The sequence below is a fragment of the Rutidosis leptorrhynchoides genome, chromosome 6 (genome assembly GCF_046630445.1).
Source record: "Rutidosis leptorrhynchoides isolate AG116_Rl617_1_P2 chromosome 6, CSIRO_AGI_Rlap_v1, whole genome shotgun sequence".
In the NCBI taxonomy this organism is placed as follows: domain Eukaryota; kingdom Viridiplantae; phylum Streptophyta; class Magnoliopsida; order Asterales; family Asteraceae; genus Rutidosis; species Rutidosis leptorrhynchoides.
In genome coordinates, this window is record NC_092338.1 from 166536047 (window position 1) to 166608135 (window position 72089).

Consider the following 72089-nt stretch of genomic DNA (forward strand, 5'->3'; position numbering starts at 1 on the left):
TACTGTGAACTTTTCCTGACATCTTCCAAAGATTCCTCCGTAATTTATGGGATTTTGATATTATATATACATATGTGAATTATGTATTGAAGAATACCAAATCTAAGTCCTATAATCTATTTCATACCAAAAATTCTTTCCCTGATTATACAAGATGGATCCCGCATCTAGTTCAAATTCCTCGAATTCCGACAGCTATTCCGATATGGAATTCGACCTGAGCTCCGAAAGCAGCGTAACCGGAATGGATCAACCAATTAGCCATCATCTATTCTGGATGAATTGGGGATGAGTTCGTAATCTACTTAATTATTGGAGACAAGAAGAAGGTGATCCCTTCCATCCACCACATTCACCTCTTGGCGAAGAACCTGAAGCACTTACCGGCGAACCTATTCGAAACACCATTTTCTCTCTCATTTCCAGAGTATCTCGTCACGATTATATACTATCCCAAATTCTGAATCCTATTCATCCGCTCGTCCGAACCCACAATCATCCTGGTGTAATAGAAGAAGGCAACGAGCTTCGCCCTCACGTGACGGCTTTAGAGAATATGGTGCAAGGATTACAAACACCATCAACAACACCAATACCGCTAACAACATCCATATCGGAAGCCTCAATACCAAAAACACTAGCAGCATCACTGACATCAACAGTACCATCATCAACATCAATAGTATCATTACCACCACCAACAACCACATCCGCATCCCACACCTCAATATCACATCTAAAATCTGTACTTCGAGCATCAACATCATACGCACCATAGGTACCAAGGAGTACCAACAACAACAAACGATGAAGTATCGATTCATCACTTCATTGAAGAAATATTCTGCAGAGAATATGTAATTTCTAAAAAAATTTAGAGAGTACTTATTCTAGTTCTAACCATAAACCAGAAGAGTAGATGGATAGAGATGATAGAGGAAACCCTGAAAAGAATGGTCTGTGATCTACAAGCTAGACTGGTTATACAAGCGCCACCAGAAGTACCACCAGCATCACCATTAGTATTACCAACACCAGTAACACCTGTAGCACCACAAGCTCCACCAACTCCATAACCACCGACGATATCGACACCACAATCACTGAGGAGTATATTGGAATAACGAGTTATGAAGTATTAACTCATTATTTCCAAAGAATTTATATATTATATATATGAATTTTGGAAACCATAATATATTTTTCGTACTAAGCTATTAAGTGTGAATTGAAAAAGGGTAGGTACTACTCTGTTAATTTATATTACTAATATGCTATGATGTACATACTTTGTTAACTACAATCTCTGTTTCAAACCAATGAATTCCATTTCATAATAACCAAGTGTATTATTCAACTACATGTTTGATTTTACACTCCCATTTTCGATATACTCGAAACTTTTCAGAAAACATCATTCGTACTTTGCGGATTTCACAAGTATTTCATGAGCATCAACATCCTTCACCAAGGAATATCAATAAGAATAAATAATGATGTATTAATTACATTAGTGAAATACTCCGCAAAGATTATGTAATTTCTAAAGTTTTAGGGATTATTCATTTCTAGTTCCAACCATAAACCAAATGAGATTAATATAATATTAACTCATTAAATCCATATTAGATCTGAAGAAAATATACATACATATATTTTCATAAAGACTGTAATAAAAATTCTTTTGTACAAAATATTACTTGTGAAATTTTATTTTAATGGGTAGGTAATACCCGAGAAATACTTAAGTTCACATTAATATGTTACACTGTACATTTTCAATGATGTTACAACAATCGTTAATTATACTCTCTCCTTTCATAGCAATATACATCATTTCACAAAAATCAAGACAACCATTTTCCATGCCAATTCAATTACATATTCTGATTTTGACAAATCAAAATCCATGTCAAGATTTAAGAAGTTTCATCAATATTAAATTCCTACATCCTTTGAAACCATACTTTGAATTCAAAATGTTATTCATAAAACCCAGGAGAATATTATTCGTATCTTTCATAATTCGCGATGATTTCACCTGCACCATCATATACTAACGGATACAACCTACGTTCAAACACTCCAATTCAAAATTCTTGAAAGCACCTCAGATTGAAAATCAACGAATCGGACTCGTTATATATGAGAATGCGGATGAAGCAGCCAAAGCTGTTGATGGTCTTAATAGTCAAAAGTTGATAATAAAGAAAAGTATGTTAGAAAAGAAATTTGGAACTGAAAAACGGATTGAGAAAACTATGAAGGAGGCTGTTGACAAATCACAAGGACTAAACCCGTACCTAAAGAATTTAGATAATTCAGTTTCTGATGGAAATCTCAGAAGATATGCAATCTCTTTACGTATTCTAAATCCTTGCGGAAGAATTTTCTTCATCATCCTTTGATTTTAATTTTATTTTTTTAAATTCTAAGATATCATCGTATCTTCCATTATAAATATCCTCAATATTTCTAAAAAATACCTCCATAACTATTCTTGTCTGAAATTAATTATCTCTTTGCATTATCTGTATTACATCATAACGAAAACTGTTTTAGTTTCAAAATTTTTGTAACATTCAAATTTAAGTTCATTGATATTATAGAGTAGTGTTTGAATGAAAACATGAGTTAGTGTAATATAATGACGCCCGATCAACGTGATTATATTATAGTAAGTCATACGGAAGTTCTAATGGCACATGATGAAGGTAGTACTTGATCAACATTACCCTCACCATGTACCATGTTACACGACTCTTTCATTTTATTTAACATATGAACATACCAAGAATGTATTTTCTTGATAGTTCTATACTTTTCGTGATTCCAGTAGTTTGCTAATTTAATCATGCCATTACATTTTTCTTTCTGCTTATAACACTAGTTATGCTCATTTGAAATCCTATCTATCGTATTTTCGGAGAAATCTTTATCATTTCATTTGTATTTCTCAATAGTGAGAAATTTATTGAACTTGTGCTTATCATAAAACGGAACCCGACCCATTTAGGGTACTCGAAATACTCCATTCATCGATCTTATCATTTTCTTTGATAATGATTATACTAACAATCGAATTCATTTAAAGAATTCAAGTTATATCATATTTCGTGATACGAAAATATCCCCGTTTTCGTTATCAACTTTCTTTAGCCAAATTTCGAGACGAAATTTCTTTTAACGGGTAGGTACTGTCATGACCCGGAAATTTTGGTCAAATTTAAACTATGATAATTCCGACAAGATAAGCAAATTGATGTGTTGCATTAAAATATTTTTTTAACCATTGGACTTTACCCGACGATTCACGAACAACCTATAATTTAAAACTCAAACCCGTCATGATTTATATATGAAATGATAAAAATTTACTATTAAACGATGTTGTTTCAAATTAAAAATTTTACGCATTAAGTCGTTTTATTTTTATGATATAATTTTTGTAATTTTTTTAAGAAACGAAGTTAAATTAAAAATGTACAATTTGTAAAGCACAACGTACAACAACGTGTAGCTTAAATAGTTGAATCAAAATTAATTCATTTACTATTCATATGAATAGTAAATGAAATGAAATTAATTAATTTACTATTCACATGAAAGTGACATGATAGAAATTATTAATTATAAGTTACATAATATACCCCTAAAGTATTTAATAAATACGACTTTTTAAAAGTTTATGATTCTAAATTTATTATTATATTATTATATTTTATTTCAATATTATTATATTATTATATTTATTATATTATTATATTAAAATTTATATTATATTATATATCTTTGTCTAGTCAAAAACTAGGAAAACACATATTATGCTTATAAACTTTATAAATGAATCTTTTTACAACTAATTTCATAAAGCTTAAGACCAAAACAAATATATATGTATTCAAATATAAAAAGTGAAATTTTTACTCATACTTTTACCCGTCAACTATTAGCAACAAGAGTACGAAATACCGGTCCGTGAAAACTGTCGGCAGATATTATTGAATTCTAATTCACACGTTTGATTCCTTTTATTATTATATTATTTTAATATTATTATATTATTACTTTATTATAATATTATATTATTATTATTATATTTTATTTCAATATTATTAAATTATTATATTTATACTATATATATGGAACGATTATGTTTCTGGTTCAATTCATTCACATAGATAGATATAGATATATTACTCCGTAGTACTAAATTCTTATTATTATTTTTATTATTATTACTCTTAATATTAATATTAGTATTATTATTAAGTAGTATCATTAATATTAGTATTAGTAATATACATAAAATACTACGACAGGGTTATGTTCAAGTGATTTCAAAATAGATTTTTCAAATGGGTTAAAGCTAAGGAATTCATGGGTATTAAAAAAGGAGGTTATGGGTATTGATCGGGGGTATTGTTCGTGAATCAAAGGCCAACCTTGCATTTATCATTTCCGTTGCGTCTGCATATTTTTCCTACAATATTGAACCACAATATTGATACGTGAGTTTTCATAGCTCCCCTTTTATATATATTTTTGGGCTGAGAATACATGCGTATTTTATAACTGTTTTACGAAATAGACACAAGTACTAAAAACATATTCTACATTGAGTTGTACCACTTTGCATATTTTTCCCTAATAGCTTGGTAACTAATATTTACATGTTGTAAGAGCATGTAAGCGAATCCTATTGATAGATCTATCGGGTTTGACAACCCCAACCGGGCTAGTCGCTCTAGTATCGTAAACGGTTGCATAGTACTTCGTTTTTACTACACTTGGTACAGTGTAGGGAGATTTGATAATAAAGGGAATATGCCACATTAATTGTTAAGTATGGTTATCGAAGCGCTCAACAACTTATAGAATACTTTTATACACTTGCGAGTGTACGGATATTTATGGAAACTGAAATCTTGTGGTCTATTACTATTACGGAAATAACTGATTATGATAAACTATGAACTCACCAACCTTTTTGGTTGACACTTTTAGGCATGTTTATTCTCAGGTATTAAAGAAGCTTCCGCTGTTTAACTGCTATGTGCTTGGAGTCTTAGATGGCATATTTTTCAAGGAAACTTGCATTCAAACATTAATATGTATTATATTTTGACTGTTTAATCAACTGATGTATTATTATGAACTATCATTTATTGGGATTATCTATATGTAGAAATCACCACAAGTCAAAAACATTTATGTACATGCTTTAAAAATGTATACAAATTTTAAAATTTTCTTATATAGAAAGCGCGTCTTTTGAAATGAATGCAATGTTTGTAAAATGCATCATATAGAGGGCAAACCTCGCAATGGTACCGATGAATGATGTGCTGCGTCAATAGGGATTTTGGTGGGCCATCACAATATGCATACTTAGTTTGACTTAGAAACAAACTTGAAGTCGTATAAGTAACTTCGAGTCCCAAAAAATAAGTAAGGCGACCAAGATATTTGATGGAAATCTCCTCATGCAACCAAGATATAAAAGTACGAATATGAGTAGCATTGTTACCAGTAAGTATCAAGTCATCAACATAGTCAAGTAGTTATAGAACGGTAGATCCACGTTTGAATACAAACAAGGAAGGATCTGCACGACTGCAAGTAAAACCAAGTTTAAGAATAAAGGTGATAAGCCATTGAAACCATGCACGGGGAGCCTGCTTAAGCCCATATAATGCTTTATTCAACTCACAGAAATGAATGGGATATCGTGGGTTAAGAAATCTTGTTCGTTGCTCCATAAATACAGTATCGGTAAAATGTCCATTTTGAAGAACGTTTTTGACATCATGTTGATGAAGTGGCCATCGATGTAGTCTGGAAATTTAGAGAACGATATGAACCATGGTCGCTTTAAGTACGAGACCAAAGGTTGCAGAATAATCTAATCGATGTATTTGAGTAAAGCCTTAAGCAACAAGATGAGCTTTGAAATGATCAATCGTGCCATCAGATTGAAACTTTGTATGAAAAACCCAGTTTGACCCAACAACATTCTAGTTCTTTGGCCATTGAACTAATTCCCAAGTAGAATTGTTATATAAAGCAGTCATCTCCTCATGCATAGCCAAAAACCAAGCCGGGTCTTTGGATGCGGACTTAAAAATATGAGGATAGTGTGAGTAAAAAGCGCATGATGAAGACGCGATAAGATATATGAGATAAAAATCTCAAGTATACATCGAGGTTTAAAAACTCCTGTTTTTGACCTCGTGACCATAAGATGCACATTAGTAGCTTCGGTTGATGGTGTGGGAATAGGAGGAGGAATTTAAGGCTCATCATTTGTCACAAAAGTTGGCTCATCAGCCCAATATTTGTATCAGTAGCAGGTTCAGTACAAATGGTGCACGATGGAGAATGATCAGTTGCAGCATGCACAATATTTGTATCAGGCGCAATATCTGGAATTGAAGACTTGGAAGAGTCCGAAGCAGAACCATGAGAATCATCAAAGTGAGACAATAATGAAATGCCCCGTCCTAATCCATCTGGACGAATACATTATATTTGGTTACATCGCAAGGTACTTGACCTCTATATGATACATTTTACAAACATTGTATTCGTATTTAAAAGACAAACTTTCTTTACACCGAAAGTTGATGGCATGCATACCATTTCATAATAATTCCAACTATAATTGACTTAGTAATAATCTTGATGAACTCAACTACTTGAATGCAACGTTTTTTGAAATATGTCATGAATGACTCCAAGTAATATCTTTATAATGAGCAAATGCACAGCGGAAGATTTCTTTCAAACCTGAGAATAAACATGCTTTAAAGTGTCAACCAAAAGGTTGGTGAGTTCATTAGTTTATCATAATCGATCATTTTCATCATTTTAATAGACCACAAGATTTTCATTTCCATTTCTCATAAATATACGTCCCATGCATAGAGACAAAATAATCATTCATATGGATTGAACACCTGGTAACCGACATTAACAAGATGCATATAAGAATATCCCCTATCATTCCGGGACATCCATCGGACATGATAAAACAACATCGAAGTACTAAAGCATCCGCTACAACAGATGGGGTTTGTTAGGCCCAATAGATCTATCTTTAGGATTCGCGTCAATTAGTAGACTAGTTTACTAATTCTTAGGTTATCAAGCAAAAGGGGCATATTCGGCTTCGATCATTCAACCATATAATGTATTTTCGATTACTTGTGTCTATTTCGTAAAACATTTATAAAAGCAGCACATGTATTCTCAGTCCCAAAAATATATATTGCAAAAGTATTTAAAAAGGGAGTAATGAAACTCACTCTACAATATTTTGTAGTAAAAATATTCATACGACAATACTGAACAATGCAGGGCTGGCCTCGGATTCATGAACCTATATCATTTATATACTTATTAAAACATGTAATGGAAATCTCATAATTTCATTTATTACTTATATAATATTTATGTGTTTGTAGTAATATAAATTTTATACTAAATTTTTATTTAATACATATACTTTATTTATATGTATTATATCTTAAATTTTATGTTATATATCTGTTTTGTATATATACATTTAAAATAAATTTTATTCATTTTGTTATATTAATATATCTATAAATATATGTTTAGTATTATATTTACCAACCAATAGTTTATTATATGTAAGTACTTTTATAAATATCGTTCATGATAATAGTACTAACCTAAATGAAATTTTAATAAATATAATAACTTTATTAAAAATGTTAATTTTTAATTGATAATGCTAAAAATGAACATATATTTCATAGCATTATCCCTCAAGAAAGATAAGCTTTTAGTTGCAATTGTTCTATTTACAAGTGATATTCGTTTAAATAATAAAAGGTGAAGACAAAAGACAGATTCGATGAATTGAAGACGCAAACGACCAAAAAGCTCAAAAGTACAAAGTACAATCCAAGTGGTTCAATTTATTGATAAGAAACATCTAAAAGTTACAAGAGTACGAGCCGCAAAACGCAAAGTACAAGATATTAAATAGTACAAAAGGACGTTCGAAAATCCGGAACTGGAACATGAACCAACTATCAACGCGCGACGCAACGGATCTAAAATGACAAGTCAAATATGCAAATGTATATAATATAATATATAAATAATTCTTAAAATTATATATATTATATATATATTAAAAACCGTCGGCAAACATGAAAATAAAAGCATGTGGTCTGATCCAGCTGGCCATGCGATCGCACTAATCATTCCTCCTGAAACCATAATAATTATCACTATCAAAATGCAAATTAACATTTTATCATTAATAGTAGTATTATTATTATTAAAACTATTATCTTTAGTAGTAAATATATAATTATTATTATTAGTATTATTATTATTATTATTAACAATGTCTTTATTATTAGTAAACCATTATTATAAATTTTTTGATAAATATTAGGTACATAAAAGTACACATATTACATATACCATAAAAGTAATAGTTGGATTTGTTAGTGGCGAGTTGTGGTCTTCCGATTTAAAGGTTCCTGGCTACCTGCTGCATCTATTGGCTATTCGAAACGTGGGCAAAATCAGAAAAGTCTATTAATTTGATAACTTATATAATTTTTATCTTTTATAACTAATAGGATATTTAGTGAATGCACCGAGCAAAACATTCACCACCTTTCATACGTTCACCACCTGTAACTCGATCAAGACATCTAGCCAACATTGTCGCCGTTGATTTTTCTTTAGAATCGTCATCTAGTCAACCAAGTACTCCAACTCAAATTTCCGATAATCCATTTTTTGAACCCGACCTCACAATTGAGAATCTGGAAGATATTCAGGGACAATTCAGAGATCCTGAACCACTAATCATTCCTCTTGAACCACAAATCACTCATCCAGAGATTGTCGAGGAAGAAACCATTAAGTCAGAATCCTCTAGTGATTCAGATTCAACAAATTCAATCATGGAAAATCTGGAACCTCTAAGTATGGAAGACCGAATGAGAGCTAAACGCACTGGCCAAGGTCACACAATTACTCAACCAGACATTAATGCGCCAGATTATGAAATAAAAGGACAAATCCTACACATGGTAACTAATCAATGCCAATTTAGTGGTGCGCCGAAGGAAGATCCAAATGAACATCTTCGAACCTTTAATAGGATTTGTACTCTATTCAAAATAAGAGAAGTGGAGGATGAATAGATCTATCTCATGTTATTTCCCTAGACTTTAAAGGGAGAAGCCAAAGATTGGTTAGAATCGTTACCTGAAGGGGCGATTGATAGATGAGATGTTTTAGTTGAAAATTTTCTTAAACAATTCTTTCCGACATCTAAAGCCGTGAGACTTCAAGGAGAAATTATTACGTTCACGCAGAAGCCAAATGAAACTCTATATGAGGCGTGGACAAGATTTGGAAAGTTGTTAAGAGGATGTCCGCAACATGGTTTAGACACTTATCAAATAGTACAAATATTCTACCAAGGATGCGACATCACTACAAGAAAAGACATCGATATAGCAGCTGGTGGTTCCATTATGAAGAAAACCGCAACTGAAGCTTACAAAATTACTGATAACACTGCTTCTCACTCACATGAGTGGCATCAAGAAAAAGATATCGTTAGATCATCTAAAGCGGCTAGAGCCGATTCTAGCCATGACTTTGATTCCATTTCTGCAAAGATAGATGCTTTCGAAAGACGAACGGAAAAGATGACTAAAGATATTCATGCTATACGAATTAGTTGTGAGCAATGCGGTGGACCACATTTGATAAAAGATTGTCTCAGTATTGAACAAACAATGGAACAAAGAGAGAATGTTTCATACATGAACCAAAGGCCTGGAAATAATTATCATAATAATTATCAACCGCCAAGACCAAACTACAATTAAAATCAGAATTATAACCGAAATGTTCCATACAACAACCAACAAGGTCCTAGCAATCAACAAGTATCTAACAATACTTACAACCAGCAAAGACCTATTTTTCAAAATAAACCCCCACAAACCGATGAAAAAAGCCAAATTTAGAAGATATGATGTCGAAGCTAGTTGAATCTCAAACTCAATTTTTCACATCTCAGAAACAAACGAATGAACAAAATGCTCAAACATTTAGAAATCAACAAGCTTCAATCCAAAATCTGAAACAAGAAGTAAGCAACCTAGCAAGGTTGATAGGTGAAAGAAAACCGGGAAGTCTACCTAGCGATACAAATGCTAACCCCCGGAATGAAACAGCTAAAGCTATTACCACGAGAAGTGGTATTACACTTAAACCACCTGAAATTCCTGTAAATTCTGATGATTCTATTCCCACTTCACAGGCACCACAGCCTGAGCAAGAAAAGGAAACAGAACCGGTAGTTGAAAAGGTTAATGAAGATAACACAGTTAAGGCTAAACCTTATGTTAAACCATACCAACCACCACTTCCTTACCCAAGTAAAATGAGAAAAGAAAGACCTGAAGCCGAGCAATCCAAATTCTTGGATATGTTTAAACAAATAAATGTCAATCTTACTTTCATTGATGTGATTTCAGGAATACCTAGATATGCTAAATTTCTTAAAGATCTAATCACAAATAGAAAGAAAATGGAAGAACTCTCAGCTGTTACTATGAATGCTAATTGTTCTGCAGTGCAGTTGAATAAGCTACCAGAAAAACTCTCATATCCAGGAAGTTTCACAATTCCATGTTTTCTGGGTAGTCTTAGTTCAATAGAAGCATTGGCAGACTTAGGTGCTAGTATAAATTTAATACCGTATTCACTATACGCTAAACTAGACCTTGGAGAATTGAAACCAACACGAATAAGCATACAACTAGCCGATCGATCAGTAAAATATCCTAGAGGGATAATAAAAAATATGCTAGTTAAAGTTGATACTTTAGTATTTCCAGTAGATTTTGTTATTCTGGTCATGGAAGAAGATTCTCGAGTTCCTCTTATATTAGGAAGACCATTCTTAAACACGGCTAAAGCAATAATAGACGTGTTCGGTAAGAAACTGACCCTAAGTATAGAGGACGAGAGTGTTACATTTTCTATTGATAGAGCCATGCAACAACCGCAATCTGCAGATGATACATGTTATTATATTCAAACTATAGATTCACATGCAGAATTGTTAGAAGAATTTCCAAAATTACAAGGAACAGGAGAATGTTCTTTAAGAGAAGGAACTGAACCAATTAATGAAGCTGAAAAGTTAGTTACACTCATGGCTAATGGATATGAACCAACAACAGAAGAAATTCAAATGCTAAAAGAAGAAGACATATATCGATACAAATCATCGATAGAAGAACCACCGACATTAGAGTTAAAGCCACTTCCAATCCATTTGGAATACGGTTATTTACATGGTGAATCTGAATTACCTGTGATAATATCGTCTTCTCTTACAGAAAATGAAAAATCGCAACTCATTTCTGTGTTAATAGCTCATAACCCAGCTATTGCATGGAAGATTCATGATATTAAAGGAATAAGTCCTTCGTATTGCACACATAAAATCCTTATGGAAGAAGGTCATAAAACCTATGTGAAATGTCCCGTTCTTATTGATTAAAAACGTTCCATATTAATTGATTTCGTTGCGAGGTTTTGACCTCTATATGAGACGTTTTTCAAAGACTGCATTCATTTTAAAACAAACCATAACCTTTATTTCATCAATAAAGGTTTAAAAAGCTTTACGTAGATTATCAAATAATGATAATCTAAAATATCCCGTTTACACACGACCATTACATAATGGTTTACAATACAAATATGTTACAACAAAATAAGTTTCTTGAATGCAGTTTTTACATAATATCATACAAGCATGGACTCCAAATCTCGTCCTTATTTAAGTATGCGACAGCGGAAGCTCTTAATAATCACCTGAGAATAAACATGCTTAAAACGTCAACAAAAATGTTGGTGAGTTATAGGTTTAACCTATATATATCAAATCATAATAATATACCACAAGATTTCATATTTCAATACACATCCCATACATAGAGATAAAAATCATTCATATGGTGAACACCTGGTAACCGACATTAACAAGATGCATATATAAGAATATCCCCATCATTCCGGGACACCCTTCGGATATGATATAAATTTCGAAGTACTAAAGCATCCGGTACTTTGGATGGGGTTTGTTAGGCCCAATAGATCTATCTTTAGGATTCGCGTCAATTAGGGTGTCTGTTCCCTAATTCTTAGATTACCAGACTTAATAAAAAGGGGCATATTCGATTTCGATAATTCAACCATAGAATGTAGTTTCACGTACTTGTGTCTATTTTGTAAATCATTTATAAAACCTGCATGTATTCTCATCCCAAAAATATTAGATTTTAAAAGTGGGACTATAACTCACTTTCACAGATTTTTACTTCGTCGGGAAGTAAGACTTGGCCACTGGTTGATTCACGAACCTATAACAATATATACATATATATCAAAGTATGTTCAAAATATATTTACAACACTTTTAATATATTTTGATGTTTTAAGTTTATTAAGTCAGCTGTCCTCGTTAGTAACCTACAACTAGTTGTTCACAGTTAGATGTACAGAAATAAATCGATAAATATTATCTTGAATCAATCCACGACCCAGTGTATACGTATCTCAGTATTGATCACAACTCAAACTAAATATATTTTGGAATCAACCTCAACCCTGTATAGCTAACTCCAACATTCACATATAGAGTGTCTATGGTTGTTCCGAAATATATATAGATGTGTCGACATGATAGGTCGAAACATTGTATACGTGTCTATGGTATCTCAAGATTACATAATATACAATACAAGTTGATTAAGTTATGGTTGGAATAGATTTGTTACCAATTTTCACGTAGCTAAAATGAGAAAAATTATCCAATCTTGTTTTACCCATAACTTCTTCATTTTAAATCCGTTTTGAGTGAATCAAATTGCTATAGTTTCATATTGAACTCTATTTTATGAATCTAAACAGAAAAAGTATAGGTTTATAGTTGGAAAAATAAGTTACAAGTCATTTTTGTAAAGGTAGTCATTTCAGTCGAAAGAACGACGTCTAGATGACCATTTTAGAAAACATACTTCCACTTTGAGTTTAACCATAATTTTTGGATATAGTTTCATGTTCATAATAAAAATAATTTTCTCAGAATAACAACTTTTAAATCAAAGTTTATCATAGTTTTTAATTAACTAACCCAAAACAGCCCGCGGTGTTACTACGACGGCGTAAATCCGGTTTTACGGTGTTTTTCGTGTTTCCAGGTTTTAAATCATTAAGTTAGCATATCATATAGATATAGAACATGTGTTTAGTTGATTTTAAAAGTCAAGTTAGAAGGATTAATTTTTGTTTGCGAACAAGTTTAGAATTAACTAAACTATGTTCTAGTGATTACAAGTTTAAACCTTCGAATAAGATAGCTTTATATGTATGAATCGAATGATGTTATGAACATCATTACTACCTTAAGTTCCTTGGATAAACCTACTGGAAAAGAGAAAAATGGATCTAGCTTCAACGGATCCTTGGATGGCTCGAAGTTCTTGAAGCAGAATCATGACACGAAAACAAGTTCAAGTAAGATCATCACTTGAAATAAGATTGTTATAGTCATAGAAATTGAACCAAAGTTTGAATATGATTATTAACTTGTATTAGAATGATAACCTACTGTAAGAAACAAAGATTTCTTGAGGTTGGATGATCACCTTACAAGATTGGAAGTGAGCTAGCAAACTTGAAAGTATTCTTGATTTTATGTAACTAGAACTTGTAGAATATATGAAGAACACTTAGAACTTGAAGATAGAACTTGAGAGAGATCAATTAGATGAAGAAAATTGAAGAATGAAAGTGTTTGTAGGTGTTTTTGGTCGTTGGTGTATGGATTAGATATAAAGGATATGTAATTTTGTTTTCATGTAAATAAGTCATGAATGATTACTCATATTTTTGTAATTTTATGAGATATTTCATGCTAGTTGCCAAATGATGGTTCCCACATGTGTTAGGTGACTCACATGGGCTGCTAATAGCTGATCATTGGAGTGTATATACCAATAGTACATACATCTAAAAGCTGTGTATTGTACGAGTACGAATACGGGTGCATACGAGTAGAATTGTTGATGAAACTGAACGAGGATGTAATTGTAAGCATTTTTGTTAAGTAGAAGTATTTTGATAAGCGTATTGAAGTCTTTCAAAAGTATATAAATACATATTAAAACACTACATGTATATACATTTTAACTGAGTCGTTAAGTCATCGTTAATCGTTACATGTAAGTGTTGTTTTGAAACCTTTAGGTTAACAATCTTGTTAAATGTTGTTAACCCAATGTTTATAATATCAAATGAGATTTTAAATTATTATATTATCATGATATTATCATGTATGAATATATCTTAATATGATATATATACATTAAATGTCTTTACAACGATAATCATTACATATATGTCTCGTTTAAAAATCATTAAGTTAGTAGTCTTGTTTTTACATATGTAGTTCATTGTTAATATACTTAATGATATGTTTACTTATCATAGTATCATGTTAACTATATATATATCCATATATATGTCATCATATAGTTTTTACAAGTTTTAACGTTCGTGAATCACCGGTCAACTTGGGTGGTCAATTGTCTATATGAAACATATTTCAATTAATCAAGTCTTAACAAGTTTGATTGCTTAACATGTTGGAAACATTTAATCATGTAAATATCAATCTCAATTAATATATATAAACATGGAAAAGTTCGGGTCACTACAGTACCTACCCGTTAAATAAATTTCGTCCCGAAATTTTAAGCTGTTGAAGGTGTTGACGAATCTTCTGGAAATAGATGCGGGTATTTCTTCTTCATCTGATCTTCACGCTCCCAGGTGAACTCGGGTCCTCTGCGAGCATTCCATTGAACTTTAACAATTGGTATCTTGTTTTGCTTAAGTCTTTTAACCTCACGATCCATTATTTCGATGGGTTCTTCGATGAATTGGAGTTTTTCGTTGATTTGGATTTCATCTAACGGAATAGTGAGATCTTCTTTAGAAAAACATTTCTTCAAATTCGAGATGTGGAAAGTGTTATGTACAGCCGCGAGTTGTTGAGGTAACTCAAGTCGGTAAGCTACTAGTCCGACACGATCAATAATCTTGAATGGTCCAATATACCTTGGATTTAATTTCCCTCGTTTACCAAATCGAACAACGCCTTTCCAAGGTGCAACTTTAAGCATGACCATCTCTCTAATTTCAAATTCTATATCTTTTCTTTTAATGTCAGCGCAGCTCTTTTGTCGACTTTGGGCGGTTTTCAACCGTTGTTGAATTTGGATGATCTTCTCGGTAGTTTCTTGTATAATCTCCGAACCCGTAATCTGTCTATCCCCCATTTCACTCCAACAAATCGGAGACCTGCACTTTCTACCATAAAGTGCTTCAAACGGCGCCATCTCAATGCTTGAATGGTAGCTGTTGTTGTAGGAAAATTCTGCTAATGGTAGATGTCGATCCCAACTGTTTCCGAAATCAATAACACATGCTCGTAGCATGTCTTCAAGCGTTTGTATCGTCCTTTCACTCTGCCCATCAGTTTGTGGATGATAGACAGTACTCATGTCTAGACGAGTTCCTAATGCTTGCTGTAATGTCTGCCAGAATCTTGAAATAAATCTGCCATCCCTATCAGAGATAATAGAGATTGGTATTCCATGTCTGGAGACGACTTCCTTCAAATACAGTCGTGCTAACTTCTCCATCTTGTCATCTTCTCTTATTGGCAGGAAGTGTGCTGATTTGGTGAGACGATCAACTATTACCCAAATAGTATCAAAACCACTTGCAGTCCTTGGCAATTTAGTGATGAAATCCATGGTAATGTTTTCCCATTTCCATTCCGGGATTTCGGGTTGTTGAAGTAGACCTGATGGTTTCTGATGCTCAGCTTTGACCTTAGAACATGTCAAACATTCTCCTACATATTTAGCAACATCGGCTTTCATACCCGGCCACCAAAAATGTTTCTTGAGATCTTTGTACATCTTCCTCGTTCCAGGATGTATTGAGTATCTGGTTTTATGAGCTTCTCTAAGTACCATTTCTCTCATATCTCCAAATTTTGGTACCCAAATCCTTTCAGCCCTATACCGGGTTCCGTCTTCCCGAATATTAAGATGCTTCTCCGATCCTTTGGGTATTTCATCCTTTAAATTTCCCTCTTTTAAAACTCCTTGTTGCGCCTCCTTTATTTGAGTAGTAATGTTATTATGAATCATTATATTCATAGATTTTACTCGAATGGGTTCTCTGTCCTTCCTGCTCAAGGCATCGGCTACCACATTTGCCTTCCCCGGGTGGTAACGAATCTCAAAGTTGTAATCATTCAATAATTCAATCCACCTACGCTGCCTCATATTCAGTTGTTTCTGATTAAATATGTGTTGAAGACTTTTGTGGTCAGTATATATAATACTTTTGACCCCATATAAGTAGTGCCTCCAAGTCTTTAATGCAAAAACAACCGCGCCTAATTCCAAATCATGCGTCGTATAATTTTGTTCGTGAATCTTCAATTGTCTAGACGCATAAGCAATCACCTTCGTTCGTTGCATTAATACACAACCGAGACCTTGCTTTGATGCGTCACAATAAATCACAAAATCATCATTCCCTTCAGGCAATGACAATATAGGTGCCGTAGTTAGCTTTTTCTTCAATAACTGAAACGCTTTCTCTTGTTCATCATTCCATTCAAATTTCTTCCCTTTATGCGTTAATACAGTCAAGGGTTTTGCTATTCTGGAAAAGTCTTGGATGAACCTTCTGTAGTAACCAGCTAGTCCTAAAAACTGGCGTATGTGTTTCGGAGTTTTCGGGGTTTCCCACTTTTCAACAGTTTCTATCTTTGCCGGATCCACCTTAATACCTTCTTTGTTCACTATGTGACCGAGGAATTGAACTTCTTCCAACCAAAATGCACACTTTGAAAACTTAGCGTACAATTCTTCCTTCCTCAATACTTCTAACACCTTTCTCAAATGTTCACCGTGTTCTTGGTCATTCTTTGAGTAAATAAGTATGTCATCAATGAAAACAATGACAAACTTGTCAAGGTATGGTCCACACACTCGGTTCATAAGGTCCATGAACACAGCGGGTGCATTAGTTAAACCAAATGGCATGACCATAAACTCGTAATGGCCGTAACGTGTTCTGAAAGCAGTCTTTGGAATATCATCTTCTTTCACCCGCATTTGATGATACCCGGAACGTAAGTCAATCTTTGAATAAACAGACGAGCCTTGTAGTTGATCAAATAAGTCGTCGATTCTCGGTAGTGGGTAGCGGTTCTTGATGGTAAGTTTGTTCAACTCTCGGTAGTCGATACACAACCTGAATGTACCATCTTTCTTCTTGACAAACAAAACAGGAGCTCCCCATGGTGATGTGCTTGGTCGAATGAAACCACGCTCTAAAAGTTCTTGTAATTGGCTTTGCAGTTCTTTCATCTCGCTGGGTGCGAGTCTGTAAGGAGCACGAGCTATTGGTGCAGCTCCTGGTACAAGATCTATTTGAAATTCAACGGATCGATGTGGGGGTAATCCCGGTAATTCTTTCGGAAATACATCGGGAAATTCTTTTGCAATGGGAACATCATTGATGCTCTTTTCTTCAGTTTGTACTTTCTCGACGTGTGCTAGAACAGCATAGCAACCTTTTCTTATTAGTTTTTGTGCCTTCAAATTACTAATAAGATGTAGCTTCGTGTTGCCCTTTTCTCCGTACACCATTAAGGGTTTTCCTTTTTCTCGTATAATGCGAATTGCATTTTTGTAACAAACGATCTCCGCTTTCACTTCTTTCAACCAATCCATACCGATTATCACATCAAAACTCCCTAACTCTACTGGTATCAAATCAATCTTAAATGTTTCGCTAACCAGTTTAATTTCTCGATTCCGACATATATTATCTGCTGAAATTAATTTACCATTTGCTAATTCGAGTAAAAATTTACTATCCAAAGGCGTCAATGGACAACTTAATTTAGCACAAAAATCTCTACTCATATAGCTTCTATCCGCACCCGAATCAAATAAAACGTAAGCAGATTTATTGTCAATAAGAAACGTACCCGTAACAAGCTCCGGGTCTTCCTGTGCCTCTGCCGCATTAATATTGAAAACTCTTCCGCGGCCTTGTCCATTCGTGTTCTCCTGGTTCGGGCAATTTCTAATAATGTGGCCCGGTTTTCCACATTTATAACAAACTACATTGGCATAACTTGCTCCGACACTACTTGCTCCGCCATTACTCGTTCCGACACCATTTGTTCCTTTCGTTCTATTAACCCCTGGTCCGTAGACCTCACACTTCGCCGCGCTATGACCATTTCTTTTACACTTGTTGCAAAATTTGGTGCAGAACCCCGAGTGATTCTTTTCACACCTTTGGCATAGCTGCTTCTGATTGTTGTTGTTGTTGCGGTTATTATTGTTGTTGGGATGATTGTTATAGTTGCTGTTGTTGTTGTTGTTGTTGTTGTTGTTGTTGTTGTTGGGCCATTTGTTGTAGTTGCGATTGATGTTGCGATTGTTGGGATAATTGTTGCGATTATTGTTGTAATTGCTGTTGTTGTTGTATTGGTGATTCTTATCACCGTTTTCCTCCCACTTTCTTTTGACTTGCTTCACATTGGCCTCTTCAGCAGTCTGTTCTTTAATTCTTTCTTCAATCTGGTTCACTAGTTTGTGAGCCATTCTACCTGCCTGTTGTATGGAGGCGGGCTCGTGTGAACTTATATCTTCTTGGATTCTTTCCGGTAATCCTTTCACAAACGCGTCGATCTTCTCTTCCTCATCTTCGAATGCTCCCGGACACAATAGGCACAATTCTGTGAATCGTCTTTCGTACGTGGTAATATCAAATCCTTGGGTTCGTAACCCTCTAAGTTCTGTCTTGAGCTTATTGACCTCGGTTCTGGGACGGTACTTCTCGTTCATCAAGTGCTTGAATGCTGACCACGGTAGTGCGTACGCATCGTCTTGTCCCACTTGCTCTAGATAGGTATTCCACCATGTTAACGCAGAACCTGTGAAGGTATGCGTAGCGTACTTCACTTTGTCCTCTTCAGTACACTTACTTATGGCAAACACCGATTCAACCTTCTCGGTCCACCGTTTCAATCCGATCGGTCCTTCGGTTCCATCAAATTCCAAAGGTTTGCAGGCAGTGAATTCTTTGTAGGTGCATCCTACACGATTTCCTGTACTGCTAGATCCAAGGTTATTGTTGGTATGTAGCACAGCCTGTACTGCGGCTATGTTTGAAGCTAGAAAAGTACGGAATTCCTCTTCATTCATATTCACGGTGTGTCGAGTAGTCGGTGCCATTTCCTTCAAAATAGTTAAATGGAACAAGTTAATCATACAGAATATTAAGAGTAGTTAATAGTATTTCGTAGCATAATATGAACTCATTTATAAAAGCTTTTTCTTCATATTAGCGTTTTACAAGTTTAAATTCGGGTAGTACCTACCCGTTAAGTTCATATTTAGTAGCTAATATACAATTCAACTACTACAATTCTATATGAAAAACTGATTATAATAATATTTCGCGTTCAAACTTTTATACAATATTTTACAAACTTACAATACCGCTTATTTTACATAAAGCATGAAATATAGCACACAATAACTTTGATACAAGATAGTTGTGAAGATAATTCTAGCTAGTACACAAGTCGTTCAGCAAAGGCAATAAAGACACGTAATTCATACGTCCAGAAACAAGTCATGCATTCTGGTTTTACTAGGACTACTTCCCATCCTTGGTCTTGTGCAACATAACCGTTATGGCCGTTGATAAGACAGCGTGTTGTAACGTCGTCAAAGGGATGAGGTTTACGTAATGTCCAACAGTCCCGTAACAATCTAAAAACCTCATTTCTTACCCCAATTACCGACTCCGTCACTTGTGGGAACGTTTTGTTTAATAGTTGTAGCCCGATGTTCTTGTTCTCACTTTGGTGAGAAGCGAACATTACTAATCCGTAAGCATAACATGCTTCTTTATGTTGCATGTTAGCCGCTTTTTCTAAATCACGAAGTCCAATATTCGGATATATTGAGTCAAAATAATTTCTTAACCCATTGCGTAAAATAGCATTTGGGTTCCCCGCAATATATGCGTCAAAGTAAACACATCGTAACTTATGGGTTTCCCAATGTGATATCCCCCATCTTTCAAACGAAAGTCTCTTATAAACCAAGACATTCTTGGAACGTTCTTCGAATGTCTTACAAACTGATCTCGCCTTAAATAGTTGTGCCGAGGAATTCTGACCGACTCTAGACAAGATTTCATCAATCATGTCTCCGGGTAGGTCTCTTAAAATATTGGGTTGTCTATCCATTTTGCGTTTTTATACTGTAAAATAGACAAGAGTTAGATTCATAAAAAAAATACTTATTAATACAAGCAATTTTTACATATATCATAAAGCATAAGCACACTACATTACATATATTACACCACATGAATACAACTATCTTATTCCGACTCGCTTGTTTCTTCTTCTTCGGTTTTGGTTCATTTTGCCAAGTTTCTAGGGATATATGATTTTCCCCTAATACGAGCCGTCGTTATCCACATTGGTTTAGAAAAACCTGGTGGTTTAGAGGTTCCCGGGTCATTGTTACAACTTAAGGACTTCGGGGGTTGACGATACATATAAAGTTCATCGGGGTTGGAATTAGATTTCTCTATTTTTATGCCCTTTCCCTTATTATTTTCTTTTGCCTTTTTAAATTCAGTTGGGGTAATTTCTATAACATCATCGGAATTCTCGTCGGAATCCGATTCATCGGAGAATTGATAATCCTCCCAATATTTTGCTTCCTTGGCGGAAACACCATTGACCATAATTAACCTTGGTCGGTTGGTTGAGGATTTTCTTTTACTTAACTGTTTTATTATTTCCCCCACCGGTTCTATTTCTTCATCCGGTTCCGATTCTTCTTCCGGTTCCGACTCTTCTTCCGGTTCCTCTTCGGGAACTTGTGAATCAGTCCACGAATCATTCCAATTTACATTTGACTCTTCATTATTATTAGGTGAGTCAATGGGACTTGTTCTAGAGGTAGACATCTATCACATAATATCAAACGCGTTAAGAGATTAATATATCACATAATATTCACATGTTAAAAATATATAGTTTCCAACAAAATTTGTTAAGCAATCATTTTTCAAGTAAACACGGTCGAAGTCCAGACTCACTAATGCATCCTAACAAACTCGATAAGACACACTAATGCAAAATTCTGGTTGTCTAAGACCAACGCTCGGATACCAACTGAAATGTCCCGTTCTTATTGATTAAAAACGTTCCATATTAATTGATTTCGTTGCGAGGTTTTGACCTCTATATGAGACGTTTTTCAAAGACTGCATTCATTTTAAAACAAACCATAACCTTTATTTCATCAATAAAGGTTTAAAAAGCTTTACGTAGATTATCAAATAATGATAATCTAAAATATCCCGTTTACACACGACCATTACATAATGGTTTACAATACAAATATGTTACAATAAAATAAGTTTCTTGAATGCAGTTTTTACATAATATCATACAAGCATGGACTCCAAATCTCGTCCTTATTTAAGTATGCAACAGCGGAAGCTCTTAATAATCACCTGAGAATAAACATGCTTAAAACGTCAACAAAAATGTTGGTGAGTTATAGGTTTAACCTATATATATCAAATCATAATAATATACCACAAGATTTCATATTTCAATACACATCCCATACATAGAGATAAAAATCATTCATATGGTGAACACCTGGTAACCGACATTAACAAGATGCATATATAAGAATATCCCCATCATTCCGGGACACCCTTCGGATATGATATAAATTTCGAAGTACTAAAGCATCCGGTACTTTGGATGGGGTTTGTTAGGCCCAATAGATCTATCTTTAGGATTCGCGTCAATTAGGGTGTCTGTTCCCTAATTCTTAGATTACCAGACTTAATAAAAAGGGGCATATTCGATTTCGATAATTCAACCATAGAATGTAGTTTCACGTACTTGTGTCTATTTTGTAAATCATTTATAAAACCTGCATGTATTCTCATCCCAAAAATATTAGATTTTAAAAGTGGGACTATAACTCACTTTCACAGATTTTTACTTCGTCGGGAAGTAAGACTTGGCCACTGGTTGATTCACGAACCTATAACAATATATACATATATATCAAAGTATGTTCAAAATATATTTACAACACTTTTAATATATTTTGATGTTTTAAGTTTATTAAGTCAGCTGTCCTCGTTAGTAACCTACAACTAGTTGTTCACAGTTAGATGTACAGAAATAAATCGATAAATATTATCTTGAATCAATCCACGACCCAGTGTATACGTATCTCAGTATTGATCACAACTCAAACTAAATATATTTTGGAATCAACCTCAACCCTGTATAGCTAACTCCAACATTCACATATAGAGTGTCTATGGTTGTTCCGAAATATATATAGATGTGTCGACATGATAGGTCGAAACATTGTATACGTGTCTATGGTATCTCAAGATTACATAATATACAATACAAGTTGATTAAGTTATGGTTGGAATAGATTTGTTACCAATTTTCACGTAGCTAAAATGAGAAAAATTATCCAATCTTGTTTTACCCATAACTTCTTCATTTTAAATCCGTTTTGAGTGAATCAAATTGCTATAGTTTCATATTGAACTCTATTTTATGAATCTAAACAGAAAAAGTATAGGTTTATAGTCGGAAAAATAAGTTACAAGTCGTTTTTGTAAAGGTAGTCATTTCAGTCGAAAGAACGACGTCTAGATGACCATTTTAGAAAACATACTTCCACTTTGAGTTTAACCATAATTTTTGGATATAGTTTCATGTTCATAATAAAAATAATTTTCTCAGAATAACAACTTTTAAATCAAAGTTTATCATAGTTTTTAATTAACTAACCCAAAACAGCCCGCGGTGTTACTACGACGGCGTAAATCCGGTTTTACGGTGTTTTTCGTGTTTCCAGGTTTTAAATCATTAAGTTAGCATATCATATAGATATAGAACATGTGTTTAGTTGATTTTAAAAGTCAAGTTAGAAGGATTAATTTTTGTTTGCGAACAAGTTTAGAATTAACTAAACTATGTTCTAGTGATTACAAGTTTAAACCTTCGAATAAGATAGCTTTATATGTATGAATCGAATGATGTTATGAACATCATTACTACCTTAAGTTCCTTGGATAAACCTACTGGAAAAGAGAAAAATGGATCTAGCTTCAACGGATCCTTGGATGGCTCGAAGTTCTTGAAGCAGAATCATGACACGAAAACAAGTTCAAGTAAGATCATCACTTGAAATAAGATTGTTATAGTTATAGAAATTGAACCAAAGTTTGAATATGATTATTAACTTGTATTAGAATGATAACCTACTGTAAGAAACAAAGATTTCTTGAGGTTGGATGATCACCTTACAAGATTGGAAGTGAGCTAGCAAACTTGAAAGTATTCTTGATTTTATGTAACTAGAACTTGTAGAATATATGAAGAACACTTAGAACTTGAAGATAGAACTTGAGAGAGATCAATTAGATGAAGAAAATTGAAGAATGAAAGTGTTTGTAGGTGTTTTTGGTCGTTGGTGTATGGATTAGATATAAAGGATATGTAATTTTGTTTTCATGTAAATAAGTCATGAATGATTACTCATATTTTTGTAATTTTATGAGATATTTCATGCTAGTTGCCAAATGATGGTTCCCACATGTGTTAGGTGACTCACATGGGCTGCTAATAGCTGATCATTGGAGTGTATATACCAATAGTACATACATCTAAAAGCTGTGTATTGTACGAGTACGAATACGGGTGCATACGAGTAGAATTGTTGATGAAACTGAACGAGGATGTAATTGTAAGCATTTTTGTTAAGTAGAAGTATTTTGATAAGCGTATTGAAGTCTTTAAAAAGTATATAAATACATATTAAAACACTACATGTATATACATTTTAACTGAGTCGTTAAGTCATCGTTAATCGTTACATGTAAGTGTTGTTTTGAAACCTTTAGGTTAACAATCTTGTTAAATGTTGTTAACCCAATGTTTATAATATCAAATGAGATTTTAAATTATTATATTATCATGATATTATCATGTATGAATATATCTTAATATGATATATATACATTAAATGTCTTTACAACGATAATCATTACATATATGTCTCGTTTAAAAATCATTAAGTTAGTAGTCTTGTTTTTACATATGTAGTTCATTGTTAATATACTTAATGATATGTTTACTTATCATAGTATCATGTTAACTATATATATATCCATATATATGTCATCATATAGTTTTTACAAGTTTTAACGTTCGTGAATCACCGGTCAACTTGGGTGGTCAATTGTCTATATGAAACATATTTCAATTAATCAAGTCTTAACAAGTTTGATTGCTTAACATGTTGGAAACATTTAATCATGTAAATATCAATCTCAATTAATATATATAAACATGGAAAAGTTCGGGTCACTACACTATGTGCAACGCCAACGAAGACTAAATCCTAATATGCAAGATGTTGTTAAGAAAGAAATTATTAAACTTCTAGATGCAGGTTTAATTTATCCAATCTCTGATAGTCCATGGGTAACTCCAGTTCAATGCGTACCTAAGAAGGGTGGCATGACTGTCATCACAAATGAAAAAAATGAGCTTATTCCTACTAGGACTGTAACAGGATGGCGTGTTTGTATTGATTATATAAAATTAAATGACGCCACCAAAAAAGATCACTTTCCCTTACCTTTCATTGATCAAATGTTGGAAAGATTAGCCGGGAATAGTTACTATTGTTTTCTTGACGGTTTCTCCGGATACTTTCAAATTCCATTAGCACCCGAGGACCAAGAGAAAACCACGTTTACGTGTCCTTATGGTACTTTTTCTTACAAACGCATGCCATTTGGACTTTGCAAAGCCCCTGCAACCTTTCAAAGGTGCATGATGGCGATTTTTCACGACATGATAGAAGAATGCATGGAAGTTTTCATGGATGACTTTTCAGTCTTCGGTGATACTTTTGAAACATGTCTAGTTAATCTTGAACGAATGCTTATTAGATGCGAGCAATTAAATTAGTACATAATTGGGAGAAATGCCATTTCATGGTTAGAGAAGGCATCGTTCTCGGTCATAAAATTTCAAAGGAAGGAATTGAAGTGGATAGAGCTAAAATAGATGTAATTGCTAAACTTCCACATCCCACCAATGTTAGAGGAGTTATGAGTTTTCTAGGGCATGCCGGTTTTTACCGACGTTTCATGAAAGATTTTTCTAAAATTGCCACTCCTATGAATAAACTCCTAGAAAAGGATGCTCCATTCATATTTTCAGATGAATGCATCAAATCTTTTAATATTCTTAAAGAAAAACTCACTAATGCGCCGATCATGATAACTCTAAATTGGAATCTACCATTTGAACTCATGTGCGATGCAAGTGATTTTGCAATGGGAATCGTTTTAGGACAAATGATTGAAAAACGATTTCAACCTATTTATTACGCTAGTAAGACGTTACAAGGAGCACAAACGAATTACACAACTACTAAAAAAGAACTCCTTGCTATTGTCTTTGCTTTTGACAAATTTCGTTCATATCTCGTTCTAGCTAACACGGTCGTCTATACCGACCATTCTGCTCTTAGATACCTATTTTCGAAACAAGATGCCAAACCACGATTAATCCGTTGGATCTTACTCTTACAAGAGTTCGATATTGAAATCCAAGACAAAAAGGGAGCAGAAAATCTCGCCGCTGATCATCTTTCTCGTCTTGAAAATCCCGAATTAGAAGTTCTAAATGAATCAGCCATACAAGATAACTTTTCTGATGAATATCTATTGAAGATAGATTATAATGAAATTCCATGGTTTTCAGATTATGCAAACTACTTAGTATGTGGATTCCTTGAAAAAGGGTTGTCGTACCAAAAACGAAAGAAATTCTTTAGTGATATAAAACACTATTTTTGGGAAGATCCACATTTGTTTAAAAGTTGTCCCGATGGAATAATACGCCGATGTGTATTCGGGGATGAAGCCAGTCAAATCTTAAACCATTGCACACAGGACCAACAGGACGGCATTATGGGCCACAACTTACAGCAAGAAAAGTCTATGACGCTGGATTCTATTGGCCTACAATTTTCAAACACGCACACCTTCTTTGTAAATCCTGTGATGCTTGTCAAAGGGCCGAAAAAATAAGTCAGCATGATGAAATGCCACAAAATGTCATTCAAGTATGTGAAGTATTTGACATTTAGGGTATTGACTTTATGGGTCCATTTCTAAAATCTCATAATAATCTTTACATTCTCGTTGCCATTGATTATGTATCTAAATGGGCAGAAGCACAAGCTCTCCTAACTAATGATGCACGAGTTGTAGTCAACTTCTTAAAACGTCTTGCTGCAAGGTTCGAAACACCGAAAGCTTTAATAAGTGATCGGGGTACTCATTTTTGTAATAATCAACTTGAGAAAGTTCTCAAAAGATATGGAGTAACTCATAAAATCTCAACCGCTTATCATCCACAAACAAGTGGATAAGTTGAAAATACCAACCGAGCTTTAAAACGTATTCTAGAGAAAACTGTAGGATCAAATCCGAAGGAATGGTCCTTGAAATTGGAGGATGCACTCTGGGCTTTTAGAACAGCCTACAAAACTCCAATTGGAACCACACCTTTTAGACTCGTTTACGAAAAAGCATGTCATCTTCCAGTAGAAATTGAGTACAAAGCATTTTGGGCTTTGAAGACATGTAATCTTAATTTACATGAAGCCGGACATCTACGGTTAAGTCAATTAAGCGAATTAGAAGAATTTTGACATGAAGCATACGGAAATTCGTTAATCTATAAAGAAAGAACGAAGAAATGGTATGATAAAAAAATCAGAAGTTCAAAAGAATTTAATGAAGGAGACAGAGTCCTTCTTTTCAATTCACGATTCAAGTTATTTCCTGGAAAATTGAAATCAAGATGGTCTGGACCATTCATAGTCAAAAAAGTTTTCCCATATGGAACAATAGAGTTTATAAATTCAAACGGGATTGAATTTAAGGTTAATGATCACAGAGTTAAACATTACATAGATAATCCAATGGAAGTTGAAGATGAAGTTAATCACAATTTCGACACCACAGCTAACTAAGTGTGGGAAGATTCGAATCTTTTTAGGGTAATATGTATTTCTGTTAGAGTTAGATATTCTGTTTTTGTATAGTTCTCGAGAATGGAATCCGCATGGTCTTTCCCTAGCAGACCCTAAAGAATTAGTCTTCTCCCTCCATTCTGAATTTTTATTTCTTTTAGGTTTTACGGGATGAAGAATTCCTTTGATCTAAACCATGGTCTACTACTACACGCTATGATTACTAAACGTAATAATAACACTTTCCCGAGTGAACTGGTATCATTCATAAGAGGCAAAATGGACGAAGTAAGGAAAGAACTCAGGAAAGATCATCATAAGACACATTTTGGTAAAGGAAAATCAAAATCCGCAACAAAAAGAAGAGCACGACACCTTGAAAGATGTCATAAACGCGAAAATGGTCACACGAATTTGTTTCTCTATGCAGAGAAGGACCGTTCATATGTTTAGAAGAAAAGTTATTGAAGAATCGAGGTTACGCTTATGTAGCTATGGAAAACCAAATCACACGACTCTCCTATGAGTCGGCTAAAGCAGGTCTCTGAGAATTCTATCTCACAGGTAAGTATGTACAGTTTTTATTTGTTTTTATTTATTGTTTTTAACCTTTTGATAATAAACGCTGAATCATTCGCTATAAAGTATTAAATTGATATTCAATAAAATTAGGTATGCGAAACCGAAATTATTGATATCATACAAAAATTTATTACATCACTGCGAAATTTACCATTTATTCTTAAGGTATAAATATCTTTAATCAATCAATCCAAATATTTCAGAAATTCATCAGAAGTAAAACTAGGTAAAATAGCCGAAATTACTTTACCCAAAAGAGGGGCGTATATTTTTGATAATATTTGATTGATTAAAGTGGGATTAAAGAACAAAAAGATTTTTCATTTTAATTTTTACCTTGTTTTTAAATTAATATTAAATTAATATTGTAAATTTTTAAAATCAATATATTTAAGTTTGTAAATATTTTTAAAAAAATAAAAAACTAATATTTTTAATATAAGTTTGTAAAACTAAAATATATTTAAATATTAATAATATTTGTATGAAATTTTATTATGCATTTTAAATTTAAGTTTGGTGTGAATTTAAAAACAAAATTTACTTTATTTCATTGAGTTAAAAATATGATTTCTAAAATTCGTCGTGAGTTGAAGACTTGGTCGTTGAACCGAAATTGCTTTACCCATGGGAGGGATGAGAAATTTTGTTATCATTATTTTTAATCTTATTGATCTAAAGTATGCCAAAAAAAATTAAAAAACCCAAAAATCTTTGCTTTTAAAACAACGCTTTAAAGTGACAAATTTTAAAATTTTGTCGAGAGACGAACTAGGACTAAGATCCGAAACGCCCTCATTCTAAAAGAAACAAAATTTTAAATAATTTAATTATTTGTTTCATAAGTTAAAGGTTTTATATATAAAAAAAAAAAGTACCAGACCCCATGCGATCGCATGGGGTTTACATAGGAATTCCATGCGGTCGCATGACCCTAAAAAACTGGGCAGATTACAAATTTCCAGCGAGCTATTATGTCCTCACTCCACACACACCCTCAAACACGAACACACACACACACACACACACACACACACATAATCACCTAAAATCTTCATTTTTTCACCAAAATCAATCAAATTTCTCACAATAATCCGCTACAATTATGCCTTTTCTCAGATGGGGAAGCAAAAAGGTAAAGATTTCACCTCTAAAACTCTTTAAAATTGAATTTTAGTGTTCTTGAGCTAAATTTTACCTAATTTAATTTTATTAATTTATAGTGTAATTAGAGTTAAATTGTTAGTATATTATGCATGTATAACCTAGATTGATGCTATTTAACATGATTTGAAGCCAAAAACTTCAAAATTTTTAGAAATCTAGGGTTTGTGTTCTTGAGCAATTTGGGGCTTTTTGATATAAATAGGTTATGGCCGATTTTTTTCATGAATTATTGCTAAATTAAGTAGTGTAACATGTTTAGATAGCTAAATGATCCAAACATTGATCCTAAACATAATTTTTGAGAATTAAAGTGGACTTTTTAAGTCTAAAATTCATGAACTTGATTAAATTGATGTAAATGCCATTTGAAACTTGTTTAATTGCTAGTAATGGTTATTTTAACATGTATGCTTATGAACTTTGTAAACATTTTCATATATGCTTATTTGAAAAAGTGTAGAATTGATAAAAATATGAAAATGAGCATGAGTTTAATATGGATTAAACATGTTATTGTAATTATTTCAAGTTGTTATTTTGCTAACACTAATGCATATTTGGATGCACAAATTTTGTGTTTAATGTGTTTTGCAGAAATATACCGAATCTGGTGGTGCATCATCATCCAGACAACCTGAAAACGAACCACAGCCAAAAATGCAATATGAGCCACAATATGAACCAGAACCTGAATAGGAACAACAACAAGAACAACAATATCATAATGATCAACACATACCATATTATGATTCGGAACAAGAATATGTTAATGCCTACGTACAATTTCCGATTCATCCAATAATAGAACACCCAACGATTCATGAAGAGCTGTTGCATCCCAATTTGATATTTGATCGAAGCTGGAGAGCTTACCCGACGTACCAAAGTAACAAATTTAAACTGGTAACAAAAAATGTAGAAGTACCGAGGGTAATCGATTGGGAGCCTTTGAAAAGGGTCCAACTAGATAACCCAGTTAGACTGCTACTGATCCAAAGGTATGGGAACTCTTCTATTCCCGATTGAGAATGTTTATTCACCATTCGTAGGCCTGTATATAAGGAATGGTGTGTTGAGCTTATGAGTACTATATCACTTGATACGGATGTAGTTAGGTTAGACGATAGGAATTTTCTTAGATTTTTACTTGGCCGTAGGATGTATAATGTCCATGCTGGACATGGCCAGGGCTTTACAGATTTACACTCCCGCTGAATTACTATTGCCTGATTGTACAAATTTGATTTATCATGGTGAAAGGGTAGATAGAAATTTTGACGCTGACGCCGCCTGGAGGCGTATGTCAAATTATAATGTTTTTACGTGGGGAGGAAGACACTACTATTTAGATATTAATAAAGCAGAGCTTCGTATTATACATAGATTTTTAGCTAATTCGATTACACAAAGAGGTAACAACAAGGAGAAAATGACCTTACACGATTTATTTTACCTTAAGTGTATTCGAAACACTAGAAGCTTTGTTAATATCCCCTACTGTGTTGGTTTTTTATCTGTCCAAAGTGGTGGAAGGTATACAGGACGGGGGAATAATAGGAGGAGGTATTTTTGTTACTCTCATTGGAGAGTATTTAGATGTAGATATGGAACAAGGGGGTCCACTGATGGTGTGTAGGGAACAGGATGAGACTTTAGGATTGCGGGTCTATCAAGGTGCAAAGGTATTAAAGAGCAGACGCAATCAGGCAGTACCATATCAGGGCCCTCATCCACAGGTAGAGAGAGGTTCAGATGAGGAAATGGAGGAAGCGGATGACATTAGGGATGTCATTAGGGAGGCTGTTACTGACGTTTACCAGCGTATAGATGAGGTAGAAATGACAAACGAGGCTAGACATAGTCAGTACGAGCAGTGGCACGCCGAGAATGTGTACGAGCATTCCAGGCAATGACAGCATGATAGATGGCACTATCATCAGCATCAGATCATGAGCCAGCTATCATCTTAGGTACCAAATAACTACGTACTGACCCGACCTGCTTACTATCTGCCACACCAGCCCGATATCGACCACCATTTACTCTCTACGACCCCAACCAAGCCTATCAGTACACCTATAACCAACCGTAGAACCCAACCGACGACATGAACTGGAACCCCTATCCAGATTGATACAGTTCCCGTTGGTGATTTTTATCTTTTATTATTTTTATTTACTTATGTTTAAAATATATAATATTGTGATACTTTTATGTAATTTTTAACATTTTTTTATTTTGTTACTAATATTTCGTATTTATAATTTGAAAGTGGGATGTTAAGTCCCATTTCAAATTACCATGCATGTTATTATTTGTATGTATGTATGTATATTGTCAATTCTACACAACAGGGTAAAACAGCAAACTTTCAAAGACTGGCATTAAGTTCAGCAAAAGCTACTAATTTTGACGACAAAACGAAAAACATATGTGATGTAACAACAAGATGGAATGAACAAATGATGTGAACCATTTATCATTCAACATAAACAACAATATGTTTGGAAACTTTGGTAAAATTTAATCATTTTTCTACGCTAATCACCCTCAATAATTTAAATTGTTACTGATTTCTTGCAAATGAGGGCATTGCAAGATCTTAAGTGTGGGAAGGGGTTAAATTCTTTTGGAGGAGTTTTAAAATTTTAAATTTAAACACTTGGTTACCATTAAAAATACTAGTAACGCAGTAGTTGTATTAGATTCTAGTGCTCTCTGATAATAAAGAACCGACCTAGTCTTATATACTGACTACCCAATTCTAGTAAAATTTTTAAAAAAATTTCAAATAAATGAATTCAAAATCATGTTTATACATATTTATGAACGATAAAACTAGGTGTTAACACCGAAATTATTGTTACCTCGTAAAGGACATAAATTGAGAAACAACCCAAAATGTTAGAATTCATTTAAAATGGAATAGAGGAAAATAAAAAGGCAAAGAAAGGAAAATAAAAGCCAAGTGTGGGATAAATTTACCAAGTTATTTAGAACATATGTCACATATTTTTGTACAAATAATTAAAGATACTTTTGTTTTGGACGATATTAATCAGTTTTACCCAGTTTATTGTAATATAAATGAAATTTAAAAGGAAGTAAAGTCTTCCGAGAGAAAAATACACGTGCTTCTTGATTTGGGTCAGGAAGTTGTCGTCCAGACCAGTTGTAGAGTCTACGAAAAACCTTTAAAAGTTTTCTCGAAAATCAGCTAGAAATCCACGGACCTCAGCATCAAACAGGGTCACCAAGTGGTCAGACTTATCCTAACCATGAGAGGATCTATCTCGTACAATGGGGAGGGCGCCGTGCAAATTAGCTTATAAGACTAATGAATCAGATCCCCAGAAAGGATAATCTCCTTAAAGATCAAAATTCGACTTTTAAGCCTAATATTACTCAATCCTTGAGATTGACTTTAAATATTGAGAATTATAAACTCATGGAATTCGATGATATCTAAACTCGAGCTTGAACGAGAAAATATTTTGATCAAAATTACAAACCGATTTGTTTTCTGAAAACCCTATTTTCAATGCGTTCATTACCATTGAACGTAAAATCCTAGGAATTCACCTGGAATTTATTAGGTCACCTGAACCAAATCGGGTGTCAACCGTAAGAACCGTGGTTGCATAGCATGGTCAAAGACAGGACCTTGTGCCAGACCAAAAAACTATAGGGTGATCTTAACTATTACTCCTACAAAGGATAGTAATTGCATTCGACACGATATAGACCATAATCAAAAGCATGTCACGGGACATTGCCTCAATAGTTGCTTGTTCAACGCTTTCCTTTACAACCGGATGGTAGTTTACCGAAAGGTAATATACGGAGCAAGTATACTGGACGTGTTGCTTTCTCAATACAAGGTTAGCAAGTGGGTGACACAAAACCGCAAGTTTTAAGCTAAAATTTTCAAATCTGAAACCCACAAAACCCACAAAAACATTTTGCAATCACCGGTGAAGGGTTATTCCGGAAAACTAATCTAGAGTAAAAGCTAGATTGAATTTTCAAAAGATCAAATGTTTTCATAAAGATCCAATTTCCTCTGGGACTGTAAACCACATCATTACTACCATTGTTCATACCGCCGTATTAAAATCACTGATGTATAAAGTGTGAAGAATAAAGAAGTGATTCTAGTAAAGTTATATTCAAGTTCTATATTGCTTGAGGACAAGCAACGCTCAAGTGTGGGAATATTTGATAATGCTAAAAACGAACATATATATCATAGCATTATCCCTCAAGAAAGACAAGCTTTTAGTTGCAGTTGTTCTATTTACAAGTGATATTCGTTTAAATAATAAAAGGTGAAGACAAAAGACAGATTCAACGAATTAAAGACGCAAACGACCAAAAAGCTCAAAAGTACAAAGTACTATCCAAGTGGTTCAATTTATTGATAAGAAACGTCTAAAAGTTACAAGATGTGACGACCCGGAAATTTCCGACCAAATATAAACTTAATCTATATATGATCTCGACACGCTAAGCAAAGTCTGTAATATTAAATCTCAAAAATTTTTGAAGTGTTTTAAATTGTGCATTTACCCTTTGATTATTCTCGACGATTCACGAACCTTTAATGTATATATAAATGATTATACAGGTAAACAATTATAAATAATTAAATATATTACTGAACTATTACATGATAACTTTAAATAATAAAAACTTGTTATTTGAATACGTAGAGTATATTGACTATAAATGATTTCGAATATGAATTGTCAACGATTAAATGTATACCTTGAATTACTTGTTTCAAAATAAATAATTAACATATTTATCTAAGTAACAACACTTAATATTTAAAACAATATTACATATATGATTACAATACATAATTGATGATTAAATGTATAAATATTAAATACTAAATACATGTTAATATACATTATAATTAAATATCACATAAATAATAATATTAATTTATTAAATGTAAATATAAGTTAAAATATAGTTATTATAATAAAATTTTAGTACTTTTATTTTTACTAATATTAGTATTATTTTTAGTATTATTATTAGATATTAATATTAAGAATTACTTTTATAAACTATTATCATTATAATCACTATAGTTATTAGAAATTAATACAATTATTCTTTATCATTAAAGTTATTGATACTATTACCATTATTATTTCTATTAGTATTATTATATTATTTGTTAATATTAGATATTAATAGTTATATAATTATACTTCTTTAAATAATTAATATACAAATATACATATGTATATATATACATATATTTAATATATATAACTATACAAATTCAGATATATATATATATATATATATATATATATATATATATATATATATATATATATATATATATATACAAATATAAAAATATAAGTGATATATAAATATATATAAAAAAATTACATATACATATATATAAATAAATTAAAACCATATTTATATATTTAAATACAGAAAAATCTGCATCCTGTTTTAAGTCATTTTCTAGAACTGTAGGTGATTGATTTTCTTTGTTTAAATGGACGTACGAATCTGTGTTTAAACACAAGTGTAATTCCAAAATCAGTTAGCTATTGTTGTCACTTTTATTTTTTTTAAAGAACAGCATGTACGATCGATTTCCTCTTGTTGATTCCCCTTTTTGCTATAAAACAAATTGAACTGCTCGATGTTTTGGAAAACAAACAATCAATTCAGTTCACCACTATCATTATCTATACTAGCTAAGTAAACACAATTATTTAGTTATTTTTTTAGCGACACTACTGTTCCAACTTGATTTCTGTCAAAATTCAAAATCAAAATAATTGTTAAAATCCATTAATGCAGAGTTGTTAGTCATCATTCATGTAAACTATCTGCATAATTTCAATTTCTAATTCATCCTATTGATCAAGAATCTTGGAGTCAAAGTTTCAAAATAAAAAGTCAACAAATATGTTCATGGTAAAATTCGAGGTTGTTTTTACGTTTTAGGATCAATTGATAATTTAGATAGTTTCTAGAAATGGTTTATAAACTTTTTCATGTAGGAATCTGTAACTAATACGCGTTTAAAATCAAAATCATAAAAAAAAATTGTTGTTCTTCGTCGCTGCACTAGCAGGCCTTTTTTATTTTTTCTCTCGAATTCATTTAAATATTAGATTAATGTTACTGAATCTATTTTCTTATCCTAACAATATTTAGTAAACATATTTTTTTTCTTAGTTAAATTAATGCAAGGCTCAAATTGATTTTTGATAAGGAAGAAGAAATTTAAACCGAGAAAATATTGGTTATATACAAACGCGTTTAATTTAATTCGGGAAATGGGCAGTAGCCTGGTTGGTTAGAGATGTTGCGTTTAACCGAGAGGTCTCGGGTTCGAGTCTCGCTGGTGACATGTTTTTATTTTTCAGCCATTTTGAGAGGTAGTGATCTTTATATTTATTATTATTATTATTATTATTATTATTATTATTATTATTATTATTATTATTATTATTATTATTATTATTATTATTATTATTATTAGATGTTGTTATTATTATGATAATTGTTGTTACTCCTAAGATGTTAGAAGTATTATTATTATAAATCACATTAAGAGTTATTATTATTGTAATTATTAATATAAGTATTATAGTTACAATTAAAATTAGGATTTTTATTATTGTTATTACTAACATTATTATCCTTACTAGTAATATCATTATGTAGTATCATTATAAATACTATTATTAATAATAAAAAAGATTGTTGTTATTATTATTATGAATATTAAGAAATATGTATTTTTTATTATCAAAAGTATTATTTTTGTTACTATTATTATCAAACCTTTATTTCATGTAAAAACTACAGTTATTATCATTATTATTAATAAGGTTATTATTATTATTAGTAGATCATTATCTTTATCAAAAACTATCTTTTCAAATAGATAAATATTTTATACATAAATATACTCTTTACATATACTATAAGTATAATAAAACCTCATATAACTATATATATCAAATTTATTAAGATTATGTATATAAATACTTACAAATGATAAACTATCGAATTTAAATGTAACACTAAATAATTATGTATATAAATATGGACATATTAACATAACTATACAAATAATAAATTGGAATATATACACAAATCAACTATACATAATATATAAATTAAAATGTAATAAAAATATTTATTCGATTACTATTATATATATTAATGAATATACAAATGATATAGGATCGTGAATTCGAGGCCAGCCCTGCATTGTTCAACATAGTTATATGTATTTTTACTACAAAATACATTAGGTGAGTTTCATTTGCTCCCTTTTTAATTGCTTTTGCAATATGTATTTTTGGGCTGAGAATATACATGCGCTGCTTTTATAACTGTTTGACGAAATAGACATAAGTACTTAAAATTTATTCTACGTTGAGTTGTACCACCCTGCATATCTTCCCTAATAGCTTGGTAACTAATATTTACATGTAAGGACATGTAAGCGCGAATCCTATTGATAGATATATCGGGTTTGACCACCCCAACCGGGCTAGTCGCTCTAGTATCGTAAACGGTTGCATAGTACTTCATTTTTGCTACACTTGCGAGTGTAGGTAGATTTCATAATAAAGGGAATATGCCACATTAATAGTTAAGTATGGTTACTGAAGCGCTCAACAACTTATAGAATACTTTTATACACTTGCGAGTGTACATATATTTATAAACGGAAATCTTGTGGTCTATTGATATATTGAAATGATTGATATGATAAACCTATGAACTCACCAACCTTTTGGTTGACACTTTTAAGCATGTTTATTCTCAGGTATGAAAGAAATCTTCCGCTGTGCATTTTCTCAAATTACATGGAGTCGTTTATGGCATATTTATGTCAGTACCTCGCAATGGAACCAAATGTTGAAGACTTCGTCCAGGAGGATTAGCACGGGTTATCACAGTTGGTATCAGAGTGGTGGTCTTAGCGAACCAGGTCGTGCATTAGTGTGTTTAACTGATAGTTGTTTAGATGCATTAATGGGTCTGGACTTCGACCGTGTCTGCATGTCAAAAGTTTTGCTTATCATTTCGTGTCGAAAATTATTTGCTTATCATCCTTAAAGTCTAGACATGTCTTACTGCCTCTATTGCATAGACAGTGTAGAGATAAAATCATATCTTAGCGTATCTGTTATTGTTACCTTTGCCTGACAACTTCCGTAGATTCCTCCGTAACTTATGGGATTTTTGTATTATATATGCATATGTAAATTGTGTATTGCAGGGTACTAATCTACATCCTATAATATATTTCTTATCGAAAAATCCTTTATTCAATCGTACGAAATGGAACTCGCCACTAGTTCAAGTCCCTCGGATTCCGACATGGATGTTCACCTAAGCTCCGAAAGCAGCATCACCAGAATGAATCACCCAATCAGCCATCCTCAATTCATCTGATGGGTTCGTAATCGACTTAATCATTGGAGACAAAAAGAAGGTTATCCTTTCCATTAACCAAATTCACCTCTTGGCGAAGAACCTGAAGCACTTACCGGCGAACCTATCCGAAACACCATTTTTCAGCCTCATTTCCAGGATATCTCGCAATGATTATATGATATCCCAAACTCTAAACCTTATTCATCCGCTCGTTTCAACCGACAATCATCCCGGAATAATGGAAGAAGTTAACGAGCTTCGCGCTCGAGTAATCAATTTAGAAAATATGGTGCAAAATTTACTAGCTTCAACAACATCATCGGTACCAACAGTACCATCAATAACAGCACCAGTATCATCAACAATCCATACCTTAACATCTCATTCTGTACCTCGAGTATAATCATCGTTCTACGTATCGTTCTACATCATTTATCTTCGTACGACATGGCGATTATGTAATCTCTAATGTTTTAGAGATTATATATTCTTGTTCTAACGGTAAATTAAATGAGTTTAATATCATATTAACTCATTAAATCCATGATTACATCTGAAGAAAATATATATGTATATATGTTTTCATAAAGATTGTAATTAAAAATTCCTTTGTACAAACTGTTAATGGTGAAAATATTTTAACGGGTAGGTAATACTCGAGGAATATTTAGATTTCACATTAATAAGTTACACTATACATTCTATCAAATCTGATTCAATAGTCATTTACTATCCTATTTACATCCATCGATGCACGTATCCGTTCACCACAGAATAACCATTTTCATTCAATTTCATATTTGGATTTTGACCTATCAGAATCCGACAAGTGGCATAATGAAGAAAACATTAGACAAAATAAAATTTGTTAGAAACAAACAAATTAACTATGAGAAATTTTGTTAAGAATCCACACTAACTGTTCCTAGCTAACTGTTCCTAGCTAACTGTTAATTCCGTATTACATTTTATTTATCGCAATTTAATTATCGCATTTTATTTATCGCAATTTTAATTCTCGCAATTTTAATTATCGTCATTTAATTTCTGTTATTTATTTTACGCACTTTAAATATCAGGACACGTATACAAAGTTTTGACATATCATATCGACGCATGTATATATATATTATTTGGAATAACCATAGACACTCTATATGCTATAATATTTGAGTTCGCTATACAGGGTTAAGGTTGATTCTATAATAATATATATACTTTGAGTTGTCATCGAGTCTGAGACATGTACATGAATTCTGTAATTGTATATATGTATAATAATATTCTTGGTACATCCTAACACAATAAGTATACAATACGTTTTGATAAATCCTAAGACAATACGTACACAATACGTTTTAGTTAATTCTAAGACAATACGTATACAATACGTCTCTGGGTTGATGAAAAGACAATACGTATACAATACATCGTGGGGTAATTCTAAGATTATATATATATAAAAACCGATTATTGGACTATCAACATTGGATAATTAAAAATGAATTAAAATATTAATTATAACATATGAAACTAAACAATTCTTCAAGTTTGCCACTTGATTTCATCTTAAACCTCAATTGTATCTTAACGATTACAATTTGCGTTCAAATCTTTCATGATTCTTGAAAACACCTCGATTGAGAGAATGAACTAACCGCATTTCATCTACGGAAGGAAAGATTTATGCATATAGTTATGCACCTGAAAAACTCTCGGAAACTGAGTAAACGTTTAAAACATAGCTGTGCTAATTCCTTTAGTGTTATTATTACCCAAAATAACCTTGCAGTTCTTTTTCAAAATAGCCAATTTTGTCACAGCTCCAGCAAGACAACTTCGATTTTTCATTCAAAACAACCTTATTATAACCTTGATATATATGTGTGCTCATTTATTATTATCAGAGAACCTTTTATATTCCACCATATTACAATCAGCATTTAATCATCTATAAACACAATTCTCCTGAAACCACCTAGGATTGATAACCGACGAATCAGATATGGCTGCAGTGAATGCAGACGAAACAGTAAAATTGTAGATTGCCTAAATGGTCAAGAGTTTGATGATAAAGAATGGAGTGTTGGGAACGCTCGATAGAAAATTTGGTACTGAAAAGAGGATTGAGCTAACCATGAAAGAGACCAAGGACAAAGACAAGGACCAAACCCTATATTCAAAGAATCCAGGTAATTCTGGATCCGATGAAATCTTTAGAGAATATCTTGCTCCGAAGTCATGTTAAAATCTTGCGAAAAATTTTTCTTCATCAACCTTCGATCTTAGAAATTCTGAAGATATCATCCTAAATATCTTCGATATTTCTGAGAATATTTTCATAAATATTCTTGTTCGAAATTATCTACCTCTTCGTGTTTTCTATATTTCATTATATTGGAAACTTCTGTAAAATGTAAGTATAAATTATGAATGAATTGTGGAGAAGTGTAGGGAATTGAAGCATGAGTTAGTATAATATAATGGCGCTTGGCCAACGTGATTATATTACAGTAAGTCATGCTAAATTTCTAATGAAATGTGATGATGGTTCACAGAAGATCACACTCTCATCATGTACCATGTTACATAACTCTTTCATTCTACTTAACCTCTGAACATATCAAGAAAATATATTCTTGATAGTTCCATCCTTAGGGATTCTGTTAATTTAACAAAACAAATCGTACTAATACATTCATTTCTGCTTAAAATACTATAATCATTCGAAACTCCATACTTACGAATTCTGGACTGTTACTCGCTTTATTAGAGGTCGAGAAGAGAATAAAAAGGCAAAGAGCTCCGAAACATAAGGGAAGATATAAAACTCGACAACAACACTGAAATCACAAACCGTGTACATTAATACGAATAGCAATATAAAGACACGGGAGTATGATAAACACAATTACCCCAAGAGCGAAGTAGAAGTAAACAGATTCCTCTGGTGGGAGTTGAAATAGAAGAATGACTGTTGCGATAGTCAGAATGAGGTTAAGAACCAGAGTTGGATTAAACATATTCACAATTATTGAAAGTATGGATCGAGAAAGAAAGTATTGGAGTGGTGAAAATAATGGAACGGAAGAAATTCATTTATAGTGAAAATACCAGACAAAGCAATCGAGACAGATAAACGCAATTAATTATAGAGATCTTAATTTCCATAAATCCCGAGGAATCAGATCTTATAGATTTCCAAGATTTTCTTTTATATCCCTTGAATTCCGGAATTCAATCAAGACAACGTCAAAAGTTAATGCGAGCCTTATTTTTCTAAATTCAACCATGACTAGTGAAAAGTTATGATGAAACTTGTCTATCTCATTTCACTATTCTGTGATAACTTCATTCGTACTCTTCGAATAATCGAATTATTTCATCCTTATTACTCAATTGTGATAAAGCTCTAAATTCTAACTCGTATGTGTCATAAAAACATATTTATTGTCAGCCATAACCATCCCAAATCAAATTTCGAGACGAAATTTATTTAACGGGTAGGTACTGTGACGACCCGGAAATTTTCGACCAAATATAAACTTAATCTATATATGATCTCGACACGCTAAGCAAAGTCTGTAATATTAAATCTCAAAATTTTTTGAAGTGTTTTAAATTGTGCATTTACCCTTTGATTATTCTCGACGATTCACGAACCTTTAATGTATATATAAATGATTATACAGGTAAACAATTATAAATAATTAAATATATTACTGAACTATTACATGATAACTTTAAATAATAAAAACTTGTTATTTGAATACGTAGAGTATATTGACTATAAATGATTTCGAATATGATTTGTCAACGATTAAATGTATACCTTGAATTACTTGTTTCAAAATAAATAATTAACATATTTATCTAAGTAACAATACTTAATATTTAAAAAAATATTACATATATGATTACAATACATAATTGATGATTAAATGTATAAATATTAAATACTAAATACATGTAATAATACATTATAATTAAATATCACATAATTAATAATATTAATTTATTAAATGTAAATATAAGTTAAAATATAGTTATTATAATAAAATTTTAGTACTTTTATTTTTACTAATATTAGTATTATTTTTAGTATTATTATTAGATATTAATATTAAGAATTACTTTTATAAACTATTATCATTATAATCACTATAGTTATTAGAAATTAATACAATTATTCTTTATCATTAAAGTTATTGATACTATTAACATTATTATTTCTATTAGTATTATTATATTATTTTTTAATATTAGATATTAATAGTTATATAATTATGCTTCTTTAAATAATTAATATACAAATATATATATGTATATATATATATATATATATATATATATATATATATATATATATATTTAATATATATAACTATACAAATTTAGATATATATATATATATATATATATATATATATATATATATATATATATATATATATACAAATATAAAAATATAAGTGATATATAAATATATATAAAAAAATTACATATACATATATATAAATAAATTAAAACCGTATTTATATATTTAAATACAGAAAAATCTGCATCCTGTTTCAAGTCATTTTCTAGAACTGTAGGTGATTGATTTTCTTTGTTTAAATGGACGTACGAATCTGTGTTTAAACACAAGTGTAATTCCAAAATCAGTTAGCTATTGTTGTCACTTTTTTTTTTTAAAGAACAGCCTGTACGATCGATTTTCTCTTGTTGATTCCCCTTTTTTGCTATAAAACAAATTGAACTGCTCGATGTTTTGGAAAACAAACAATCAATTCAGTTCACCACTATCATTATCTATACTAGCTAAGTAAACAAAATTATTTAGTTATTTTTTTAGCGACACCTCTGTTCCAACTTGATTTCTGTCAAAATTCAAAATCGAAATAATTGTTAAAATCCATTATTGCAGAGTTGTTAGTCATCATTCATGTAAACTATCTGCATAATTTCAATTTCTAATTCATCCTATTGATCAAGAATTTTGGAGTCAAAGTTTCAAAATAAAAAGTCAACAAATTTGTTCATGGTAAAATTCGAGGCTGTTTTTACATTTTAGGATCAATTGATAATTTAGATAGTTTCTAGAAATGGTTTATAAACTTTTTCATGTAGGAATCTGTAACTAATACGCGTTTAAAATCAAAATCATAAAAAAAAAAATTGTTGTTCTTCGTCGCTACACTAGCAGGCCTTTTTTTTATTTTTTATTTTTTCTCTCGAATTCATTTAAATATTAGATTAATGTTACTGAATCTATTTTCTTATCCTAACACTATTTAGTAAACATATTTTTTTTCTTAGTTAAATTAATGCACGGCTCAAATTGATTTTTGATAAGGAAGAAGAAGTTTAAACAGAGAAAATATTGGTTATATACAAACGCGTTTAATTTAATTCAGGAAATGGGAAGTAGCCTGGTTGGTTAGAGGTGTTGCGTTTAACCAAGAGGTCTCAGGTTCGAGTCTCGCTGGTGACATCTTTTTATTTTTCAGTCATTTTGAGAGGTAGTGATCTTTATATTTATTATTATTATTATTATTATTATTATTATTATTATTATTATTATTATTATTATTATTATTATTATTATTATTATTATTATTATTATTATTAGATGTTGTTATTATTATGATAATTGTTGTTACTCCTAAGATGTTAGAAGTATTATTATTATAAATCACATTAAGAGTTATTATTATTGTAATTATTAATATAAGTATTATAGTTACAATTAAAATTATGATTTTTATTATTGTTATTACTAACATTATTATCCTTACTAGTAATATCATTATGTAGTATCATTATAAATACTCTTATTAATAATAAAAAGATTGTTGTTATTATTATTATGAATATTAAGAAATATGTATTTTTTATTATCAAAAGTATTATTTTCGTTACTATTATTATCAAACCTTTATTTCATGTAAAAACTACAGTTATTATCATTATTATTAATAAGGTTATTATTATTATTAGTAGATCATTATCTTTATCAAAAACTATCTTTTCAAATAGATAAATATTTTATACATAAATATACTCTTTACATATACTATAAGTATAATAAAACCTCATATAACTATATATATCAAATTTATTAAGATTATGTATATAAATACTTACAAATGACAAACTATCGAATTTAAATGTAACACTAAATAATTATGTATATAAATATGGACATATTAACATAACTATACAAATAATAAATTGGAATATATACATAAATCAACTATACATAATATATAAATTAAAATGTAGTAAAAATATTTATTCGATTACTATTATATATATTAATGAATATACAAATGATATAGGTTCGTGAATCCGAGGCTAACCCTGCATTGTTCAACATAGTTATATGTATTTTTACTACAAAATACATTAGGTGAGTTTCATTTGCTCCCTTTTTAATTGCTTTTGAAATATATATTTTTGGGCTGAGAATACATGCGCTGCTTTTATAACTGTTTGACGAAATAGACATAAGTACTTAAAATTTATTCTACGTTGAGTTGTACCACCCTGCATATCTTCCCTAATAGCTTGGTAACTAATATTTACATGTAAAGACATGTAAGTGCGAATCCTATTGATAGATCTATCGGGTTTGACCACCCCAACCGGGCTAGTCGCTCTAGTATCGTAAACGGTAGCATAGTACTTCGTTTTTGCTACACTTGCGAGTGTAGGTAGATTTCATAATAAAGGGAATATGCCACATTAATAGTTAAGTATGGTTACCGAAGCGCTCAACAACTTATAGAATACTTTTATACACTTGCGAGTGTACATATATTTATAAACGGAAATCTTGTGGTCTATTGATATATTGAAATGATTGATATGATAAACCTATAAACTCACCAATCTTTTGGTTGACACTTTTAAGCATGTTTATTCTCAGGTATGAAAGAAATCTTTCGCCGTGCATTTGCTCATATTACATGGAGTCGTTTATGGCATATTTAAGTCAGTACCTCGCAATGGAACCAAATGTTGAAGACTTCGTCCAGGAGGATTAGGACGGGTTATCACACAAGAGTACGTGCCGCAAAACGCAAAGTACATGATATTAAATAGTACGAAAGGACGTTCAAAAATCCGAAACCGGGACATGAACCAACTATCAACGCGCGACGCAACGGAGCTAAAATAACAAGTCAACTATGCACATGAATATAATATAATATAATATATAAATAATTCTTAAAATTATATATATATATATATATATATATATATTTATATATATATATATATATATATATATATATATATATATATATTAAAAACCATCGGAAAACAAGAAAACAAAAGTATGTGGTCTGATCCAGCTAGCCATACGATTGCATGGCCTGGAAGCACAAAAGCCATGTGATCGCATGGGGTACTGTAGCAGCTCACATTCTATAAATTGCACGATTTCTGGCCGAGAACAAACATCTCTTTTTCTATTTTCTTTCTCTTATCTCTCAATTTATATTTACATTTTAATTATAATTTTAATTTAAATTAATAATAATAAGGTGATAGTGGCGAATGTTTTAAGTTTGTAAGTCAAAATTCTGTCCGTGTAACACTACGCGATTAATACTCATTGTAAGTTATGTTCAACCCTTTTAAATTAATGTCTCGTAACTAAGTTATTATTATGCTTATTTAAATCGAAGTAATCATGATGTTGGACTAAATATTAAAGATGGGGTTATTGGGCTTTGTACCATAATTGGGGTTTGGACAAAAGACCGACACTTGTGAAAATTGGACTATGGGCTATTAATGGGCTTTATATTTGCTTAACTGAATGATAGTTCGTTAATTTAATATAGAGATTTACAATTTGACGTATCTATAAATAACCATATACACTCGATCGGACACGATGGGCGGGATATTTATAAGTACTAATAATCGTTCATTTAACCGGACACGAGAATGGATTAATAGTCAATGGACTCATTAAAACAGGGGTGGATTACATACAAGGATACTTGGTGTAATTGTTAATATAGTATTAAACCTTGGATTGCACACAGTCGATAACCTGGTGTAATCATTAACGAAGTATTAAGACCTTGTTACAGTTTAAGTCCCCAATTAGTTGGAATATTTGACTTCGGATATAAGGATAATTTGATGAGGACACTCGCACTTTATATTTATGACTGATGGACTGTTATGGACAAAAACCGTATGGACATATTGAATAATCCAGGACAAAGGACAATTAACCCATGGTAATAAACTAAAATCAACACGTCGAACATCATAATTACGGAAGTTTAAATAAGCATAATTCCTTTATTTTATATCTTATCGCATTTTTAATTATCGTACTTTTAATTATCGCAATTTTATTTTACCGTCATTTTATTTATCGCACTTTAATTTATCGCACTTTAATTATTTTCATTTAATTTACGCTTTAAATTAAGTTATATTTATTTTTAATATTTTACATTAGGTTTTAATTGTGACTTAAGACATAAAATCGACAAACCGGTCATTAAACGGTAAAAACCCCCTTTTTATAATAATAATAATAATACTACTTATATATATATATATATATATATATATATATATATATATATATATATATATATATATATATATATATATATATATTCAAATATAGTTTAAAAATATAGCGTTAAACTTGCCTAGCTCCCTGCGGAACGAACCGGACTTACTAAAAACTACACTACTCTACGATTAGGTACACTGCCTATAAGTGTTGTAGCAAGGTTTAGGTATATTCCATTCAATAAATAAATAAATAACTTGTGTAAAATTGTATCGTATTTAATAGTATTTCATAGTAAAATATAAACTATTTCGTATACACCTCGCATAACATCATTAATAAGGAGATAATTTTAATAAAATTAGTAGTAATAATCATATTAATAATATAATGATAATATTGATAATAATACTTATTTTAATAATAATAATAATAATTAATAATACTCATAATATCAATAATATTACTAATAATGGTTTTGATACTTATAATTAAGATGGTAATAATAATATTTATAATACTAGTAATAATAATAAGAACTAATGACAATAACAATAATAATAACAATAACCACAATAATAATAATAATAATAATAATAATAATAATAATAATAATAATAATAATAATAATCATAATAATAATAATAATAATAATAATAATAATAATAATAATAATAATAATAATAATAATGAAAATAAAAATATAAAAATGTATACCCTTTGATATTGCCCAATTTACACATATTTTACACGCTCAATCAAAGGCAATATTGGTCTCGTTTAATTGTTTTAGTGGAGATTTGAAGGATTTTTGGTACGTAATAGATAAAAGTATATTTCGGGTTCTTGTGATTAAAAGTTTGTGATTTGTTTGTATTCGTGAGATAATTGAAGTGAGTAAACAACAAGCTGAAGAAAAAAAATAAGGATTTGTGTCGTACAGAGATAATTCGCACATGGTGAGTCTTTGTCATCAAAAGTGAGGTTAAATTATGCTTCAAACATGAAAGTCAATTCCATACGTGACATTTTTGATGGTTGGGAAGAAGGCTACACTCGATCCATATTGTCACATTTTAAACAATGAGATCACCAAATGGGAAATTTTGTTTCATCCGTGACATGCTCAAACATTTTTAAGATGGAAAAGCTCGATGCGTATTTTCGTGTGGTGATACATGATGTCACGTATGAGTCAAACATTGAGATTCCTAATGTCACCAAATGTGACATTAAGTCACTAAACATGAGATCATGTTTCAAGTACTCTAAAATAATGGGATGGTTGTGTTGAATAATATAAAAGTGAGGCGGACTAGCAGCATATTGGGCCATATTGTTTTAAAACAAGGAAAGTGTGGTGAAGGTAATAAAATGAGCCGATGGATAAATTAAATAAGAGATGGATTTACTTGTCTTAGGCCCTACGCTGATTTCTTCCATATATATCTAGCCGGGACAAATTTTGGAGAGGACGAATTTTGAGGAATTAGATTAGGTTTTATTTTACTTTATATTATATTGAGAGAAAAAAAGTGAGAGGTGGTCGAATTCGGCTGGATCAAAACCACCCTTTTGGTTTGAAGTCACGACAAACAAAAGCATTAAAGGGGTATTCGATCTTTAATTTTCTTAACAGTTACTTCATATTTTAGTTTCTTTGTCCAACAATAAACAATAGGTATTTATTTTTTTAATTTTTTGTTTAATACAATGATTAATAATTTGAGCTTGATTATTTTAATTGTTTGTTCAGTTCTAATTATGAGTAGCTAAATTCCTTGTATTCACTTAGATGACTGAACCTAGGTGAATGATTGCTTGATCTTTTATATGTATTAATAATTATTTTTGATTGTGATTCTTAATTACTTCCATTAATTGATCCCATTGATTACTAGTCTGTTGGTTGATGTAACGAGAGTTACTAGATCAATTAATTTATCTAGGTTATTGAGAAATAAATAGATAAGTTGAATTATATGCGGGAGACCAGTGTAATTAGATTAGTAAATAATCCCATCAATTAAGTAGGTAATTATGAAGCCTAAATAGGGACACCGATTTACCCTTCAACTGAAGCATAATCGCGAGTAGTTAATATTGATTGATTGTGTTCTTCAGAAGCGTCTGGGAGAACAACGTGAAAAACCGACACCTTCATGATAGAATTAGTATCTAAGTTAGGGACACCAACTTATTTTACTAGTTGATTAATGAACTTAGTTAACGAGAGTTATACTTAGGGATTTAATTACATTGTTCTTAATAAAAGCAATCCGGAACCTAGGGAATTAAATCTAAGTGAATACCCCCTTATCTATTTGAACTCGTTTTTAATTTCTTTGTTTTAATTACTTTTTAATCAAAACCCCCATTTTACAACTAAAATCTCTAGAATAATTATTAGTCTTTTTAATCCTAAACTCTGCTCCCTGTGAACGAATTCGTAAGTATATTACAATAAGATTAGGTGTGTTTTACGCATATCAAATTTTTGGCGCCGCTGCCGGGGAGCGGTGTGTCTTAGGATTTTAAAAGCTTTTGGTTGTTCGATCCTTTCGTGGAAACTTGTTTTCGCGAAAGTTACTTTCTGTTATTTTATTTTGTTTGGTTTTACGCGCTGGTTTGGTTGTGTTGTGATTACAGCTAGCTTACTGGTATACCATGGCTGGGCAAGAATCTTTGTATGACTTCTTATGGTCAAGAGTAATGAATGATGGTCAACAACTGGGCACGAACTATGATTCTGGTTATGAGTATTTGAATGATGGTCACATGGGTAATCATAATAATATGTGTATGGATTCGTGGCAAACTAATGGTGAGTCGGATGGTTATTGCGTAGCTTATGATGGTTGTTATGGAGACGGGGGTTATGATGATAGTTACATGAATGATTTCGCCCCCATTGATCAACCTTGTGATAATGGTTCGATATCTAATTTTGACTCTTTCAGTCAACCAATGGACTATTGTTATGAGGGGGATGACTCGACATGGGATTCTTCTCAACATCAATTCCAAGAGATGAAATCAGTTTTAAATTTAAAGGTTGATCCGAGAGATGTTGGTGGAGGTTACCGTTTGGTCAAAGATATTGATCACATTCCTATGTATCTGTTAGAGAGATACAATTTGACGGGGAATTATAACGATATACACATGTTTCTACTAGAGGAAATCCCAACGGACCCACCAATGGATGAATATGAGCCTGTAACTACTCTTCCACCTACCACCTCAGTTCGGGCGACAGACATTTATTCTTGTGATAGTGATAAGGACGAGGATGTTACGCCTGAGATCTTTGAGGTATATAATGAGCCAGTTGGGTATAATATTGATAATGAGGAGGTGTTAACATTTGATGATGAAGTGGAGGAGTCATCAAAGATTATTGAGGATGAGGAACTTGTTTTAAAGGAACCAATTGAGGAGTCACCTATTCATGTAAAATTTGTATATCCTCACGAGGTTAACACTTGGAATATAATGAAAGATGATCTGTTTGGACAGAATCCACCTGTGAGAGTTAACATGTTGTTGCAAGCCGCGCTTGGAGGGGAGTCACTTATTGACTCTTGGGTTAGTTTAGTCTTTCTAATGAAAATGAAAAATATTGTTTTAGTTGTCTTATATACTATCCGAGGAGTTAATGACTGGCTGACATTACTTATTCGTGGAACATTTTCCACTGATTTCATATGTCGTCTGATAAGTGTGGGGGAGGATGACCCCACTAGGCATTAAAAGAAGGGGTCAAGTCAGGTGCACGACTCGTTAAATATGCACCATATATCATTGTGCAGTTTATAGCGTGTGTTAAAATTAAAAACCCTAAAAATTTGAAAAACCCAAACATCCAAAAATATTTTTCTTTCTGTGTTTTGTTCTTTTGTAATCATTGCAGGTACTATAATGTGATGACAATCGAGGAATGACCGTCAGTGCAGAGCCATTTGTCACTCCGTTTCACGATTATGTTGCTCTACATCCGGTTATGTTTTTCCCATTCACTCTATTGTCCTCTCGAATTTGTATTTTATTTATCTGATTTCATGTAAATGAGGGCATTACATAATCTTAAGTGTGGGGGGAGAGATATAAATTCTCGAGGATGTAATGCACTTGGTTGAGTCTTATTTTTGACTAAAATTGTTGAAAAATTGGGAAAATTTTAAAATTTTTGACTCGTTAAAAAGCCAAGTGTAATTTTTATGAAGTAAATGTTATCACTATTGTAAGTTAAATTGTGCAGGTACCTCAATGATTTTGGTGAGTTTGATATTTTGTATTTTCTTTTACGTGAGTGTGTGAGTAATAAGGAAGCAACGTCTTCCAGGGTTATAAAAAACCCAAAATTGTAGGATGATTCAAGTCCATCCATAAAGGAAGTTAAGTCTTCCGAATGCCCTTCTTACTTGGTGTAGGAGACTTTCTAATCTACATCATTTCATACTGACATTGGTTAATTCATCATTTCATGATGTTTTACACCGATGTATCGTATTGTGGGAAGAGGAGCCTTGAGCTTCAACCGTGCTGTCTTTTTATGTAAGAGCAATGGCCTCGTGCTAGCATTTGCTTAGACAACGCACGCCATGGCCAAAAGCCATGGTAACCTTTAAAATACGAGAATGTAGTATCTGCTTCCTACATTTTATTAAAATTAGCATAAAAGCTAAGATACATGGGAAGTGGAGTCCAAGGACCTTAAATAAAACTTTAAACAAGTGTTTAAACACTTCCGGGAGAATCGAGTCCTCCCATGTTGTTCTTAAGAAGTAAAGTCTTCCGAACTTGTAAGTAAAGTCTTACAAGTAAAGTTTGTTTCAAAAGACCATTGCTTGAAAGTAAAGTCTTTCAGGTTTCGTGCAATAGACCCTCCGAAAAATTTACACCCAAGGTAGGTCGCTTAACTGCAACTACCCGTGTGGCTGTCCCATAATCGGAAAGGCTTGTATGCACACCGGCTTTTGAGCCAAATCATGTAATTGATGGACCTCTTAATTAGCCACGTGGGGCACTAATTCCACGAACCTTCGTCAATGCTTTCGCCCTACTATGAGAGAAACCATAGAGTTGTGATAGAAAGCTTGATGAGTGTCGGTCATCCTATGCCCGGATTGACCATAAAGATAGGGGTAACCAGTCCCCTACACTTTCGCGCACCCACCTTTACCCAATTTTGGAATTGACGGTTATATTTGGAATTGACGATTATTGGTGTTTTGGGGGCATGGAGGTGAAAGTGGGATAGCCAATACGGGTTGATTAGAGGAGCATATTTATGGAGACGTACACTTGATGAATGGCTTGAACCTTACAATTACTTGTTGAAGATCAGACGATTCGTTTATTTGCTATATAAGATTATAATGGTATATCTTACTTCTACGTTTATTGAAGACGCTTCGGGTACGTTAATCTTGTATTGATTTTTACTATTTTGAAGATAGACTTACTTGAGGACAAGCAAGGTTCAAGTGTGGGGGATTTTGATATTGCCCAATTTACACATATTTTACACGCTCAATCAAATGCAATATTGGTCTCGTTTAATTGTTTTAATGGAGATTTGAAGGATTTTTGGTACGTAATAGATAAAAGTATATTTCGGGTTCTTGTGATTAAAATTTTGTGATTTGTTTGTATTCGTGAGATAATTGAAGTGAGTAAACAACAAGCTGAAGAAAAAAATAAGGATTTGTGTCGTACAGAGTTAATTCGCACATGGTGAGTCTTTGTCATCAAAAGTGAGGTTAAATTATGCTTCAAACATGAAAGTCAATTCCATACGTGACATTTTTGATGGTTGGGAAGAAGACTACACTCGATCCATATTGTCACATTTTAAACCATGAGATCACCAAATGGGACATTTTGTTTCATCCGTGACATGCTCAAACATTTTTTAGATGGAAAAGCTCGATGCGTATTTTCATGTGGTGATACATGATGTCACGTATGAGCCAAACGTTGAGATTCCTAATGTCACCAAATGTGACATTAAGTCACCAAACATGAGATGATGTTTCAAGTACTCTAAAATAATGGGACGGTTGTGTTGAATAATATAAAAGTGAGGCGGACTAGCAGCATATTGGGCCATATTGTTTTAAAACAAGGAAAGTGTGGTGAAGGTAATAAAATGAGCCGATGGATAAATTAAATAAGAGATGGATTTACTTGTCTTGGGCCCTACGCTGATTTCTTCCATAAATATCTAGCCGGGATAAATTTTGGAGAGGACGATTTTTGAGGAATTAGATTAGGTTTTATTTTACTTTATATTATATTGAGAGAAAAAAAAGTGAGAGGTGGTCGAATTCGGCTGGATCAAAACCACCCTTTTGGTTTGAAGTCACGGCAAACAAAAGCATTAAAGGGGTATTCGATCTTTAATTTTCTTAACAGTTACTTCATATTTTAGTTTCTTTGTCTAACAATAAACAATAGGTATTTATTATTTTAATTTTTTGTTTAATACAATGATTAATAATTTGTGCTTGATTGTTTTAATTGTTTGTTCAGTTCTAATTATGAGTAGCTAAATTCCTTGTAATCACTTAGATGATTGAACCTAGGTGAATGATTGCTTGATCTTTTATATGTATTAATAATTATTTTTGATTGTGATTCTTAATTACTCCCATTAATTGATCCCATTGATTACTAGTTTGTTGGTTGATATAACGAGAGTTACTAGATCAATTAATTTATCTAGGTTATTGAGAAATAAATAGATAAGTTGAATTATATGCGGGAGACCAGTGTAATTAGATTAGTAAATAATCCCATCAATTGAGTAGGTAATTGTGAAGCCTAAATAGGGACACCGATTTACCCTTCAACTGAATCATAATCACGAGTAGTTAATATTGATTGATTGTGTTCTTCAGAAGCGTCTGGGAGACCAACGTGAAAAATCGACACCTTCATGATAGAATTAGTATCTAAGTTAGGGACACCAACTTATTTTACTAGTTGATTAATGAACTTAGTTAACGAGAGTTATACTTAGGGATTTAATTACATTGTTCTTAATAAAAGCAATCCGGAACCTAGGAATTGAATCTAAGTGAATACCCCCTTATCTGATTGAACTCGTTTTTAATTTCTTTGTTTTAATTACTTTTTAATCAAAACCCCCATTTTACAACTAAAATCTCTAGAATAATTATTAGTCTTTTTAATCCTAAACTCTGCTCCCTGTGAACGAATTCGTAAGTATATTACAATAAGATTAGGTGTGTTTTACGCATATCAAATTTTTGGCGCCGCTACCGGGGAGCGGTGTGTCTTAGGATTTTAAAAGCTTTTGGTTGTTCGATCCTTTCGTGGAAACTTGTTTTCGCGAAAGTTACTTTCTGTTATTTTATTTTGTTTGGTTTTACGCCCTGGTTTGGTTGTGTTGTGATTGCAGCTAGGTTACAGGTATACCATGGCTGGGCAAGAATCTTTGTATGACTTCTTATGGTCAAGAGTAATGAATGATGGTCAACAACTGGGCACGAACTATGATTCTGGTTATGGGTATTTGAATGATGGTCACATGGGTAATCATGATAATATGTGTATGGATTCGTGGCAAACTAATGGTGAGTTGGATGGTTATTGCGCAGCTTATGATGGTTGTTATTGAGACGGGGGTTATGATGATAGTTACATGAATGATTTCGCCCCCATTGATCAAGCTTGTGATAATGGTTCAATATCTAATTTTGACTCTTTCAGTCAACCAATGGACTATTGTTATGAGGGGGATGACTCGACATGGGATTCTTCTCAACATCAATTCCAAGAGACGAAATCAGTTTTAAATTTAAAGGTTGATCCGAGAGATGTTGGTGGAGGTTACCGTTTGGTCAAAGATATTGATCACATTCCTATGTATCTGTTGGAGAGATACCATTTGACGGGGAATTATAACGATATACCCATGTTTCTACTAGAGGAAATCCCAACGGACCCACCAATGGATGAATATGAGCCTGTAACTACTCTTCCACCTACCACCTCATTTTGGGCGACAGACATTTATTCTTGTGATAGTGATAAGGACGAGGATGTTACGCCTGAGATCTTTGAGGTATATAATGAGCCGGTTGGGTATAATATTGATAATGAGGAGGTGTTAACATTTGATGATGAAGTGGAGGAGTCATCAAAGATTATTGAGGATGAGGAACTTGTTTTAAAGGAACCAATTGAGGAGTCACCTATTCATGTAAAATTTGTATATCCTCACGAGGTTAACACTTGGAATATAATGAAAGATGATCCGTTTGGACAGAATCCACCTGTGAGAGTTAACATGTTGTTGCAAGCCGCGCTTGGAGGGGAGTCACTTATTGACTCTTGGGTTAGTTTAGTCTTTCTAATGAAAATGAAAAATATTGTTTTAGTTGTCTTATATACTATCCGAGGAGTTAATGACTGGCTGACATTACTTATTCGTGGAACGTTTTCAACTGATTTCATATGTCGTCCGATAAGTGTGGGGGAGGATGACCCCACTAGGCATTAAAAGAAGGGGTCAAGTCAGGTGCACGACTCGTTAAATATGCACCATATATCATTGTGCAGTTTATAGCGTGTGTTAAAATTAAAAACCCTAAAAATTTGAAAAACCCAAACATCCAAAAATATTTTTCTTTCTGTGTTTTGTTCTTTTGTAATCATTGCAGGTACTATAATGTGATGACAATCGAGGAATGACCGTCAGTGCAGAGCCATTTGTCACTCCGTTTCACGATTATGTTGCTCTACATCCGGTTATGTTTTTCCCATTCACTCTATTGTCCTCTCGAATTTATATTTTATTTATCTGATTTCATGTAAATGAGGGCATTACATAATCTTAAGTTTGGGGGGAGAGATATAAATTCTCGAGGATGTAATGCACTTGGTTGAGTCTTATTTTTGACTAAAATTGTTGAAAAATTGGGAAAATTTTAAAATTTTTGACTCGTTAAAAAGCCAAGTGTAATTTTTATGAAGCAAATGTTATCACTATTGTAAGTTAAATTGTGCAGGTACCTCAATGATTTTGGTGAGTTTGATATTTTGTATTTTCTTTTACGTGAGTGTGTGAGTAATAAGGAAGCAATGTCTTCCAGTGTTATAAAAAACCCAAAAGTTGTAGGATGATTCAAGTCCATCCATAAAGGAAGTTAAGTCTTCTGAATGCCCTTCTTACTTGGTGTAGGAGACTTTCTAATCTACATCATTTCATACTAACATTGGTTAATTCATCATTTCACGATGTTTTACACCGATGTATCGTATTGTGGGAAGAGGAGCCTTGAGCTTCAACCGTGCTGTCTTTTTATGTAAGAGCAATGGCCTCGTGCTAGCATTTGCTTAGACAACGCACGCCATGGCCAAAAGTCATGGTAACCTTTAAAATACGGGAATGTAGTATCTGCTTCCTACATTTTCTTAAAATTAGCATAAAAGCTAAGATGCGTGGGAAGTGGAGTCCAAGGACCTTAAATAAAACTTTAAACAAGTGTTTAAACACTTCCGGGATAATCGAGTCCTCCCATGTTGTTCTTAGGAAGTAAAGTCTTCCGAACTTGTAAGTAAACTCTTACAAGTAAATTTTGTTTCAAAAGACCGTTGCTTGAAAGTAAAGTCTTTCAGGTTTCGTGCAATAGACCCTCCAAAAAATTTACACCCAAGGTGGGTCGCTTAACTGCAACTACCCGTGTGGCTATCCCATAATCGGAAAGGCTTGTATGTACACCAGCTTTTGAGCCAAATCATGGAATTGATGGACCTCTTAATTAGCCACGTGGGGCACTAATTCCACGAACCTCCGTCAATGCTTTCGCCCTACTATGAGAGAAACCATAGAGTTGTGATAGAAAGCTTGATGAGTGCCGGTCATCCTATGCCCGGATTGACCATAAAGATAGGGGTAACCAGTCCCCTACGCTTTCGCGCACCCACCTTTACCCAATTTTGGAATTGATGGTTATATTTGGAATTGACGATTATTGGTGTTTTGGGGGCATGGAGGTGAAAGTGGGATAGCCAATACGGGTTGATTAGAGGAGCATATTTATGGAGACGTACACTTGATGAATGGCTTGAACCTTGCAATTACTTGTTGAAGATCAGACGATTCGTTTATTTGCTATATGAAGATTATAATGGTATATCTTACTTCTACGTTTATTGAAGACGCTTCGGGTACGTTAATCTTGTATTGAGTTTTACTATTTTGAAGATAGACTTACTTGAGGACAAGCAAGGTTCAAGTGTGGGGGATTTTGATATTGCCCAATTTACACATATTTTACACGCTCAATCAAATGCAATATTGGTCTCGTTTAATTGTTTTAGTGGAGATTTGAAGGATTTTTGGTACGTAATAGATAAAAGTATATTTCGGGTTCTTGTGATTAAAATTTTGTGATTTGTTTGTATTCGTGAGATAATTGAAGTGAGTAAACAACAAGCTGAAGAAAAAAATAAGGATTTGTGTCGTACAGAGTTAATTCGCACATGGTGAGTCTTTGTCATCAAAAGTGAGGTTAAATTATGCTTCAAACATGAAACTCAATTCCATACATGACATTTTTGATGGTTGGGAAGAAGACTACACTCGATCCATATTGTCACATTTTAAACCATGAGATCACCAAATGGGACATTTTGTTTCATCCGTGACATGCTCAAACATTTTTAAGATGGAAAAGCTCGATGCGTATTTTCGTGTGGTGATACATGATGTCACGTATGAGTCAAACGTTGAGATTCCTAATGTCACCAAATGTGACATTAAGTCACCAAACATGAGATGATGTTTCAAGTACTCTAAAATAATGGGACGGTTGTGTTGAATAATATAAAAGTGAGGCGGACTAGCAGCATATTGGGCCATATTGTTTTAAAACAAGGAAAGTGTGGTGAAGGTAATAAAATGAGCCGATGGATAAATTAAATAAGAGATGGATTTACTTGTCTTGGGCCCTACGCTGATTTCTTCCATAAATATCTAGCCGGGATAAATTTTGGAGAGGACGATTTTTGAGGAATTAGATTAGGTTTTATTTTACTTTATATTATATTGAGAGAAAAAAAAGTGAGAGGTGATCGAATTCGGCTGGATCAAAACCACCCTTTTGTTTTGAAGTCACGGCAAACAAAAGCATTAAAGGGGTATTCGATCTTTAATTTTCTTAACAGTTACTTCATATTTTAGTTTCTTTGTCTAACAATAAACAATAGGTATTTATTATTTTAATTTTTTGTTTAATACAATGATTAATAATTTGTGCTTGATTGTTTTAATTGTTTGTTCAGTTCTAATTATGAGTAGCTAAATTCCTTGTATTCACTTAGATGATTGAACCTAGGTGAATGATTGCTTGATCTTTTATATGTATTAATAATTATTTTTGATTGTGATTCTTAATTACTCCCATTAATTGATACCATTGATTACTAGTTTGTTGGTTGATATAACGAGAGTTACTAGATCAATTAATTTATCTAGGTTATTGAGAAATAAATAGATAAGTTGAATTATATGCGGGAGACCAGTGTAATTAGATTAGTAAATAATCTCATCAATTGAGTAGGTAATTGTGAAGCCTAAATAGGGACACCGATTTACCCTTCAACTGAATCATAATCACAATAGTTAATATTGATTGATTGTGTTCTTCAGAAGCGTCTGGGAGACCAACGTGAAAAATCGACACCTTCATGATAGAATTAGTATCTAAGTTAGGGACACCAACTTATTTTACTAGTTGATTAATGAACTTAGTTAACGAGAGTTATACTTAGGGATTTAATTACATTGTTCTTAATAAAAGCAATCCGGAACCTAGGAATTGAATCTAAGTGAATACCCCCTTATCTGATTGAACTCGTTTTTAATTTCTTTGTTTTAATTACTTTTTAATCAAAACCCCCATTTTACAACTAAAATCTATAGAATAATTATTAGTCTTTTTAATCCTAAACTCTGCTCCCTGTGAACGAATTCGTAAGTATATTACAATAAGATTAGGTGTGCTTTACGCATATCACCCTTTTGAAAGCTTTTCTAAAAAGAATGCCCTAGACGAGATTCGAACCTCCGACCTCTCGTTAAACCGACACCACATCAAACCATTGAGCTGTTTTGATTTTTCTGATTTATTTCCCACCCATAAATATATATCTAAACGTACACTGTTTCTTCTTCTTCTTTGTAATTTGCATCGATCAGTATATAAACCATTCCACAATATGTTTCTTAATTGATTTTAGGATTTAACACAGATACCGAAATAATTAAAGATTTTGTTAACTTATTTAAAAACAGAAAAATAATTAAAAAAAACTGAAGAAAAACACTGATGAACACCAAATAACTCAAAACCCATTTCGAAATTTTAGGATGTTTCAGACTAGGATTATAACATGAAAAAGTCCCAAATCATCTGTATGAACTTTCTGAATCATTAATTTATCCAGAAACAACACACAGCCTACGAATTTCCTGATGAACATTTAAGTTAACTTTTTTAAAATTAATGTTTGACTCAAAAATCTGAATTTGATATGAAAAATTGAGATATCAAACTTTTTAGAAAGTTTAAGTGTGATGGATTTAGAACAGAACGGCATTATTAGATTTTGAAATAAAACAAAATTTTGAAGTTTTGGAAAATTGGAACGAAACAGAGATATATTGTGCTGTAATAAAAAATTTTGGTTAATTCATCATACTGCAGTGATCTATAATTGATAATGTTGATATAGGAACGTGTAAATTCAGTCAATATAACAGACTTCACAATTGTCGTATAGGATTAAAGTGTCGACAGGAAAGATTTTCGAGTACAGAGAAATAAATAAATAAAAATAAAAAGGAATGGAGATGGCTAACAAACTTTGGCTGTTATTGTGATCATATAGTCGTGATTTGTACTAACTTGAACAGAAACAAAAATCATCTACAGATTGATAGGGATTTAAAACAGAATGCGTCATTCTTTGTGTATAAATTTAGGATTTACAGTATTTATGTATATATACCCGTATATATTTATATAATTTATATATTTGTTTTATATATTTGTAAATATGAAATCTGTATATACCTGAATGACATATCTATATATCTATTTAGTTAATTAAATCAGTATTTTACAGAAACTATATTATTATTTATAATACAAACTTTAATATTTAATATTAATATTAATAATAATAATAACAAAACTAGTAATAATAATAATTAATTATGGAAAATAATAATATTAATGATATTAAGATCATAATAATACTAATAAGAATAATGACTAAATAAATGACAATTTTAGTAATCAAGTTAAATAATACTTTTTATAACCTTAATAATAATTAAATTTATAATGATACTGATAATGGTAACATTTATCTATAATTATAATGAAAGTAATAGTTTTATTAACTATATTCTTTCTTGTAACTACTTCTAATATGTTAATGTTACAATTTATTATTTATGTATTGTTTACTAATTATATAATATATAATTGAATATTTACACACTTTATATATTACAATATATATTTACTTATATATATATATATATATATATATATATATATATATATATATATATATATATATATATATATATATATATATATATATATATATATATATATATATATTTCAACTACTACATATTTAATTGTGTTTTAAGTTTTCTTTCAGAATATCTAATCACATAATAGTTTATTAATCTATTTTAATTTATATCATAATTATTTACATGTATAGTTATTTATATATAAACATTTCTATTTACGATTAAAGGTTCGTGAATCGTCGGAAATAGTCAATGGGTAATTGATCACATGTATATAATTCCAAAGTTTTTGAGACTCAACATTACAAACTTTGCTTATCGTGTCTATTTCATATTAAGATTAAGTTCAAATTTGGTCGGAAATTTCCGGGTCGTCACAGTACCTACCCGTTAAAGAAATTTAGTCTCGAAATTTGATTGGGATCGTCATGGCTGACAATAAATATGTTCTCATGACGCATATGAGCTAGAAATTTGATTTTTTTATCATCAGTGAGTAATATGGATAAAACAATTCGTTTAGGTGAAGAGTACGAATAAAGTTATCATAAAAGAGTGAAATAAATGCAAGTTCATCTTAACCAGTGACGTAGTCACGGTTGATTTCCGGAATTCAAGGAATATAAAGAAAATCTTTGAAATCTTAAAAGATTTGATTCTTCGGCGAATAAGGAAATTAGAATCTCTATAATTAATTGCGATCATCTGCCTCGATTGCTTTGTCGGATACTTCCATTATAAATTCACCTTTTTCGTTCCAATAATTTTTACCACCTCAATACTTTCTTTCTTAGTTCATACATCCAAAAGATTTTGAAAATGCTTAATCCTGTTCTAATCTTTGATATTTTTTCTAATTATCATTTCTGTCATTCTTCTTTTCAATCTTCCACCAGAAAACTCTGTTTACTTCTACTATTACGTTGGGGTGATACTATTCTTAATTCTACCGTGTCTTTATATTGCTATCCGTATTAATATCCACGATTTGTAACCTCCGTGTTATTATTGGGCTTTATATTTTCTCTTATATTTTGGATCTCTTTGCCTTTTTATTATCTTCTCGTCCTCTAGTAAAGCGAGTAACGGTCCAGAATTCGTAAGTATGGAACTTCGAATGAACTTAATGTTCTAAACAAGAAAGAACGTAATCGCACGATTTGATTTGTCAAATTACCTGAATACCTCAGAAAAGGCCGAATTATCAAAAAAATATTTTCTTGATATGTTTAGAGGTTATGTAGAATACAAGAGTCGTGTAACATGGCACATGATGACGTTATGATATGTGAATCATCACGTTCCATTTAGAAACTCAGCATGACCAACTGTAATATAATCACGTTGATCAAGTGTCATTATATTATAATAACTCATGCATCAATTTCCAACACTACTTCAAAATCATTCATAATTCAAACTCGAATTTTAAAGAAATTTAGAAACTAAAGTAGTTTCCTTTCTGATGTAATATAGATAACACGAAGAGATAATTAATTTTGGACTAGAATATTTATGAAATTATCTTCAGAAATATCGAAGATATTTATGATGATATTTTGGAATTTCTAAGTTCGATGGTTGATGAAGAAAGATTTTCCGCAAGATTTTAACATGAGTACGGAGCAAGATATTTGTTGAAGGTCTCATCAGATCCAGAATTACCTGGATTCTTCGAATATATGGTATGGTCCTTGTATTTGGCCTTGGTCTCCTTTATGGTTTGATCAATCTGTTTTTCAGTACCAAATTTTCTATCGAGCCTTCCTAACACTCCCTTCTTTATCATCAAACTTTTGGCCGTTTAGACCATCTACAATTTTTCTGTTTCCTCTGCATTTAATGCTACCATACCTGAATCACCGGTTATCAATCTGAGGTGGTTTCAAGAGAGTTGTGTTTTTAGATGATTAAACGCTGATGGTAATATGGTGGAATATAAAAGGTTCCCCGGTAATAATAAAAAAGCAAGTACATATATCAAGGTTATAATAAGGTTGTTTCGAACGAAAGGTCGAAGTTGTCTTGTTGGAGCTGTGACAAAATTAGCTACTTTGAAAGGGATTACCAAGTCATTTTGGGTAATAATAACACTAAGGAAATAACACAGTTTCATGCTAAATGTTTACTCAGGTTCTGAGAGTTTTTCAGGTGCATAACGATATGCATAAATCTTTCCTTCCATAGATGAAGTGCGGTTGGTTCATCCTCTGGATTGAGGTGTTTTCAAGAATCGTGAAAGGTTTGAACACAGATTGTAATCGTCAAGATACAAATGAGGTTTAAGATGAAATCAAGTTACAAAGGATGTTTTAAATGAAATCAAGTGGCAAACTCGAAGAATTGTTTAGTTTCATATGTTATAATCAATATTTTAATTCATTTTAATTGTCCAATGTTGGCAGTCCACAGTTAGCATTCCACAATTAGTAATTCAATAATTCATATATAGTTTAATATATAATATGCGAATCAATTAATACGTATCGTGACCCGTGTACATGTCTCAGACTCGATCACAACTCAAAGTATATATATTATTGTAGAATCAACCTCAACCCTGTATAGTGAACTCGAGCATTACAGCATATAGAGTGTCTATGGTTATTCCAAATAATATATATAGATGCGTCAATATGATATGTCAAAACCTTGTATACGCGTCCCGATATTTAAAATGTGTAAAATAAATAACAGAATTTAAATGACGATAAATAAAATTGCGAGAATATAAATTGCGATAAATAAAATGTAATCATTTAGCTAGGAACAGTTAGCTAGGAACAGTTAGCGTGGATTCTTAACAAAATTCTTCTCATAGTTAAATTGTTTGTTTCTAACAAATTTTATTTTGTCCAATGTTTTCTTCATTATACCACTTGTTGGATTCTGATAAGTTAAAATCCAAATATGAAATTGAATAAAAAAAATGGTTATTCTGTGGTGAACAAATACGTATATCTGTGGATGTAAGTAGGATAGTAATTGACTGTTGAATCAGATTCACAGAATGTACCGTGCAACTGATTAATGTGAAATCTAAATATTTCTCGGGTATTACCTACCCGTTAAAATATTTTCACCGTTAACAGTTTGTACGAAAGAATTTTTAATTACAATCTTTATGAAAACATATATACATATATATTTTCTTCAGATGTAATTTTGATTACCGTTAGATCTAGAATACTTAATCTCTAAAACATTAGAGATTACATAATCATCATGAAGAACGAAGATGTAGAACGTCATGTAGAATGATGATTATACTCGAGGTATAGAATGAGATGTTGAGGCATGTGATGTTGAAGCTTGGGTTGTTGGTGATGTTGTTGAAGCTGGTACGTTTTGCACCATATTTTCCAGGGCTACAACTCGGGCGCGAAGCTCGTTGACTTCTTCTATTACACCGGGATGACTGTTGGTTCGAAAGAGCGGATGAATGAGGTTTAGAATCTGAGATAGTATATGATCATGACGATATACTCTAGAAATGAGAGAGAAAATGGTGTCTCAAACAGGTTCGCCGATAAGCGCTTCAGGTTCATTGTCAAGAGGTGAATTCGGTTGGTGGAAGGGATCGCCTTCTTCTCGTCTCCATTGATTAAGTCGACTAAAAACCCATCCCCAATTCATCCAGGATTGGTGATGACTGATTTTTTGATCTATTTCGGTCACACTGTTTTCGGAGCTCGAGTGAAACTCCATATCGGAATCTGAGGGATTTGAACTAGTTGCGAGTTCCATCTCGTACGATAGAGTAAAGGATTTTTTTTATGATATGAAATGATTTTCGAATATTGGATGATATTCTAACTACATAGAATATGTATATATATAGTACTAAAGATTTCGTAGACTACGGAGGAATTTACGGCAGATGTCAGGCAAGTCTACAGTAACAGATGCGCTACAATATGAATTATCAGATACACTAAGATATGAATTTTGTCTATACACTATTCATGCAGTCAATGCAGTAAAATGTGTCTAGACTAAGAATGATAAGCAGGTAATTTCCTAAGGATGATAAGCAGGTAATTTTCGACACGAATGATAAGCAAAATTTTTGACATGCAGACACGGTCGAAGTCCAGACCCACTAATGTATCTAAACAACTATCAGTTAGATACACTAATGCAAGACCTGGTTCGCTAAGACCACCGCTCTGATACCACATGAAAATACAGTGGGGACAACTACCGTCCCACCCAGTGCCTTCCCAGCTAACCGCCTGGTGACCACTAAGTGTACCTCAGATACTGATTTTAGGGCCTGCCTCTCGGCTACTGCCAACCCTCGTAAGGGATCGCAAGGAGTAAGATCCAATGCTTCACCACAGGTCACACAGTGAGAACCTCCTTTACGACTAACCCGCACCATCGGCGTTAAACCAGCTCTGATACCACATGAAATGCCCCGTCCTAATCCATCTGGACGAATACATTACATTTGGTTACATCGCGAGGTACTTGACCTCTATATGATACATTTTACAAACATTGTATTCGTTTTTAAAAGACAAACTTTCTTTACACCGAAAGTTGACGGCATGCATACCATTTCATAATAATTTCAACTATAATTGACTTAGTAATAATCTTGATGAACTCAACGACTTGAATGCAACGTCTTTTGAAACATGACATGAATGACTCCAAGTAATATCTTTATAATGAGCAAATGCACAGCGGAAGATTTCTTTCAAACCTGAGAATAAACATGCTTTAAAGTGTCAACCAAAAGGTTGGTGAGTTCATTAGTTTATCATAATCGATCATTTTCATCATTTTAATAGACCACAAGATTTTCATTTCCATTTCTCATAAATATACGTCCCATTCATAGAGACAAAATAATCATTCATATGGATTGAACTCCTGGTAACCGACATTAACAAGATGCATATAAGAATATCCCCTATCATTCCGGGACATCCATCAGACATGATAAAACAACATCGAAGTACTAAAGCATCTGCTACAATGGATGGGGTTTGTTAGGCCCAATAGATCTATCTTTAGGATTCGCGTCAATTAGTATACTGGTTTACTAATTCTTAGGTTACCAAGAAAAAGGGGAATATTCGGCTTCGATCATTCAACCATATAATGTAGTTTCGATTACTTGTGTCTATTTCGTAAAACATTTATAAAAGCAGCGCATGTATTCTCAGTCCCAAAAATATATATCGCAAAAGTATTTAAAAGGGAGTAATGAAACTCACTCTACAATATTTTGTAGTAAAAATATTCATACGATGATACTGAACAATGCAGGGTTGGCCTCGGATTCATGAACCTATATCATTTATATACTTATTAAAACATGTAATGGAAATCTCATAATTTCATTTATTACTTATATAATATTTATGTGTTTGTAGTAATATAAATTTTATACTAAATTTTTATTTAATACATATACTTTATTTATATGTATTATATCTTAAATTTTATGTTATATATCTGTTTTGTATATATACATTTAAAATAAATTTTATTCATTTTGTTATATTAATATATCTATAAATATATGTTTAGTATTGTATTTACCAACCAATAGTTTATTATATGTAAGTACTTTTATAAATATCGTTCATGATAATAGTACTAACCTAAATAAAATTTTAATAAATATAATAACTTTATTAAAAATGTTAATTTTTAATAAGGAGATAATTTTAATAAAATTAGTAGTAATAATCATATTAATAATATAATGATAATATTGATAATAATAATTATTTTAATAATAATAATAATAATTAATAATACTCATAATATCAATAATATTACTAATAATGGTTTTGATACTTATAATTAAGATGGTAATAATAATATTTATAATACTAGTAATAATAATAATAACTAATGATAATAACAATAATAATATCAATAACCGCAATAATAATAATAATAATAATAATAATAATAATAATAATAATAATAATAATAATAATAATAATAATAATAATAATAATGAAAATAAAAATATAAAAATGTATACCCTTTTGAAAGCTTTTTTAAAAAGAATGCCCTAGACGAGATTCGAACCTCCGACCTCTCGTTAAACCGACACCACATCAAACCATTGAGATGTTTTGATTTTTCTGATTTATTTCCCACCCATAAATATATATCTAAACTGTGACGATCGCTCCAAATCCATATGGACAAACACGTCATTCATCGATTTCATTGCGAGGTATTTGACCTCTATATGATACGTTTTGTAAACATTGCATTCTTTTGAAAAGGCACACCATAAATGAATATTTAAATCAAAGGTTTTCGACATCTGATGATTTCTACATATAGACAATCACCGTAAATAATAGTTTACAATAGTACTTCCGTTGACAATGCAGTCAAAATAAGATACATGGTGATGATTTGGTGAATGCAACGTTTCCTTGAAAAATATGCCATGTACGACTCCATGCACATAGCTTGTCTAACATATAAGCAAACAGCGGAAGACTTCTAGGAAACCTGAGAATAAACATGCTAACAAGTGTCAACACAAAGGTTGGTGAGTTCATAGTTTTAGTGTTTCGCATAATCTGTATATAAAAGTGGATCACAAGATTTCAGTTGTTTCATCCAGAAACGTTTATCAAAAGTTTGTCAATAGATTCTACGTAACAGAGCACCCTAGTAACTAAGCTTTAACGTTATAATGATAAATACCCCATTCGTTTTAATACACGCAAACCAACGTGTCCTAAACTCAAATAACACACGTCCGTTAAAAGGCTAGCGCTCTAGCTCGGACGGGGATGTCAAGCCCTATGGATCCATATACTGTTATTCGCGCCCACCAGTCCATATCCTATGTACTGGCAGCTACTAGTTACCAAAGCTAAGGGATTTTCGGTTCAAACTCAGTGTAGAATTAAGTATGTACTTGTATCCATTGCGTTTAAAATAAATTGCATGTATTCTCAGCCCAAAAATATATATTTCAAAAGCAATTAAAAAGGGAGCAATGAAACTCACCTTAGCAGCATATAAAGTTGTTCACCAAAATGTGACCGAAACTCGGATTACCAATTAATCGTAGATCTCAACCTAGAGAACATATGTTGGTCAATAAATGTCTATCAAGCTAGGTCAAGTCATAGTGTATCACAATCTTAATGCTCGAGATCGACATATAATAGTTATCCAAAGTCGTTTCAAAAAGTCAATTTTGACAATAGTTCAACAAAACGAGACGTGCCTTATATAAGGATTCATTTACTCGGTTGGTAATATTTAAAAGTTCACTTTATCAATCTCATAAACAAGTTGTTTATATCTTAATTGCAGATTCAAAAGCAATTTCAATTAACGTGAATCATAATTCAGTTGATCATATCTTTTAATCCGTTCATCGAAACTATTCGATATCTAAATAAAAAGTTATTGATTTTTCGCCAGCTTTCCAAAAACATGTATATCATATACCTTTTACCAGTAATATATGTATTTAATTAGTGATTCATTATAAACTGTTTAACGATGAAATTTAGCATACAAGCATATATAAATATATATACTAGATCACTAGACATGGATACATAATTAATATATAAAAGATAAGATATGAGTGCTTATGTATCAGTATTGAGATTCAATATTGTAGGAAAGTACGTAGACGTAACAGAGATGATAAACACTAGGTTTGATTCACAAATATACCCCCGAACATTACCCAAAACCTCCTTGGCAATAACCCATAATTTCCTTAGCTCTATCCCGCTTGAAAACCATTTTAAAAATAACCCACTCATGACCTCGTCGTAGTATTTTATGTATAATACACAATTAATAATACTAATAATAATAAGATTAATAATAATATTAATCTTAATAATATAAATAATAATAATAATAATAATAATAATAATAATAATAATAATAATAATAAAATAAATTAAATAAATATTACGGAGTAATAATACTAGAGAAAGAGAGATAGATTCAGCTGAGCCACAAATCGCGCAATTTATAGAACCTTTTCTGGAAAAGTACCCCATGCGATCGCATGGGATTTGTGCTTCAAGGCCATACGATCGCATGGCCCTCTGATCCAGCTTACAAACTTTTAACTTTTTGTTTGTCGACATAATTTTATATAATATATATAATATATTTAATTTATATAATTAATTATATATTATATTAAATTCACATGTATAGTTGACTTGTAATTTTTGTTCCGATAAGTCGTACGTCATCACTCGACTTATGTCCCGGTTTCGGTTTTTCAAATGTCCTTTCGTACGCTGAGAAAACTTGTATTTTACATTTCGTGTCACGTACCTTTGTCAAAATATATCCTTAAATTATCCCTAAACTATACCACTCAAAGTATATCTTAAACTTTCGAGTATTTTGATCATTTACTTCTATAAATCATCGTCTCGCTATTTGTTAATATATATATAATAACAATTCGTTTTTATGACCAAATTAATATTATATTTTATCGCATTGTTAAATATATATTTTCAATATTAATAAACACGTTTTAAAATACATATCGCAAGTTATTCATATATCTAATTCCAACAGTTGATATTCCTTATTATTGTATGTGTCCAAATTACGTTATTTAAACAAACACTTTACTATTTATTCCGAATACCGTTAAGAATGAATGATTTCCCAAATCAACGTGGACCTTACAACAGAGACCCGTAATAATATCATAATCCTTAAGGGACTCAATAATTATCTTTTAATTCAATCGTTTGGCATAATCTTTTAACTATGTATCTAAATATATCAATCAGATAATCAAACCAATAAGTTTAATGCAGAGTATCATATACTCAACACTTTGTTACGTTTTCAAGTTATGGTATATATATGTATCTATTTACATATAATTGTTCACGAATCGTTGAGAACAATCGAAAGGTAATTGAATAGTTCAAAAATTTTGAGATTCAACTTTACAGACTTTGCTTATCGTGTCGGAAACGTTAAAGATTAAGTTTAAATTTGGTCAGAAATTTTCGGGTCATCACATAAACGTACACTGTTTCTTCTTCTTCTTCTCTGTAATTTGCATCGATCAGTATATAAACCATTCCACAATATGTTTCTTAATTGATTTTAGGATTTAACACAGATACAGAAATACAATATGTAATTTGCATCGATCATGTCTCTCCATAATCTGATCCTTTTTCTTACCTAAACCCTTGGGCTACCAATCTAGCCTTATTTATGATCACTATCCAATCTTTATCCATCTTGTTCTTGAACACCCACTTGGTACCAATTATTTTCTTTTCTTCATCTTTAGGTTAAGGTACCAAATGCCAAACTTTGTTCCTTTCAAACTGAAAGAGCTCATCTTGCATAGCTCTTATCCAACTAGGATCTTTCAATGCTTCTTTTTCATTTATGGGTTCAATGGTAGATACAAAGTTTACATGTATACAGAAGTTACTGGTTGCATGCCTTCTTGTTTTGACTCCACTAGCCAGATTTCCAATAATCTACTCAATTGGATGCTCCTTAGTCCATCTGGTGTTATGAACAGGTGAGCTAGTTGTAAAACACACAAAATCATGATCATCAGTAGGAACAGTAGCATGTACATCAGTATGAGATTGATGTACTTTATTAGTAGAACCAGTACCAAACTGTGATCCTTCAGAACCAGTGGACCTCCGCTCAATTTGTAGTACTTCAGTAGATCGAGTAGGTTGATAACGGCTAAAAAGTCACATTTTCACCCCGATATTGAGGCCCGAAAACAATAAAGTTCCAAGCTTTATCGCCAAAATACTTGCTTTGTCGGTTAAAAATGAAGATCAGGTAATTACGATGCCGGTACAAAAATAATCAAGAGAATCGGAGCTAAAACAAAGATTCTAGAGCGAAAACGGTGAAAGACAAGTTACAATCCCGGAAAAAGCAAATCAGCAAGCCATACGGCCTGCCATACGGCTTGCCAACATCAGCAACGGCTTTCCGGGCATACGGTCCAAGGAAACGGCTTTCCTGGTCAAACGGCCAGGCCTTACTGCTTGCCATACGGCTGCCAGCCGTATCTAGCCAAAATCAAATCTATTTAAAGAGCATTTGTCATCCATTTTTACACACACTTCAATTCACTTCTTTCTCTCTCTTTCTACAATATTAGTCATACTTTCAAGGTCTTCGACTCCGTGCGGGAAAACTAGTACCCGGAGAAGAATGCCGAAGATTGTATTAGGAGCGGTTTGGAGTTTGAAGTTGTCACTTTTGTATTCGGAACTAGTTTAATCTACTGGTACTTCTATCCTTGTCTTTATTTAATGTCTTTCATTATTATGCTTTGTGATATTATTACCATGATTAGCGATTAGTTATCTTTAGTGTATGCTATGATGTAGTTAGTTATAATGCCGAAATAATGTTACGGTTTGTGTATATTGTTGAGATACTTTTTGATTATGCTTTAAACTCAATCGCTTTTCCAACTAATAGAACGTACTTATCGACTCTGTTATTGGGAAGTTGCGAATCCCGATTCAGAGTACACTATCTGTGTCACCCCTTGGTAAGAGAAGTCTATCGGATACAACGTAAGTTTGACTGAGGCAAACAGGTTGTAGTAATTCCACCGAGCCTTGGATTCCGACTGAGGACTCTTTCGTAGTAAAACATCTAACTAGGCCAATAGTACATTGCCGGTCCTATACCATGCTAGTGTAGTCACCAAGCATATAAACTTCGTACGTGCAAGCTGAAGCACAACGGTTGTTGTAAGCTGTACCTCTGCTAAGTAAGACCATGGAACCCGGTCAGTGCTGATTAGTACACTTCACCATAACGCGGTCTCGAGCATTGCACCCCGCTCGAGGGATTCTTAGTTAATTAATGAACTATTTGTTTACATACATAACGGATTGGACCATTAGGATAATCGAACATGTCCATGGAAGTCAAACCGACTTGGCCATGGTGTTCTTTATGATTGAACTCTGTTTAAGGGCCTAACTATCTTTTTAAACCCAATCATTAACGAAAGCATCACAACGCATCACGTCTCTCGGATATGGCATGCCTTGAACTTCATTGTGCTTAAGAAAGTTTAGACCTTTGTGGAATGTTAATACGTCACCCAACCGAGTCGCTCAATTGGATGAGTCGTTTGAACGTGTATCCCTGTAGTCAGACTGCACGGGCGTCAGGGGTAACGGACTTTGCTGTCTATTCAAAATTTTCAAGCCTAAAGCATTACCCAGTGACATGTCTTATGACAGGATCGGTAGGACCAGTATAGTGAATACAAGGTCACTACCTATTCATGAGTCAGCATTTCATAATCTCGGCAAAGTAACTAATGAAATCATAGTATGCACTTGCTTTAACCTTATCTGAATTACAAATTTTATCGTATTTACTTTACTTTATCTTATAAGCCAGAAAACCCAAAATTAGGTAATACACAACTAGTCCTTCACTTTAGGATTATCTTAAGCTATAGTTATAGGTTCGATTCTACTGATATCTTAAAAATTCGACCCTAGGTCATACTTCCCTTACTCACCATAATAAGGAGTAGTATGATTTATGCCCCGCTAAATATATATTTAAAACTATTGCTTCCCCTCTCGATAGTTGATTCCGACGTCCTGCGGCCTAACGACACCGCATAAATAAAACCGTCTATTTCAGCCATATCATAGGTCCAATTGGTTTAGACATAGATAGAATTGAAAATTCCATTTCATCATCATAGAACCCATCATGATAGATTGGTGAGAGTACTACTGCTGGTTCTTCTTTATCAAGAGCTGGCTGAGTAGGCTCTTCAAAGATTAACTCCTCATCTTCTTGAACAGAAGATAAGGTTGGGACAGTTTCATAATATGTAACATTAATTGTTTCCTCAAACCATCCCCTTCTTTTGATTTAGACCCTATATGCCTTTGACATATTGGAATATCCAAGAAATAACCCTTTATCAGCTTTAGCATCAAATTTGCCAAGCTGGTACCTATTATTCAGTATGAAACAGGGAGATCTAAATACAAAAAGAAATGAAATGGAAGGTCTTCTTCCTTTGAGAACTTCAAAAGCAGTATTCTGATATATTTTCACTATTAAAGATCTATTCTGGGTAAAACAGGCATTATTTACAGCTTCTGCCCAGTATGAATAATTCAGCCCAGACTCAGCTAGCATATATCTTGCTGCTTCAATGAGAGTTCTATTCCTTCTTTTGGCAACACCATTTTGTTGAGGTGTTATCACAGTAGAAAAGATTTGTGATATACATTTATCAGCACAAAATTCTTCAAGAGTTGAATATCTGAATTCTGTACCATGATCACTTCTAAGCTGCTTCACCAATTACCCATTTAATAGTTCCATTCTTTTGATAAAATTGATGATTTCATCTACAGCTTCACTCTTTTGCTTCAAAAAGAAT